Here is a 70,862-nt window from a genome sequence, read left to right as displayed (position 1 = left end):
TTCTTTTTTGAAGCACAGCAAGAAAAAAATGGTGAAAAAAAAAGGGGGGGGGGGCAAGCTTGGCCTCTATCAACGCAGTGTGACAAAAAAAGGAGTAGAAACAGAAGAGTTCGCACGAAGGGAGCCAAATGTGCGCGGAGTTGTGTGTGCTCTGCACCACGTCTTATTTGTTTGTTTGTTTCATTTCGCCTCGCCCAAGCGGAGGCCCTCGTGCGAACTAATCTAGTACACAGTGTGAACCGTGGCGAGAGGCTGTCAGTGGCAGAGACGGATAGGGAGGGCGTCCGGAATGGAGGGAGACCGTGCCTGCGGAGAGGTTAAAAAAAAAGAAAGAAAAAGAAAAGTAGCTTGGGGCGTTACTGCCGCATGGTGCTCACTCTCTCCTTTCGCCCTTCGTGATCCGATCCGAGTTGTACCGGCTGGGGTTTTGAAGGGGTGCGTGCCGGCGTGGATCTTTGGCTGCCCTTGAAACCACGACGGCGCCGCCTGGCGAGAACAGTCACCATCTGTGCCAGCGTTGAGTTGCGTCGACGGAGGGTTATTAGTAGCCTCATTTTCTGTTCATAGTTGAACAGTACCAACTGCAGATGCGCAGCCTGCGTTAAAAGTGGTTGCATCTGGCCCATGCTTCGTGGCTCATTATGCAGCGCCCGCTTTCCATTTCCCTTGACGATGGGAGGAACCCTCATCCTGACCACCTCGCTGAAAGTTGGGACGACTCCCAAGAGCCACACATACCACACGGCTCAGAAGCGAACGTTTAGGGCTGGCATTACTTTCGACAAAGGCTGTACTTGTATGAATACAGGCAAGTGCAATAATAAATCAGTCGTGGGTGGCCCCTGTCCGGTAGGCTCGTGTGTCTTTCCGTGTCGTGTCCCACGTTGAGCCTCGGAAGGGAGGAGGTTGCAAGTAGGAGAGAGAGGGGGGGGGGGGGGGAAGGAGGAGCACGGTTGCATCCGCTCCGTGCGGCCCGTGTTACTCCTTTGCCCTATTCTGTTCGGTTCTTTTTCCTATTCTTTGCTTTCAACGCGGCCGCATATATCGGACTTCCTCGCAGCCCGGGTTCGTTGTCTCGTGCACGAGGGCCGGGAGGTTGACCCCGCAAGGGAGAGCGGGCGTTTAGCTCGAACGTTGTGTTCCGATAGCACGCGCGAGCGTCGCAACGAACAACGGGGCCGCGTTGTGTTCGCGGCCCTTCCTGTGTTGGGAAGGAGCAGTTCGAAAGGGGGGGGGGGGGGGGGGGGGGGTGGGGGGGGGGGAGTAGAAGGAGACGCGCTTATAAAGATCACCCCTTTCACCACGACTGCCGATTTTTTTCTTTATTATTTCTTCCAGATCTTGCGTTAGGTTCGGGCCGAGGTTTAAGCCACAACAGTCCTCTCTTTCTACCCGCTTGATATTAGCATCTCCGACCTGTTTCTTCATTGGCAGCGTTTGGCAGAGCTTGCATCGTGAATGGGAGGGGGCGAGCCAGTGTGCCGGCGAAGCGAACTCCGGTCGGTTGGTTCTGCCGGCGTCGTGCTGTCGTCCTAGTAGCGCTGCGTGCTGAATGTGGGGACCGTATAAGAGCGGACGGCTTGAACGGATCAAGGTTGAAGGAAAGGGGGTATAAAAAAATATATGCCCCCGTAACTTTATATGCCCGTTTGTTCTTTTACGTTATCCCCTTTCTTTTAGCCCCATAAAGAGACAGCAGAATAATAATAATAAAAAAGAGGAACCCTCGCCGAAGCCAGATGGCGCCGGATGCGGTGCGCTTGAAGTGCACTCCACGCGCTAGTGCAGGCGAAGTAGTGAGCGCACCAGCAACAAAGAAAAAAAGAGAGAAAGATGGCAGCAGGGCACGCGGCGTTGGCGCTGGAGTTCTCTGTGGCGCTACGCAGAATGAGAAGGGCGAGTTGTGGACGCGACGCGGCGGCCCTCCGTCATGGCTGGAGGCGAGTTATGATGACAGCCTTCCTCGGTTGCGCGGCCTCCCTCCCTTTTGAGACCTTCCCGACGCCGACACCACCACCGCCGCCTTGGACGCTCTCCTTCTTGCCTTTTGCTTTGTATCTCGCGCGCTTGTTTGTAGCGAGCTCGAAGCGGCCGGGCCCAGATTTACGGCATTGCTGTTTGGGCCGAGGCTGCGCCGTGCCCCCCCCCCCCCCCCCCCCCCCACGCACACACACCCAAGGCTGCCCGGGCGTGCTTATTTCCTCGCCAGTTTGGGGATGCGGTCTCAAGAATGCGTGCCGCTGCGCACATTGTGTGCGCTGTGGCGGTTGTGGTATCCGTATCCGTGGCGTCGCAGCCGCCGCGTGCGTAGTACAGCTGGGTCCGCCGTGCGCGGGGTAGAGGAGCGCGGTTGCGTTTTGTATTCTTCGTCGGGCCCAGCGAACGTAACCTGCTTTCTCCATTATTTTCATCTGCTCCTCTCCGTTGACCACGAAGCCGGACAGCCATGGACGAAATGGCCGAGGCGTTTCGTTTTCGGGAGGTTCAGCGCTGCTCATGCTGCTGTACCACATACAGCACCACCACGGTTGGTCCTACCGGGTCTAATTTGTCCGTGCGCCGTCTCATCGCGAGTGCCTGCGAACGCTTGCATGAACTGGTAGTGTTTGCTCCCTCCACTACGGCACCTCTTTCTTCTCTCAGTCCCTCCTTTATCCCTTCCCTTACTGCCCGGTTCAGGTGTCCGCCGAGATATGAGACAGATACTGCGCCATTTCATTTCCCCCAAAACCAAGTATTATTATTATTATTATTATTATTCATTTTTCTGTGTACCCGCCGCGTTGGCTCAATGGTTAGAGCGCTCGGCTACTGGTCCGGAGTTCCCGGGTTCGAAGCCGACCGCGTTTCGATCGACGCGAAACGCTAAGACACCCGTGTGCTGTGCGATGTCAGTGCACGTTAAAGATCTCCAGGTGGTCGAAATTATTCCGGAGCCCTCCACTATGGCACCTCTTCTTTCACTCCCTTTCCCCTTCCCTTACGGCGTGGTTGAGGTGTCCGACGATATGGACAGATAGTGCGCCGTGAACAGGCAGTGAACAAGCCGCACTGCGTACGGCCGCTCGAGTCTGTGCAGAACGCGTATCATAATTCGCTTTGTCAACTTTTAATGATAAGTTAATACGTTTGAATGGATTGAAGTTAAGAAGGATCGTCCCCTTTGAAACGCTCGGCTTTTTTTTTTTCTTCACATTTCTTTAACGGTGTAGTAAATCAGGCTATGAATTCGCCATTTTCTTTAAATATATTTCCTACACTTCTAAACCTTATGTCACCTCTCTGCCTTTGAGCCACAATCGCTTTTTTTTTTCAACTTCCGCTACTTCCACCGCGGATTCATCCCCGCTTACGAGCCGACCGTGGCGACATCTCTTGAGATCACCAACAACTGAGCTTGTGAAGGGCTGTTTCGCGACGTCTCCTGCTTGCCGCCTTGCATTGAATGCGCGACCCGTATGATCTCTGTTTGGGTATGTAGTCGTACCTGAGATTTGGGCCTCTTTTCTAATTACACTCGCCGTTAGCATCACGAACGTGCAGTGCGGACAGTTGCAGCGCGCAACGGTTGAAAATGTTCGTTTAGATCGCGGTGTTCGAGTCCCCGTGCTCGACTCGGCTAACCACCGCAGAAACCAGTGCGTTCGCAACGGCGGTTGAAGCGTCGTGGTCGCTTTTTCAAAGCGGCTTTGTCGTCAGCAAGCATCGGGGTGTCTTCTTCCACGCTACGTGCCGCCGCATCTCGCGGCCGTGAGGGCGCGCTCCATTGGCTCGCCTCGTCGGGCGATTCCGTTCCGGCAGCCCGTGTCCTTGCAACGGGAGACAGCCCCCCCCCCCCCCCCCCCCCCCCCCCCCCCCCGCACCTCGAATGTGTGCATTACGTTCAATGTCACGGCGTCCGTTTACGGCGCGTCGGTCGTCGCATCACGCCACCCTCGTTTCCTGCACATGTTGTGTGAGAACGACAGGTGCCATCCTGTCCCGCGGGAAAGATGCCCACCGCTCGAGTTTCGGTGGTCCGCGCACACCTGCACGCGCTCTCCGCTGTCGATGAGTCGGCTCGCCGGGAGCATCCGACACTGCCCGGAGGAGGGCTGGTTCGAAAGCAGGCGAGCCGGAGCTGGCTGGAGGGAGTCCCTCTCTGCTTTGCACGCTCCATGCATTCGCAGTGCTGCGTCCATAAATCACGACGCCGTGGGCCCGGGAGGCGGTGGCTCTGTTCGTGGGGAAAGGGTTTCGGGGTGCGAGGGGAAGTTTCGCTTGCGTAGTGCGCGTCCGACCGTGGAGTGTGGTGGGTTGATTTCCCCGTCGTTCCTTTGGGGCGAGACGGAGGAGAGCGGCTGTGACGTACCGCGCGGCACCTGTGCCCTGTGGTTGTGCGGGGGGGGGGGGGGGGGGGGTGGGGGGGTGTCTTTGTCCCCCAGTGCTTGGAAATAGCGCTAGGGGAGAGTGGAGTGGAAGGGCTCTTCTTGGGTCTTGTCACCCCCCCCCCCCCTCCAAACAAAAAAAAAGTACCTGGGTTGACCTTTTTTATCATTCATGTCATTATTATTATTATTATTATTATTATTATTAGTAATAGTAGTAGGGGTAGTAGCTGCAGTAATAGTAGTGGCAGCAGTATCGTTATTGTTATTGGCAGCAGTTAATTGTCTGTATGTGCCCACAACGTAGTTATAGCATCATCGTTAAGCGCCACGGGCCACACATCATGGTTTGCGAAAACCGCAGCTTGAAAATAAGAAGCTGCACTGAAGAAACTTGTCTTTGTTCGTAACATGGTGGTGGCTGCATAACCAAACCGCCTTACCTTGCCGCAGGCCACGCAGTTAACCACCCAGGTGAGAGAACAGAGAAAACCTTACTTGTGGCGTTAGTAGAGCTGGAGCAACTGCAGCATGATCAGCATGTGTGCACCTACAGACCATTCTGCTGCTGGCAGGAACAATGCATAAGAAGATAAACTAGCTGTCTTTTTGGCATTTCCCAGAGGCATTTGAAATGTTTTAATTTATAGTGCCTCCGCTGACCTGAAAGAGACGTGTGCGATCCTGGCCGCGACGTTCGAATTTCAATGGAGGCGAAATTCTAGAGGCCCATGTACTGTGCAATGGCAGTGCAAAAATACCAGGTGGTAGAAATTTCTGGAGCCCTTCTCTACGGTGTCCCTCATGGCCTCAGTTGCTTTGGGACGTTGAACCCCTATAAACCAGAGTGCCTTTGGGAGGGGCATGGGCATTCTACTGAGTGTTATCGCAATATTTTCATTGCAGTAATCAAAAGCTCCTCGCCGAAATAAACATGGCAGGACAATTTAAAACACAAATCTTTCAATATGGAAATGTTGCTTTTCCGAAACTACAGACGAAAAAAATTCCCATGCATGTGGTTTTCACAGCTTGCTAAACATGCGCAGTTATGTTACTGAAATATGTTTATTGCGCCTGCCGCACCGCAGCACTCCAGATGACCCATTGCTCACCGCAGTGCTCTTTCTGTCACTAACGCAGAGCCCCCTGCATGTGGACGTACTGAGCAAGAAAAAGGCGGCACGTGCTGCTCTGGCCGTCGATGCAGAGGCGAGCGGCTTCATGACTGTGGGCCCGGACCCAGCCTTCCTGTACCAGCATGGCCAGTTTGCTAGGACCTCAGCCTTCAAGCCATGGAGCCCCGTGCCGTTCAAGGAGCGGTTGGCAGGCAAATTGATCCCGCCGCACCTCATAGAGCAGCTACCCACAAGCCTTTCTTCTACCGCTCTGCCAGTCTACCTCAAGAATAAGTGAGTATTCTTCCCCCTTTTTTCCAACAAATTGAGCTTGCCAGATTCCACAGTCTGTGCAGAACTCGAGCATTGATGAGTAAGGCGAAGGAGGAAAGCAAATGTGCCAACATTGTTCTTCATCCTTTTCAACAGCCTGGGCTACCCTGTGGAGACGTACCTTCCAGTAGACATTGCGGAAATGCAAAAGCTAGGGACAGCGATGCTCAAAACAGACCCTGACAGGTTAGTGCTGCATTTTTGTGCTGTTTTTTCAGACTGCAGAAATGCGGAACCTGTTGCCGACTAAAGAAGGGGGAGGGGGAGTTTGAAGAGAAGGAGGAAGACAAGCAAGTAGATAAAATTTGTTGCAGTCATGATGGCAACTGTGATTCAGTCACAAACATGACATAAAATAAGCCTATGTCTTTATTTATGATCTAGTTCTGGGCTTCCATGTTGCTTCGATTACGTAAAGTGCAACACACCTCATTAGCTAATAACCTCTTGCATGCAATATTTTTCAAGGTCAGCACACATTTGAAGGCAGTTTATTGCTCTTTGAGCTTAGCCACATGCAGTCAGTCTTTTTCACCAGATGTGCCTCCCTCTGGGGAGTGCGCGAAAATTCGTCTGCTATAGAGAAAACTGGATGAAACCAAATGCACATCATATTGGTGCAACAGGCATGATCCACATCTGTGAGGCGGTAACTAGGCATGTCGAGAGGCAATTGTTCCACCTGTGGGCATACACTAACTGCAGATGTGGAGTACAAGCTGGCAGTTTGTTTTCAACCACTGCAGCTTGGGAGGGGACAAAGAAGGAGAGGTGTCCATGTGTGGCATGGCCATGTGGCAAAGGCAGACAAAAGCCAGTTTTTGTACAGTTAAAGGACTGTGGACAGTGAACGGAACTTTTAGCAATAGGGCAGTATACTGGGTGATTGTTATTAAAGTTTACAGACGTTTATTTGAAAAATAAAGGCGCTTTAAAAATAATTTAGGTTGGTGCAGTCTGGGCTGGATATGGAATTAAGGGGGGAAGATTATATTGCAAAATTAATGGCCGTCAACATTGAAGGTGAAGAAACGTTTTTAATTTTTTTTATCGGCAATGTGGTTTGAACTACTGAACACCAAAAATACACACTTGAAATCCAGTTGGGTTGGCTTTCCCACATTGCACATTTGTAAAATTCTGTCGCTCGCATTTCTGCTGCAGCAAATGCAGACGTCATTTGTGTATTTGATGACATAGAAGTACTTAACGTGGTTTCAGGGACGGTACTGTGTGCAGTAACACCATTTAAAAGTGTGCAGCACGGGAAAGGCAGGTATGAACTTTGAAGTGCACAACTTTGACGTTCCATACTTCGAACCACATTGCTGATGAAAAAAAATTAAAAAAACAGGGCTCACCTTTTATGTTGCCGGTCTTCAGTTCTGCAGTATAATCTGGCCCCTTAAAGGAAAAATAATGTTTGATTAGTTAATTTCAGTTATTTAGTAGTCTAATTATGAAGCTCTGTCACATACATAATGTATACCTTGCTGTACAATCCACCTGCAGAAAATGCAATGCTATATCTTTCACAGTTTTTAAAATAAAATTTGTAAACATTAAAAAAATTCTGCATCTGTGAGTGTACGTAGATAATTTATTACAGCACTGAGTTTCAGTTTCTGCAGGCTTTCGATTTCAAAGATCAGAACACAAGTCACATGCGTTTGCAAAACAGTGATGCTTTCTCCAATGTGTGATCTTGAGTGCACATCACTCATGGTTCTGTTGTTCGCAGCAGACAGTGGAGCAGTAAATGTGTCACTGTTTTGTGAGCACAGTTGACTTGTGTACTGACCTTTGATGCCATAGCCTACAGAAAACTAAAACTTGGTGCTGCAATAAATTACCTGCGGGGCAGTGGGGCACATCTTCTTGACTTCTCTCGTCCCAGAGACCATGCATGCTGTTATAAGTAAAAATCGGGACCTGAAAACATTCCCCCTGTGCTCCTTTAAGGAGAATGGTTAATGTCATCAGATTGAATGTGTCAAGGAGCAGTGTAATTACCTAATGAAAGACAAAAAAGTTCCTTTGCTTTATTTAACCTCAATGAGCACTTGTAATAAAAATTGGCAGTGGTTTAGCTCTGGTTAAACCTGGAGTGACGCGATAGCTACAGCTGGCTGAGTGAAACTTGCTCAGTTGAATTGCCAAGTCAGTCTTTCACCGCTCCGTTTTGCTGGGCCTCTCTTCTTCATCTTCGTCCCACTTGACACGGCACGTGCGCATAGCGGTGGCAGGTCAATTTCGCCGGAGGCGGCAGCAGCAGCTGCTCCGCACCACGTGGCTGGTCACGTGACCAACCACGTGACGAAACATGTGATCAGCCACAGCGCCGTGCCGCCGGCAGCTGCTCCGCACCACGTGACCAACCCTGTGACAGCGTGGCGCCGCCGCCACGCTGTAGGCTCGGAATGCTACCGTAATGTAGCTTTCGCTGCAGCAACAACAACAATAATAATAACAATAATAATGTTTATTTCAACTAGTTTATACAAATGCGGGCCTGCCAAAACCACAGAAGGCTTGAGTGGCAGCGCCCAGCAGCAGGCAACACACCTGGTACACGATGTCGCAAAGACCGACACAGCAGAACATAGGAAACATTCTCAGGTCAGAAAGAAAGAAAGAAAAAGAGCCACAACATGGCACTGAGGAGTTTGTAGTAATTAATAACGCAATTTAACCAGGAACGATTTCAGTGTGTTACGAGTGTTAAGCAAAAAGATTTCTTAGTTATTTAGTTAAGGAGTTGCGGCACATAATACTTCAGAAGGCGTTTGCCATATCTGGTCCGGCTTTCGGTAAACCTATTGCTTTTGTAGCAAAAAATTCCTTGCTTCATGCTAGTGCTGTTTGTTGTGTAGAGTGTACCTTGTTTTGGTTGTTCATGCTAGCCATATATGTAGACACAGGCGTGCTGCCTGTGTTTTAACCGCGCCAAATGTTTTAACCAAATGTTGCATTTAGAACAGAAAGACTAATCTTAGTGCATGCTGGAAGATTGTTGCACTAAATCCACATGACGAGCAATGCTGTAAGAAGGCGGAGTGCCTGGAAATTTTTAAACACTGTATTCTAACACATATATTCCTCCACACCATATGTGAACATGAATTCATAAAAGTTGTATCTTTTTGAGTGCTAAAAGTGGACCTTGCCAGTGACAGTGACGTGATTACTGTGCCAGTTGTGCCAAACTGCACCAAAAGGCAAAGCCTGCTACATGCTGCTACATTATGACAAAATATCAGTAATCTGCACTAGGGCAGTGCAAAAACTCCGTATTTTCTTAAGAACGAACTTCTCGGGCACCATGCGTCATCTTTCGTGAACGTGTATGCATGCTGCGTGTCATGCGGCCGGGCCTATTGTCAACCCACGTATTCAAAACCAGAAGAAGCGAAATAGGCCTGAAGCAAGCAGGGATTTACTGCGGCCATCCCATGGTGTGGAGGGCACGCTGGAAATGCACATGGCAAAAGCATTCACAATGGATGCTGGTGTTCCAAGTCCTTGCTCGGCCGAAGTGGGGAAATGGCACGCTACCGTGAAGTTTTCAGTAGGTGCCGATTTTGGGGTTTGCGTTGTTGCCCTATCAAAAAGAGGCAGATGGTCCCAGATAATTTTTTTCACTCGCATCAGACTATCTCCCTGCTGCGCGGTTCCTGTTCTCCAGCGCATAATCAACGGCACACATCTTCAGTTTTGCATCGCAGCTTCTTCGCTGCGCAGGCAGCGTCATGCTAATAACGCATGACATATGCGAAGCCATACGGATGCAACGCTGAAATCGTAACTTTCGAGAATATGCCTCTTATGCATTTAGTCTGGTTGTTTTGAGGTTATGTGATTCTATCCGTAGGATAACATTTTAAAAATAGTTTCAGCATAGCACGATCTGTGTTCCACTATATGTGCATGCACAGATAGCCTTGAGGGGCGCACACCGGCCGCTGCGCAGGCGTAGTTGGGACCCCGACTTCCCATTGAACCGGAGCACAGTAGCGGTTTGCGCTGTGCTAAAACTGTATAAAAACTCAGTTCTTCTCTTTTACACATCGATTTTCCTCACAAACATAGTTGCTAGGAATGGCAGAAGATGGTGTGAAGTGGCATGCAATTTTTTGCTGTATACGAGTCGCACCAATATAAAGTCTAAAAAAAAAAAAGAAAGAGTTATACATAGCAAAATGCGGTGTATATCTGCACCAAATGCTCACTTCTTTGCACCAGAAGGCACTTTTGGCTGCTCCAAAAGCTGCTCTAAAGTGACCTCGGCCAATCACATCACTGCAATGATTTAAACTCGGCTGCCAAGTTTTGTCTCTTCACTAAATGTTGAATCGTAATTTGGCATAAAATATGGCACAAAATTTTGGTTATCAATTTTGTCTGTTCTATTACATGCAGGCTTGATGCACCCATGACGCTACAGCATCTCAAGAAAACTGCTGTGGAAGTGGTCCCCAAAAAGGAGCATGTGCCAACAGCCTGCAGCAGGGCATCGGAAGAGGTGCCAGTGGGTGCAGCACCGGTGGGAAAACTTGCCAACGGGAGGCTCTCTGCTGACACAGAGGAGACCATGTCCAATAGCAGCCTGAGCACACTATCTGGTAAGCCACCATAATGCAATTCTTTTAATCCCTCCGAATTTAGTGTTCATCGCAGTTAAAATGAGTTCACCCGACGCCCCAGCTGCGGGAGGTATGGATACCTGTGTGTAAGTGTGTCAGTTAAAAAGCTTTTTTTTCGTAGTGACATCTTTGAAGTGATTCCTCACACTCTGTACTCGCCCATTTTCGCGATTAGGAATTTTTGGCTGTTTCTAATGCTAAAAATTTTTCTTTGTGGTCAACCGTTTTCAGGCCGTTCTGCTTTTGGATCAGTGATTTTCCAGCTGGCTATGATAATAATAACAACAATAATAATTGGTTTTTGGGGAAACAAAATGACACAGTATCTGTCTGATGTAGTGTTGGGCACCTGAACCGCGCCGTAAGGGAAGGGATAAAGGAGGGAGTGAAAGAAGAAAGGAAGAAAGAGGTGCCGAAGTGGAGGGCTCCGGAATAACTTCGACCACCTGGGCTGCACATGCCTAGAAAGAGGTGTTTAGAGCAGCCGTGCAGTCATGGTGTCACCACTGCAAGAAAATTTGTTGCTGTGCAGGGTGATTCCGTTAAAGGGTGGCAAGTTTCATAGAAGTATAATTGGAACCCTCATATCTTAGAGCACGTCCTTGTGTCCCCACCAGCAGTAGCACGTTGTACCATCAGACTTTGGCTATTTTCCGAGATTAGAGGCAGAAATGGCTTCTCTTCTGGTGGGGACTAACTCAAAAAGTGGCGTGCTCATGGGAAAAAGGACACTCTGAACTTCCATTTGAATGTCAGCGTCATTGCCACTATCATCATCGGCCCAGCCACACACATGCATAGCAGGACAAAGGTCTCACCGGTTGATACTAATTCCAAAACTTACTGAACACCCTTCTTATGTGAATGTCACGAAAAGACATTAGTGGATGATTAAACAGGGTCTTGATTGGCATGGAAGGTAAAGGGTACACAGCAGATTTCATTCTTATGCCATTTAATCTCTGCCTTAGAGAGAGATGCTGAATAAGACGATGTTAAAGAGCAGTGTCTGCTTCTTCCTTATTTCTAATATACATCTGCATGCAAGTGTGTGCATCCATGTGCGTACCTTGAGACAAGCTGTTCGATTAGCGTGATAAAATTGTCACCTACTGGACAAAACAGGGTCCACGAAGACTAGAGCATGCAGTCACTCCATGTGAAGCAACATGCGTGCTATCAATGGCAACACTCACAGGGCTGGGAGGCAGTAACATGAATCAGGCTTAATGTGGGGTACAGTGACGAGTACAGTGGAAAAAAAAAACATGAAATTAAAAATCGTAAATGAAACGGGGAGTTGTGTACTGATGGTGTGTGCTCTGTGGGCATCTTGCAGGCGTGGAAGACGTGGGTCAGGCTGAAGATGGCAAGGAAGGCAGTCCCCAGATGGTCTCTGAGTTGCGGGGCCTCTGGGTGGCATTTGAGCGGCACTCTCTGGGTGATCGGGCCCGGCAGGACATCATGCGCGAGGTCAACCTGCTCCTGGCTGCCTACCAGCAGCGCCACTTCCTCGCAGGCTACAAGCTGCTGCTGCAGCAGCGACAGGTCAGTGCCCCGACTGCAGGGCTTTACCATCATCACCACCATCAGCCGAGCTGCGTCCACTGCAGGACAGAGGCTTCTCCCATTTGCTTCTTATCAGCCCTATGCAGCACCACTACGGCCACCCTATGCCAGCAAACTTGCTACAGTAAAAGCTCGTTAATTCAAGCTTCAAGGTTCAAGAAAAATTTTCGTATTATTGAATGGCCTCGAGTAAACTGTCAAGAACTGGTTCCACCACGTTAAATTTATTTGGTGAAAGTCTGGGCAATGAATACCTGCTTTTGAGATAAAAATAGCATGGCAATGACTGTTTTTCATGTTTCCACCAATGCTTTGTGGCGTGCATGCTGTCGGAAGCACAACTGCTCCAAAATTGGCAGGGCCTATCCGGCATCCTTCACGGTGCAATGCAGTGGCACCATAGCATGTAAGGAGGCTTCATCATATGAAGAGTGACGTCGTGGTGTGCACAGTTTCGGCACACTGGAAGAACGGAACGATGTCGACAGAAGTGAAGGAAATGCTCTGCGGTGCCAAGGCAGGGAGAGACGGGGGAGGGGGGTACCAGCCAGTCAGCACCCGAAACGTCGGTTGGCTAGCTGACGCTGGCTGGTGGAGCTGCCGTCGCTGTGAGCTGACGTGAAGCTCGGAAAAGCGAAACCGAAACTAAGTGGTCAGACCATTGTCGGAGACTGGGCTGTCCATTTGTTATTGCGCCTGCAGCTGTTAGAGGCACGTGTACAACTCTGTAGCATGGAATTCAGGTTTTGAGTAGCAAAATTCGTCGATCGCTTGCTGCATCAGTCATATCTGGACGCAGGATCCCTTCGGTAGCTTGTTCAAATTAACTGGCACAAGTCTTATAATGCCTGAATTAGCGAGCGTACGACGCCACAGACTTGCACGGGTGTTGGCCGGGACCAAGCCGGGACCAAGCCGGCAATTATAATTACTCAGATTTCCGAATTAACAGGGGTCGAATTAATGAGCTTTTACTGTAATCTCGCCCACCCGCCTGCTGCTGCATTTACCTTTCCTCTATTACTCCACTCCATCCACTTTGTTACCCCAAAGGGCCATTGATAGTCTCTTCTTTGCAATGCATGCCCTGCTCATGTCCATTTCCTCTTAACTTCAACTAAGTATCTTAATGTTAACTCTTCCATTTCCTCTCCTTTATTTCAGCTAGGTATCTTACTGTACCTGTGCTCTCAGGGTGCTGCTGCTGTTGCTGCAATCGAGAGTAGACTGTTTCAGTCTAGAGCCCTTCCTAGCTTTGTATGAAAAGATGCAGAGAATTGCAGTGATCATAAGCAAGCACATTGTTGAAATCACTGAGAACACATCCACATCACCCATTTCCTGCAGTGCCTGTGGATGGCATTGTGCTGGGAGCTGACTGACCCTAGTTTTCAAGATGGGTGGAAGCTTTAGCAAGCCTACAACAGTGCTGGCTGGTCGGTGCATAACAGTACATGTGCAGTGTCAGAGCAAAATGTCAACTTGAAGCGTAAATAAAAACTAACAGCATGCTGTGGAAATTTTTGTCCGCTGCCTATGTTTCCCCTTTGTTTTTCTGCCATTAGCGCAACTGGTGTCTGCATTTCAGTGGCAGGGTGTTTTAGTTAAGTGGCAGCCTTTCAGTGCAGCACTTGCATTGATCAAGCATGCTGTTCAGAGTGCTGCACACAATGAGACGATTCACTATACAGCACTGGAAATATGAATGGCTTCACAGAGGTGCTTGTCATCTGAAGGAAGAAGCAGCGAGCATGAAAGAATAATGCATGAAATTCTCTTTTTTTTTTTAGCCTGCCGGCACCCGGTATGTGCTAATGCTAACAGTCCATTGACATCAGTGACTGCTGCTAGCCGATTGTATTAGAAGCAGAATGTAAGTTTGTTCTGTGCTCTGTGCTATGCAGGAGGCAGAGCCCATGTCTTGCAAGCTCGGCTCCATGCCCAAGGGTGGCGACATGCCATCCCCTCGCTTGCCGCTGAGTGGTGTGCCCACGTCCCCAGCCGGCACCACGCAGCCGCCTGCACCACCACCGCAAACCACCTCTCCACACGCAGTAGACAGCGCTCCAGTGAATTTGTGCGAAGGCAAGGAGGCGGCAGCACACAGTCCCCCACAGGTCTCCCCAGTGGAACAACACAAAATGCTCCTCGCCGCCTGAAGTGCTGGAGGCGTCACGTGTTGCAGCAGCAAGTTTCTCGCAGTGCCCCCACCTGAGACCCTCCACTTGTTTCTTTCTGTGCCATTGCTGCCATTGACTTGGGAAGCTGTGCCTGCTGTAGTAGTCTGAGGGAAGTGTAGCAAGCGTGGGTGTACCCCAGGAGGCTGTGGTGCGCCACACATAGCTGCCCTTACCATATTCCTACAGAATGGCCTCCTTGGAGCTGGCCTCCTTGTATACAGTGCTCTGCATCACTGTACCCAAATTGTGGCCCTGTAGCCTGGACAACAACTGAGAGAGTTACAGTTGCACAACTTATAAATGTCAAGTGTTTCCGACACCCGACACCAGAAAAGGAAACGACTGGGCTGGTTTGATCTAGAGGCATGGAAGAGTGGAAAGGAGGCTATGTTTGGCCTGTGTGGCTCTCTTTCTTTGATCACACTTGGGCTGCCTGCAAAGCACCCACCAAAACTGCTCACATGCCCAGGTAAGACTCAGAGCATCCCAGATGTGGTTAAGCAGAGGCCCCAAACTTTTCATTGTTTCGTTGACAGAGCTGAGAGCTGAAATGAATCCAGGTGGAACATGCCTCCTTCACTGGCAGAATTTTCAGGACAGTTCTGTAGATGCTTTAGAATGGGCACAAGAACGAAAGGCTTAGCATTTCTGCTATCAGTGGCAGGGTGGGCCCATGTCCTTGCCAGAGCTGAGGAGCACAATGCACATGCATTCGAGCCAGCATTTGCCTGGCACCATCTGTGGTGGCATGTGCTTTGGGCTCCGTGCTGTTGACAGAGACGACGACATGGGTGATCCTTCTAGCCCTGGTCAAAAAGCACACAACAGCATATCACGGTCTCAAGTAGCACTTTTCCCACATGGAGTGGTGGCCTGGCCGGCCAGCCTACTGGGGTCACCCCGTTTGTGTAGCAGTGGCAGCCTGTCCAGGAAGAAACGTCAAATGCAATACTTTTTCTGGGACTGCAATGCACACGCTGACTGTGGTGACTGGTGCTAGCCACGACGTGCTGCCAGTCAGCACACACACTGTAGGATCTCGCCTTCTGTTCCGCTGAGATCCTCTCGTCTTTCCTCTTTCAAGGTGTCCCCATTATTGCTGTTACGTTTTTTTCCTCCTCTCTCTTCGTGAAAGCGAGGACAGCTGTGTTGTCAGAGCATGCATTCTTTTCGTTGTTGTTTTGTGTCGCTCACCGTGTAGTGTTCATAACTTCTTTTTAAGTGCTGGCCTGCTGGTTTTTCCTTTCTGCCTTGAGGGGCGGGTGGGCTGAGTTTAATTGTAGACAGCAGAAGTTTTAATGTTTGTTGTTTTCGTTTGTTGTTGTTGTTGCGCCAGTGCATAACAGAGCCACTGCGCAGTGAGGAGTATTCTTGATGATGTGGCGTGCCTGAGACAAGCACGCTTGTGCGGTGCAAGCCGGAACTGTGGGCTGACAAACTCAAGGCACCATGATCTAAGAGCAAGTTCTCCCATAGAGCTTTGAGAGAGCATTGCTGCTGTGATTTGCTGACCCTACATGCGTGTTTTGCGTGGGTGGTCAAAGGTGAGAGCGAGTGCCTAATGTTGCTCAGCAGTTCCGGCTTGCGTAGTGCTGATATGCATGTGTGCACTTTTCTTACTGTGTTTGTGAGCTGTTGGCATTTCTGTTGCCTGTATGGTATGCTTGTGCATGTGTTTGCGTGTATGCTAGAGCATTCTGGCCCAACGCTGCTGTTGTGAGTTGTCGCAGTTAGGCATGGACGACTTCCATACGTCTTTTTTTTAACTCTCGCTTGTCATTCCCATAGCCCATCATGTAGAGTGTACTTGTAGAACTGTGGACGCCTGAAGCACATGGCAAGAAATTTGCTCGGACACTGGTTTCCTGGAGGCAGTTGGTCGCACTTTGCGGTTTGCATGGATCACTGATTGGCAGGCAAAGGATTGAAGTGTGCTTCGTGGCATGGAAGTTGGCAGTGGAACAAAATCTTGCACCGTAGCCCTCATTTGGTCTTGGCAATCTGCCTCAAAGATTTGTGGACTCTAAAACTAGCTTTCGTGCATTTTGTTACTGTTGGGCGTCCAAACCATCCAGCTCCATTTAGCATGCATTCAGGGACTCGGAGAGAGTTTTCTTTCATGACTATTCGTTTTTAGACGGGTTCATATTTGTTTTTATGCCGTTTCACTGACCCCAGTGAAAGAGCAGTTCCCGCCCATTGCTCACTCAATATTTGCAGCTTATTATGTACTTCACACCACATCTACCATAGGGGTGTCCTTGCTACCTAGGAAACACTTCATTTTGAACTACAGGCGGTAGGCAAGGGTTGTAGGTCGTACCTGTTCATGTGAAAATGTGATTACTCTCTTCTGCTCTGCGGGTAGCATATGTTGCTTTCGCAGACGCACACACATGGCTTGCATGTTCTGTGCTTGCCAGTGCAGTGTTCTTTGCACAAGGATATTTCTGACCCCAGCACACATACACACAGCATGTTTGCACAAAAATGATGTGGAGCGGGCAGACACGCATATGTTTGTTGCTGCAAAGTGATGCAGGTGTTTTATTTGTCGCAGTAGCACTGCTTTGATTCCTGTGTGTGTCTGGCAGTTACGATACCTCATCTGAGTGTTTTCGGCGCCTGGTCGAGCCATTGTTACGGTTTTAAGGTTTTCTTTTTCATATGTGTGTGCGTGCGTGCAAATGTGTATGTATGCATGTTCGAAGTACTACTCGATGCGGGTTTTCAAACGTGTGTGTCCTAGTCATGATGTCCCCACCTTTACATAGCCCTGCACAAGAATGTGTCGCTCCGACACTCATCGTACAAAAAGAAAAGGGGAAAAGAAAGGAAGGCAAAAAAGAAAGTGGAAACGGAGGCGGCATTCTCCAGGACTGATGCCTCTTCCACTACTCTTTCCACACGCGGAGGAGCTCTTTGTCAACGGCACAAAAGTGACATGGGAAACACTTACACGAGATGGCGTGCGGCTCTCCCAGGCTGGAAAAACATCGACCTCATTGTGAAGCCGCCTCTCGCAGTACAAAAAATCCGTGCCAAGAGAGAGACACTTGTCATTCTTTCCACTGCACCCAAGCAGTCAGCTCCCTTGTAAAATTCAACTCAGCTGTCTGTCCCTACATTGCTTCCCTTTTGGCAGCCGTCATTCTTATTTGTCCCATCTCATGGAGGCGTTGCGTCCTTGTTTTGTGTTCACTGGAAATGGACCTGCGTTTTTTAACCTGCCACACCCCTTTTTGTCACCTTCTTCCTTTTGAGTAGTATACGAGCAACGCTAGTGCCAAGATACCAGTCAGCCTGTCCCCATTGTTTGTGGCATCATCTCACTGTATTTATTTTTTTGTTCAGATCATGTCACTTCCTGCAACTCATATTGCGCACTTCAAGTAAAACGGAGACAACTGCAATGCGGGCTGACACACAGTCGCACCATCATGACAGGTTTGTTCGAAGTAACAGTGGCACCTGTACATACAGTTATACCGGTCCCCACCCTTTGTGGTTCATACTTTTCTTTGCACCTTTCGTTTGTTCGTCCAGTCTGACATCTCGTATCCTTTCGTCGCCTTCCATGCACCGCTGCCGTGCAGGCATGATCCATTCACATCGTTCCGCATTTTACCATCATCGTATGCACAGCAAGCTTCCCTGAACATTTTTTTTTTTGTCTGGCAAAACCAGCTCTTCAGAGGGCCTAAGTTCTTCACCCATTCAAGCCATCTTGAGCAACTAAATGCTAGACCCAAGTGTTGAGAAAATGGGCGCAGTACACAGCAAGTAAATGTGTGCTGTAGGCTTAGTGTTATTCATGGAATCGAGCCTTTGAAGGTCCATGTTACATGTTGAATGAGGAGCTGCGACTGTGGGCGATAAGTTTCGGCTGCAGTGTAGAAGCATGAAAGAAACTGCATGGCAGCATTTGGTTGATGTTTTTGAGCTGAAAGCACTGGCAGCATCCCAATGTTTAGCTTGTACTATTGGACACGCTGTTTTGTATATTCCTCAGATTGGCATGTCGGTAACCATGATGACGTGTCAGCCCATCCCCACTGTTGTAGTCCTATTGAGCTGTGCTAGTGCTGTGTGACCGGCCTGAGTAGCATTCTTTACATTTCAGGCACTGTTAGTGGCTGTGTAAAAAGGTTGAAGCCTGCTGTCCATTGTGGCTGTGCTTGTCGCAGCCAACAATATCACAAGGATTGTATCAGTGCTGGGAAGCTTCACATGTTCGAACTCAAAGAGGAGGCTTGTTTGTAGTATTGTGAAAAACTTTGTCCAAAAAGAATGTTGACAGCACTGGTGTAGAGTGGCAGCTCCTAATTCATCGGCATGCGGCCATATTGTAAATTTCTCTTACTCAGGTATGATTTCAATGTTCAAATCATTTTTTTCTTCTCCTTTTTTCATTTTTCCAAGGCTCACAAGGAAGCAGTAGCATCAATTTTTTGTGCACCTTTCACTTTGGAAAAGCTGCATGAATTGCAGAGAGAGTGAGTGTTGCCTGTGTGAGGTCATGTGCAATGCCTGGTTTTGTTGCTGGATCTGTAACCACTTTTGCGGCTGGACAAAGGATGCAGCGTGAAAGGAATGCTTTTGGCAGCGCTGCCAATTGCATTGTGGCTCCATGCACTTTGTTGTGGTATCAAAGCCACGTGCAGCGATTTCATTCTCAATGTGTGTTTCTTGCCCCCGAAATGCGTTTCATTGTTGTGGTCAGCAGCTGTGCACTCATGCAAACCATGATGGAATGTGCGGTTGCTGATGAGGAGGGCGTTTAGCGTAGCTCGTTAGGTGCACAGAGTCGCTTTGGTGTTTTTGGCCAGGCTTGGTCTAGTGTTGGCAAAATGTTGCAGTTTATATGCAAGGCATCGGCGTGTAAGGAAGGAGCCATTTGCAATATCCTGGCATCCCAGGCGTGCAAAGGGCTTATGTGTACCAGTGGGGCAAGAAGCATTATGCAGTGAATACTTTGTTTACGTGCTAGGAGCCGATTGTACGCTTACATTTCATTGTGTGTTTGTTGGCACTTGCAGTTTTGCGTTGCCAAAATGTGTGTCGCATGAATGCACTCAGCCAGTTGACTGTCCTCAGTGGGAATGCAAAATAGGGAATGGCAAGCCACTCTCATTCGTCAACTCAAACATTTTTCGTAGTGGAAGCTAGCATAGATGAGATTAAGCAGGCTGTCACATGATGACAGAAGGCAGTGCACAGGGATGAAACGATGAATGAAACAAATGCTGTGTGTTTCTTTTTTTTTTTCTGAACTTTCCTTTCAACTGTTGTTGTCCTGTGTCCAGGTTACACTGTCGTTTCTTGCAGTGTTGAGCAAGCAGTGTATCGTTGAATTGAAAAAAAAAAATGGCAAGTTTGGTCGCACGTTGCATGGTGTTTTGCATTGTGGTGCCATTTATGGCAGTGGATGGAAGTCAGATGGCCAGCAGGGCAAGTGTGTAGAAGGTTCAGTGTGTGTCGCACAGGGTTTTTCCATTTGTCTACCCCGAGCAGCAGATTGTGGTCCAGTTCTGTGCTTGATGCTGCATGTGTAGGGAAGAGCGAGTTTGCCGTGTGTTTTTTGAAGGTTTGTGCAGCAGCCTGTATTCAGGCGGGCAAGGAGATGGTGGTGGTTGGTGACCGGAGCAAGCTTGGCTCCTGCACACAAGACTGTGATCAGTGCAGGCAGGATTGTGATACTTTGCGTGAAGGAGAGAGTGGCATCAGTGAAAGCGAGAGAGCAAGTTGCGTTAGCCTGGTTGCAAAACCAGCGAGATGGCCATGTGCATGCAGGCTGCAGCCATAAACAAGCTGCTTCCATCCAAGCCTTCTGTTTCAAAAGAGACAAATGTTTGAACATTAACATTTGTGCCCCCCCCCCCCTTCCGCTTCAGTTGAGTCCACACTATATTTTCCGCCCTGACTGTGAGCAAGTGCGGAGAAGGCACTTCTGTTTTCAATTCACTGTAGCTTGTTTCTCGGCTGAAAAGCTGTCCTGTGTGCCATCTCATTGCAGGTGGCGATAAGGTTGCGGTACCTGTGGTTGGTGTCAGTCCGACGTCCCTTGCTCTCGAGGCAATGCAAAGAGAATGGGGGAGGAGTTGGCATGTACTGCCAGCTCCTGCCTGTGTTAGGTCCTGCACAGTCCGACGTCGTGTGGCCTTTTTCTTTCAAATCCAAGAAGTTGAGCAGGGTCGCGGGTGTACATACACAAGGCCAGAGCGGTGCTATAGAGCGACAGCCATTCCCTTGGGGACGGCATGCTTTGCTAGCTTGTGTTGCTTGTTGCTAGAGTGAGAAGAAGGGCCTCTGGGGGGGAAGAAGGCAAAGGGCACCGAGGTGTGTGAGAGATGCGTGTCGGCTTCGCTTGTGAGAGAAGGCACAGAACCTAAGTCACTAGCACCCCGTACGTGCACGAGGGTGGTGATATACTCAACGAATTACAACTATCAGTCCTTCTCATGCGCCCTTATTTCATTGTCTGTTTTTACGGTTGGCGTGTTGTTGGTTTCGATGCTTGGGCTGGAGGGGTGACTGGTGCCTTGCGTGTCGCTATTCACGCAGGGCATCCAACAGAGCATTCATTCATGACTGTTTTCGTCATTGTTTTCCCTGGATGCCCTTGTGCACTGTCTTTCTCCTCTCCCAAGAAAAGGGGGAGAGAAGATGACTTGAAGAGGGTGCAATGTCGCGAATACTTTGTGACATAAAAGGCTTTGTACATTTGCTCACGGCTGTAGAATATTGTAAATATATGTACAAGTCATTTGGAGGGTTTCAAAGAGATAGTAAAGGGTTTGTATCTCAAAGCTGGGCTTCGTGTGACTTTGCTCCTTGGCTGCACATTGTGCAGCCAGCTGCGGTGGTCTTTGGATATGGACTTCAGACAACATGCAAAACAATTTATTTCCTTGTGCTATCTCTACAGGAATGAAACAAATTGTGTAAATATGGTGCTAGGTATGAAGCGCACCCATAAAAATTCTGCCAGTGCAGCTTATCGCTATATCTTATCAAAAAATATGTAACCACTCTTAGCCAACAGGTCAGATAAAGAAATTGTATTCCAGGTATGGAATGCCTAGTTATAACAAAATTTGTTGGGTGGCACTTGTATTGCCTGAAGTCGCTAGTCATGCTATTTGTTCCATAAACATGCAAATAACCACTAAATGCCATACTCTCTCTCTACTAAGCTTGGGCACTCTAGCATCACTGATGAACATTCCGAAGAAAACTGAGTAGATTGAAATCCCACAGACTTTAGCGTTGAACAGAAAACTTTCAGTAAGCCTCGCCACTAACCTGTTGAACCACTGCACTGGTGTACAAGAATCATAAGTTAGGTGCAGTGTTTAAATCAAATGATGTAACACCTCTTCAGAAGTGCACTACTACCATGCCAGAAATTAGCGAGGCTTCAGCCTCACTTGGCTTTGCACAACATAAGCAGCCTGCTGTCAATGGTAAGGGGCCATTTACCATGGGTCACTTAAGGCCTCCTTGCAAGGGGATTAGTCAAAAGTCCACCAGTAGGCAACCTGCTACCTCTTTCTCCTAGTTATCCACACAGTGAGCAGAACGGTGGTTGTGAACAATTAGCGAGAGCAAACATCTAACAAAGCAACACTCCCAAGTTTTTAGGCACATACTCGGTACTTGCTACGAACATTTCTGGCCTGGCTGTCTACAGTTTTCAGTAAGAACCCCTACCAAGAAGCTGCCAAGTGACTAGGACACCCGAACACGACACAAATGCAGCTGCAGCCATGTCTTGGCGCGAGTTGTCACCCCCAATGGCATCGCTGTCAGTAAGATTGATCCTTGTAACAGTCGGTGAGTCGCAACAGGTGCAGTGAAGCACAGCCTCAATATCTGCCAACAACGAACGTCTCCACCGTATCCTTGCCTCGTCGACGATGGCATCCAGCGTTTCATGCTTTCTGAGTAGTTCGGCACACTCGGACATCACTTCCCTCCAATTCAGGCCCAACGTGGCGAGCTGAACCTGTCAGCAAAAATGTCAACATTAGCAGTGTTGTAATCCTTCCATAAGCAGTTTCTCACAGATTGCTCTTGAAGAGGAAAGCACTTGCAGTAAGTTAACCTGGCGCAGACACAGTGAATTCAGTCTAAGAAGGAATAACAACGGACAACAGGTACATGCCAAGTTCCCAGCAAACAACTAAAAGTTGTATCAGGGACTTGATACAACTGGTGCTCTTGGTTACACATGAAAAAGAGAGTGCTTAATTTCTAGTAGTTGGCTTTAACCAAAACCAATGTAGAGCCATCGCGATGGCTCAGTGGTTATGGTGCTCAGCTGCTGAATCGAAAGATGCGGGTTCAATCTCACCGTGGCGGTCGAATTTTGATGGAGGTGATTTTTCAGAGGCCTGCATACTGTGTGATATCAGTGCACGTTAAAAGAAACCCAAGTGGTCGAAATTTCCAGAGCCCTTCACTACAGCGTTCCTCACAGCCTGAGTCGCTTTGGGCCGCTAAATCCGCATACACCATAAAACCAATGAAGAAACAATGAAATTAGAAAACTGATCTGTTCAGTGAAGAGTTTGTTAAGAGTCTTGCGACTAGGCCTTGGACTTCTCAGTATTTATTCCGAGGAAAATGGCGAATGTTTTTTGGCATTTAGTTATTTCTGAAAAACTTGTTTTTTAGCCAGTTGCACGGTGTAAACCCTAAAAGCTGCGATCATCAGTGAAAAAAATTCTCAAAAGATCACTAAAGATGTGACAGTCGAAGAGCAGCAATAATAAATATTACCTACCCGGTACACGCTCTGTGCACACAATGCTGATCTTGTTGATTCCAACCTGTTAACATGCTTGCATTGACAGCACCCAATTTCGAAAATGTTCGTACAACTCTAGTACTTGATATTATGAAAGGGACAATATGGGCTAGTCTCACGCATTTGATTTCCAAAACAACGGAGCAACGACATCGGAGACACAGTATGGCAACAGGTTTCGACCACCAACTGAAGCTTTTTCAGCCTAAATCGTGCCGCACTACTAGTCTGTAGGTCTGTTCGTAGTGCGCAAATTACTCTGGCAAATTCATTTTCCATAAGCAGTAACGCCACCGTTGCACCAAATTTGCCAAACCAGACAAGCTGCGCCATCCCGATAAAAATCGGGAAAATTGTGCAGAACTGCTCCCGCTCACTGCTTTCGAATTCAGTGACGCCATGCACCAGTTATCTAGGCAAACATAACTAGCTGCCACCGCAATTTCAAAATTTTAGGTTCGTTGAAGCCCACCTATAGCGAACATGACTGTCTCGTGGCATCCGTTCCTTGTGTCCCACAGTTTGCAGCCCAAGCCCATTTCTTCCCCTTGATTTAGACTAAGATGTCATTAACCCATGTTTGTTCCCTGACCCATTTTTCTCTCTTCCTGTCTCTTAACGTTATGACTATCACTTTCCCTTCAATAGCTCGCTGTGTTGTCCTTAAGAGAAGGAGCCACAGTCACCGTCGTGCCACTCTGGTTCTGAGCTGCCCAGTCCTTCGCCTGTTTTCCGTTCTTTGCTTGCCCTATTCCATTTAACTCTTTCAGTGCCTTCTTTTTCTTAACAACCTGCATTGCCTTCTTTCTACATTCAGCCACTTCTTTTGCTCTTGCACATTTCACACTTTGCCCCAATGTCGATAAAAAGCTGACTTATCCTAGAGGCTCTTAAACCTGGAGATAAAGAACGCTTTAAATAGCTTGAAGTTTTTGGGGAAAAAAAAGAATTTGCACTACATTTATACCTTGCTTCCAAATATGCAAAGTGCATTATCTGATGTCTCCCAAGGGATTCCATGGATTCCTCGTTTTTTATTAGCGGAATTCAAAATTTTCCACTGCAGAAAGTCTGGGGATTTACTGATGACACTCTCTTATGTGATGAGGTCATGTGCGGAGCATACTTTCTAACCTTCATTGTTTTATGAACAGGTTTTAAGAGCGACACACAATGCATATTCCTAGATGCATGTCCTCTGTGACAGCACAGAGCGGCTCAAAAAATAGTGCTTTACTGCAAATGAGGGAAGAAAATGGTTGCAATCTCACCTGCCAGGCAGCCATGTCAGGCCAGCCTTCTTCAGCCATGCTGATGATCGCATGGCCCACGGGACACACTGGCCACAGATCGTACGCTCCCCGCAAGTAGGGGAAAAATGCCTTTTCCAAGCTTTCACAAGCTAGCCTGATGGTAGAGGCCATCCATGCAAGTGTCGCTCGTCCATCGAGGCAGGCACGTGCAAGGTGCTGCTCAAGCACATGTGACACGCATGTCAGAAGCCCATCAACACCCGACCACTCGAAAGAGTAGCCACGCTGGAAAGGGCAAACCAGAATTGGGCAAATGCTGCCTGCCGGTCCAGAGGGGAACAGGTCCTCAGTCCAACTGCTCACCGAGGTGCCAGCGCAGCTGACGTAGAAGCGAGGGTGGACATTGGGCTGCTTCCGACCACGAAGGTCACTCTGACGTGCTCGGCCCAGTGCTGCTAGCTCAGACACGTTGTCCGGGCCCAAGACTGGTTTCTCACCGCTGAACTGCATTCCAGGGTTTTGGCGGTTGTACAAGGCCACATCATAGACCCAGCGACGAAGCAGGACGAATGGAGATACCCTTTCATCGATGCCTTTGTAGGCACAGCTCAGCATGGCAACCTTGGGGGAGAAAGCGCAGGTTGAAAGGAAACACCAATCAACAACGCCTCGAAATTATGTTCATTTTTCTGCAGAATCAGTTCGTGGCATTGGCAAAATATGGCGAAATGACACGTTGCGCCCAAGAGGAAGCGTCTCGGCTACAGGCAAGACAAACAGTGACCATAATTTTACAATAGTTACGATAGTAGGATACAACTTAAAGAAACAGCAGTTGTTAACACTGGGCCACAGTCAGCGGTGTACTGTATTACTCCGCCACCCAGTCACGAAAGTAAACAAAATCAGCTTTTAAATGTTTGACTTTACTAAAAAAGCCAGGTATCAAAATTTTAGAGCTTATAAATTTTTTTCTAGTGATTAGCTTACTGTTTACGCGACAAGAGAAGTTTTATTGACGGACTATTTTTTTGTCGTGGAGGAATTCTGTGCACCGGTCCTGAATCTGAGCGGAGCTTCACTGTAGTTGTATCCGACTTTAATGGAAACAGTAAGCCGGAAAACATTTCGTCATTTTTAAAATAATTTTTGCGATACAAAAACACTCATTAAAACTTAGTAGCACTGCAGCTCTCGCACTCATATGTACAGCAGGTCAGCTCAAAGACCCAAACTACAACTATATCTCACTTATATCTCAAGTAAAATAAAACTCAAAGCACGAGGCCAATTGGAGAGGTCAAAGAAAAAATCACGAGACTTGCATCAGTAAGTAAGATGAATGCAAAGCTCACTGCAAGCAATGCAATAGCAGTAAACAGAACGAATGGCTTCATATAACTCCATGCATCCAGCAATCAAGCCAGTACTGTAAGAGCTGAGGTATCATTTCCTTATAATTATTTAATTTCCAGCATGCTGACACTTATGATACGCATTACTTTGACAGCCATGCAGTAAAGAACAGGTGTGACAACAAAACGTTAACGACAGCCAACTGCTGGATTGTTGGCTCAAGCACACAAACACCTTCAAGAACACAATATTAATGCCTCACTTCTTTGAAGGTTGGTTAATAGAAAAACAGGCAAAATAAAAAAATAACAGTGCCAGGTAATCACACTAGGTAGCAGCAAGCCTACTAAGCAAAGAAAGCAGATATCACATTGTCTGCAGCCCATTTATCTAATTTGTGTCCCCATTCTTGTACCTATTGCACCACGACTCAGGTGCCAACAGAAAAATGATGTGAAGAAGATGACACATATCATAAGTCTTCTAACTGACCACGACGGTCCTTAGACGGTAGGTCGCGCTATTTGACTCTATACTTGGGAACAACTTTTTTTGCAATGCTACAGCGGCTAGGCAAGAAAATGAAGGATTTTGTCCCCGGGTTGTTCATTGTTCCGCTCTGTAGCTTCCACCCTTTTACCCCTCTACACCCCTAGACCGAACAATAAACCACCCACCCAGCAAGGGAACGAAAACCCATCTCCTTCCTTTTCCTGCCTAGCCTCTGTAGCACTGCCAAGAAAAGTTGTCCCCGCGTATAGTTACAGTACAGTTGAGAAATACATACCTTGCAGTCAAAGCGGGTTCTCCGTATCCTTTCCCATGTCTCGCCGTTCTCAAACTTGCAATGCTTGAGGGTTGGTCGCCGCTCCTTGGTACATAGGTGCAGGACTTGCAGCAGCCACTGCTTGGGATCCTCAGGATCAGAGTCCGAGGGCAAAGAGAGGCGATGCCACATGCCCCGGCACCACGCCAGAGCAAGGCGGGTCCACAAGGACTTGCTCGCGGTAAGTTGGTGCAGCTGGTGGCAGGTGCAGCCCAGGCTAAGCACATCGAATGGGTCCGAGAGCTGCAGGCACACCTTGTGCAACACCAGGTCTGGAAGGCATAGCAGTGATGGCCCCTCGTCAGTGGAACGCCCATCTTCCGCTCGATGTAGCGTGGCCTCTTCTGGATCCTCCATCTTGCTTGTTTCAGAGAACAGAAAAGGACGAAAAGCGAGACATGATGGTGAGGGATTTACCAGCTAGGCTTGAGGAGAAGGGAATGTTGCATACATGGGCCATTATTTTCTTTGCAAACGAAAGACTGCCCACTTATTTTTTTTTTCTACACAAAGTTGTCTCCTGGAAAGGTCACAATGATACAACAGTTTCTTTGTGAATCTGCAACTATGACAGCTATAGTTGGTTGCCATTTAAAAATGTTGCGGGTCAACATTGCAGTACTTATAGCAGCATACATGGTGCTGCACATGATCATGAAGCTGACCAGTCTTGACCAGCACCACCTCCAGATCCCTGCAGTTGACCTTTGGCATCTCGAAACTAGCAGATCACAACGATAGTTAAATGGTAAATAAGAAGGAAACGCATACCAGGTGCAGGCAGTGTCAGAAAGCCCCGTGTGCAGTTCCCTGCTCTGAACACTGGCACACTCAAGAGAAAGTAAGAGTAGCAGGATTTGAACGTTCACAGCACGTACAGATATTGTAGGCCATTTCTCTTCGCAATAACCGGGTTAATGTACACTTTACCCACGTTTTCAAAGAACAGGAACGCACCAAATAAAGTTAGTTGTATCAAAGAAAAATTTTGTATGGCATTTTTGTGCTATAGATAAAGCATATAACCATTTCCTAAAATAAAATTAAATATCATTTTGGTGCAAATTTTGAAGAAAAAAAAATGTGTCCATTAGGGACAGGTTACAAGCAAGTAGCAGCTTGTACTGCTGAGATGAGTTTGCCAGTTTCTTTCCTGCACCGACTGCTACTTTGATGAGGCAAAGTGCAGAAGCACTAATGTGCAGAGATTTTACAGCACATTAACCTTTAATTCCTTCTGTTGCTCAGAAGCAACAGCTCCGTTGTTTTTTTCTTGCATACTATGAAAACTGAAAATTGGTTTTGAGGAAAGGAAATGGCGCAGTAATTGTCTAGCATATCACAGAGGACACCGGAACCACTATAGGGAAGGTGGGAGTGAAAGAAGAAAGGAAGAAGAGGTGCCGTAGTGGAAGTCTCCGGAATAATTACGACCACCTGGGGATTTTTAACGTGCACTGACATCGCACAGCACACGGGAGCCTTTTGCGTTTCGCCTCCGTCGAAACGCTGCCGCCGCGGCCGGGTTCGAACCAATCTACTTTAAGACACTTCTGAAGAGAACAAAGAGGCTGAATATTGTGCCTACATTGCCCACCAATGGTTTGTGCATGCAAAATTAAGGCGATTAAAAGTAAACTCCCGACTCTACAGATGCAAAAAAAGTTTTTTTTTTACAGTATATTTATGTTTCTTTATGCAACTTAAATTACTGTTTTCAGCTGCTTAAAATTCTGCGCACGAAAGGATTAAGGAATTTTAGGAGGCCAAAAATGATCTGGACCATTATTGCAGTGCGCCTCAAAGTCTAGTCCTAGCCTTTGCATGTAGACAGACGTTTCAGTGAAACCGTGTCCTGCAAATAACTGGCCAGGCGCCATGCAGAATGCAGTTCTTGCAAGTAGACCTTCTGAGACACTCCAAGAAAAACTACTACGCATCACCAAAAATGGCGTTTCGTGAGCGGATCATTTAATTTCCTATCCTATTGCGTAATACGTGCGAGTGCGTCAAAATGTTCAGCGTCTTCATTTTTCTGACGTGCGCTTCCAAGAATATTCGAACGCACACACTCGTGTTATTCCTCATGTGTGCAGCGCGACATCGCAGGACCACATGCATGCAAGGAGTACTCAGTTGCGGGCGGCTATAAACTACGCGGTAGAAGATAGAAAACAACGATTCGACAAGCCACGAAGAAACCAAGCCACACAACTCGTGTGAAGCGGTAACTTTTGGTCCGTTTTATTACGAGCCAAAGTAAATACGCACAAAAAAAAGAGAGCCGTAAGCGAAGCGACATTTCGCAATGAGCACAGCTCACAAACGAAACACGCAGATGCTGCATCGTGAATCATCAAACTCGAGACGCATTTGCGAATTCGGAGGAAAACGTGCGGTACATAGGCGCACGAATACCCAGCACAACTATCTCTACTCACCGACTTACAGCATGGGCTTCAAGGCGTGCGTCACCTTATCAACACCTTGGTTTCACCGCGAGCTCCCGCTTCCAGATTCAAACCTTTGGTGTTATCTCGCGCATAAACAGTCGCCATGCGAAGAGCGCAAGCAACACAAGAGGAACAGGGCACGTGACAAAACAAAGATATATGTAACAATGTCGGTCCTTTTTGCCCGAACTTGAAGTGTAGGCAGCACCCTCTGCACAATCTCGTCACAACTAAATCACGTTTTTATATTTTTTGTTCGCGACAACTTAAAGATACTTTTTAAGTTAAATGCCGTTTTTATTATTGTGAGTTATTGTTAGCTTTCTAAAGACGCTGGTCATGAGTGGTAACATTTTAATTTACAGCATACAATGTGCATACCTTTAGGAGCTAACACAGTAAGTAAATATATAAAAATATTTGTTATATAAAAATTACCCGCAAGAAATATCTTTTTATTTTGCTATCTTCAGAACATTTATTGATTTTGTAAATTAAGGTTTACGTACTGCATAGTGCTGCCATCTATGCCGCGGATGAGATGTTTGTTAAGTAAAATGGCGCCGTTTACAACTGCTTCGGTTTCTGGTTAATGCTAAACCAAATGTATTCGGTCTTCTTCTGATAGTGTCTCACGGTGATGAAAAAGTGAGCTATGCCATCCCTGAACGTAGACGGTGGACTGTGGATGTCGGCGCAGCCCAGCAGCCCTCCAAAAGATGCAATCACTGGCCACAAGCTAGCTTTGCTTGTGCTCGTATCGGAATACTGCCGCGTGAAGACGCGTCGGCACGCTGAGCCGAACGAGGAACCATGGACGCACTCGAGCCAGCAGTGTCGAGACTTTGCCATCCTGTCGCTGAAACTTCTCCAGAGCCCCGACATAGCGTTCAGCGAGCTGCTCTCCACGCTGCGTTCCGTGCTGCACCCGAGAACGTTGGACCTCTTCAGCAGGGAGCTATCCACCATCCGCGAATCCGGCGTCGCAGGCATCATGGACTACGTCCCCAACCTGGACGACCTGCTCACCGACCCAGTCGCCGATGGGCATGCTGTGCTTCATAAGAGCAGCGTTTTAGGCCTATTCGTGCGTCGTATGCTGCTCGCCTTGGACAAGCTCAATTTCAGCGGGCTCGTCAAAGTGCACAAGGACTTCAGCGCGTACTTCGACGAAGGCATGCGGGGCTTTGAGACGGCGCCTGCAGGTACGGCGCGACCGGCGGCGACGCAGCGCCAGGCCGACCTGTTCGTGGCGCAGCAAGTAATGCTGATGCAGCTCAATGAGAAGGCCGCGCTGGCACCGCCGCAGCTGCAGCTGCGCATCAACGAGCTGCTGACCGGCAACAAGGACCTCGCCGAGGCGCACTACCTCAGCTTCCTCAACTGCCTCACCGTGCGCGAGTACAGCGGCGCCGACGACAGCCTGCGGCGCCACTTCGACCGCACTCTGCCTGCGGCGTCGGAGACGAGCACCAAGGGTGCCGAAGACTCGACGCGGAACCTGCGCTACGCCTCTTTCAACCTTGCCCGGCTGCACTCGAGGATGGGACACCGCGGCGAAGCCCTGCTCGCTCTGCGCGAAGCGGTCACTCTGGCCCAAGACTGCACCGACACGTCGTTCCTGCAACACGCCTTGGCGTTCCTCTGCCGGCTCCAGGGCAACCGCTGCGACCCGTCGCAGCTGCGCTGTCTCGTCACGCGCGCCTCCGAGCTGTGCTTGTTCAGCGTCGCCTCGTTCGGCATACAGGCTCTTGCACGTGTCGAGGCCGACTTGGGTTGCACGCCTAGCCTGATTTTCGAGTTGCTGGGCAAGAGCGACCTGCTCAACTGCCAAAATTCCCTCTCCGAATTGGCCGGCACGGCTCTTGCGCAGCGGTCAGCGCAGTGGGCTTGCTATGGCTTCCACTCCTTGTCGCAGCTGCAGTCGCAGTGGCTGCTGCATGCCTCCAGGGGCGACCCAATGCGGGCGTCGGGCGTGCAGCCTGTGGGAGAGGTGGCTGCTCTGGCGCTGCGCAACCTGGCTGTTGGTCTCACTCAGCAGGGTCACCACACGAGCGCAAACACTGTGCTCAGGTTCGCCAAATCACTGTTCCCTCTATACTCAGACTCATTTCAGATACTCAAGTTGTGCCAGCTCGTCATTGGCTTCAATGCAGCCCTTTACCAAGCAGACTGGCCACTGGTGGAAAAGCTGGCTTCAGCTATTCGCATTCTCGACCGCAACGAGGGAGACTTGTGCCGGGCACGGTCCCTCTTGTGGCAGGGCCACTTTACTGCGGCTTTGGAGTTAGTTGACGCATTGTTCAAAGAATGCAGCAATGGTGAGAAAGGCTTTGAAAGCTGCTTGACCCATTTTGAAGGCCGGCTGTATCACTTGAAGGCAGAGATCTTTATTGAAGCTGCACAGCCGATGCTAGCTATTCCAGTTCTATGCAAGGGCATCATGCATGCCGAGACGCATCAGCTGGTCTACAATCGAAGCATGCTGTTTATGCTTATGGCCGAAGTTCAGTTCCAGATTGGCCTTCCAGGGCATGCAAGCACACTTCTTGACGAAGTGGTCACACTCGTTTTGTCTCATGGCAGCTTTGCCGACGTTGGACAGCTGTACTTGCTGCTTGCAAAGTGTGCATTTTCGAGCAGAGGGGAGCAGGCAGCCAGTGAAGCAATCAAGCTTGCAGCGTTGGCTCTGGACAAGTTTACAAAGATGCACCTGAAGAAAGGCATTAGAGAGGCAGCCTACTGGCTAGCTTTAATTTGTGATGCAGTTGGCTTGGAAGAGCAACGAAATGCAGCAGCACGACAGTTCCGTCAGGTGGATGAAGAAATGGCAGAAAAGTTGTTATATGTTGTATAAAGACAACTGTGTTTGTCCCAGCTTGTTGTTTTCTTGTGTGTGTGAAACTTGTCATCAGCCTGTTTTATTGTTCTGAGGAGCCACTGTTGCTGAATTCATTCAAAATTATTAATTAGCAAAATGCTTGATTAAGCTTTGCAGTTATATGTGCAAGTATTCTTAGTTAAGCGCATGCAGGGATCTTTCTAGGGTTCCCATGCTATGCAAATAACTTCGCCCAGTGGGGCATGCCAATTTATTTCCAGGGTTTTATTCTTGCTTTACGATAGCTGCTTCATTCCTAAAAATTAGTGCAACAAGGAGTCTCATCAAAAATGCTTGCAAACTTTACAAACACTAAAAAAAAACTGGTATACTCTTGTGTATTGCCTTGTGAATGTCCTCATGATATGTTTGCAAACATTCTTGGCTGAAGTAATTGGTAAATAGAAGTGGACAGTATTATGTTTTATTTAAATCCTATAATGTATGATGTCATCTTGCTGCATTCCTACATGGTCCGTAGAAAGGGCTATATCTGGAAATGCACACTGCCAAGGCCTACAGGAAGATATAGGTCACTGATTCAGCCCATGTATCAATTCAGTGTCTTCAAATGGCAAGAAGCATTTTCACTTAGCCGCAATGAAGGCAAACTGCAATGCTTTACTTTGTGCAATGCGCACTCTAGCAGTGGAAGAGCATGAAGCCAGTGTGGGTCCAGCGGACCCATTGTGCAGTCTTGATGCTCCCCTTATCGCAAGCAGCGCTGCAGCCATAGGGCTTCAGTAAGTGTTTGTAAGGGGGTGTTTTTAATGCCTATTGCAAGGATTTATTGGTGGAGCACTTTGTGCTGAAATGGTTGGTGTCTGGTGGCCCCCTGCACTTTCTGCTTCACCAAGAATGTGCCACGTTCAGAGTGTGGGCTCACATAGTCTCTGGTTTGCGCTTCGCTTCACTCTGAGCAGCATCTTTCTTTGAATGGGAAATTTAATAACCTCCGTTAATGTGCGTGCATTTGTGTGTGTGTGTACATACAGTCGAGCCCACTTATACCGGCAGCAGATTTAATGAACACTCGCTTATTGCGAACCAGGTCGGCGCTACCGTGAAAATTTGTATTATGGAGATGGCAATCCATCTCAGATACAGTCAAGAATTTTGACTGCACCACTCAGTTATAGCGAACGAAGAGGCGCCAAAAACTCTCACGATCAAAAAAAAAAAAGACTGGCGGTTTAGCATTGCTAAGCCCGAAATATTGTGTGAAAGCACAGCTTTTTGCAGGTGGACACAACGGCCGCATACCTGGAAGAGTGATTGAGGTGTCCACTGACCCTGGGAACCAGTTATGCACATCAACTTTTTCATCATCAGTGCCATTTTATCCAGTGTACGCTGGTGGCCAATGCTCCAGTGCAGCGCTCCGGCAGTAGTGTTGTCGACACAGTGTTTTGCTCTAGTGTCGTGTTCCTACCACGTATTCCATGCCAACGCATGCAGCACACATTTCTCTGTCACTACCGCCACGTAGCTTAAAACCCAAATATTAGTTTGATAGTAGTATTAGTTGATGAAGAAGACTCAATGGATGGTGCGAGAGAGCGTTGCAGTTTAACACGAAGATTGATAAGCTGCAGTGATAGCATAGTACACTCGTGCTGTGGCCAGCAAAGCCGATCTGTTTGTGCCACCGCGGGTTCGAACCCTAGTTGCAACAATATTTATTTATGGTTTGTCCAAGGTGTCACCCTCAAGGTCAAGCTTCAATCAAACCGGTGGGCTGGTTTGACCTCGTGAAATAGTGCTTTTGCACTAAAATGTGAGCTTCCAGTAAGTGCAGTGGCTGAAGAGTGTCTCGCACACCACTCCAGAAAGGGCATGACGAACCGAAAAGGCAATGAAGATGAACAACGCTGCACTGAAACCATAGGTAACCGCCAGCCAACCCATCGCAGTGGCTCAGTGGTTAGGGTGCAACGACTTCTGAGCCGGAGCTCCTGTGTTCGATCCTAGCCGTGGCGGCTGAATTTAGATGGAAGCGAAATTCTAGAGGCCCATGTACTGTGCGATGTCAGTGCACATTAAAGAACCCCAGGTGGTTGAAATTTCCGGAGTCCTTCACTATGGCGTCCCTCATAGCCTGAATCTCTTTGGGACGTGGAACCCCATAAACTATAAACCTAACTGTAACCGCCGGCCAAGCGCTTGACGATGGCCTACAACATCGTTCAATTCGTCCATATGTGCCGACTGGGCAAAGCGTCGACTAAACGACGAGAAAGGGGTAGCGTTGAAAGTGAAGCGACAGCGCTCTGTTGAGGAGCAACCAATGGTAACGATTTGAGTTTGAATTCTTACTGGCCCTTCTGGTCAAGTGGTATGTGCCGCCTGCCTAGTTGGGGCTCTCCAAATTTTGTGCTTCTACTGCTTGCAGATGATGTGCTGATCGCAGACAGGGTCTCTGATAAGTTTTGTGTGCATGTGCGTTGGGCTGCTTTTGTTGCTGCATGGGCCCACAAACGGCTGACAATGCTGTCGAAAGCAGATTTGTTCAGGGGCACGTGGATTTGCAGCGACGTGTAATTGATGCACGGCTGGTCAGATGTCTTCTGGGCACAGGCGTCGGCATTGCTGAGAAATGCTCTAATGAAGCCAGTGTACGTGAAGTACAAGGACTGTCAGACTGCTAGGAATCTAATTAAGAAGGCCCACTTTCCACCTGTTGCCGTTAATGCTTCATCTGTGATTAGTTGTATAGCATACCTGAATCAGACTGTTGGCAGCAAAGGTCTTGTCGCAAGAACATGCTCGCACTTGTGACCTTGGAAAGTGCTGCAGCAGGGTTTTCTTTGAAGAAATAGATGCACATAACTCACTTTTTAAAGAAATAAACCCTACTTTACTCGGACTTAGTATTTTTTTCAATAATATAGGAAGTCCATTTACTGCGCATTTCGGATACAATGAACGCTGTCTATGTAACCGTCGGGTTCATTGTACCAGGTGCGCGACATATTTGAGAACACTATTCCCTATCGCCGTAGACGCCAGCAGACTCGCCCCTTTCCCCCCATGTAGGGTAGCAAACTGATTATTCTTCTGGTTAACCTCCCTGCCTTTCCTCTTCTTCCTCCTCCTCCAGGCATGCAGCTTCTTGTATATTGACACCGTATCATTCATACTGCGCAGTTTGTTCCTAGATGAAAGAGAACAGTTTGACGCAGGGAATGAAATGCCATGCAGTTCTTGTCATCCTGGCCACACTCCACAGCAACTTGGAAATTTCTGTCTTTCTGAACGTCGTACAGTCTTTTGTGTACGAGGTGTGGAGAGTGGTCCTCTCAAATGAGTGTTCTCAAATACCTCATGCACTAAGTGGGCTTGACTATATTTATATGCATGTGGGCATGTGCCATATGATGCGGTCATTCAAGAATCACCGCAAAGCACATGCTCTGAAAGTGGTCGCGTTCTTGGTGCAGCAGAAAGTGGTGCGGGCCACCACAGACTGACTCTTATTATGATGCACCACGCGTCCCAGCAGTAAATCCTCCTGGATGGATGGATGGATACGGCTGAACCCTTTAAATCGGGTGGTGGCTCAAGCCACCTAACCATGACTTATGCAATTTTACTCTTGTCTTGATTTTAGTCACCAATCGGATAACCTTCGCTTGGTTACATCTACCCGCTTAAAATCTACTTTCCCTTCACTGTCCTTAAACCCCAATGCCTTGGATAAGTCAGCCCCGCTGCTTTCCACTGTAGGGTGAAGCCCTTTACAGAAAAGTATCAAGTGTTCAGCCGTTTCCTCCTCTCCGCACGCAACGCACAACGTGTCTATCTCGTGGTACCTGACTCTATACGTCTTAGTCCGCAAAACTCCCATCCTGGCCTCAAACAGCAAAGAGCTTCCCCTACAATTATCATAGATATTTTTTTTGGCAATTTCCTGCTTAAAAGGTCCGGTATGCTCCCAGTGCCGATTTCGTCAGCATCCCTGTTTTCCACAGAGCTCTCTCTGTCAAGCACTAAAAGCGCCCCCGATGAACACTGATGGAAGTGGCATTGCTTCGCCTGTGCCAGTGATAAGACGAGCAACAAAACTGCAGTGTGGGCAAGACCCTCTCTGTCTTCATGCACTTTCACTGCTGGAGCGTGCTCGGAAGCTATTTGTCCACCACTCGCGTGCTCCGCTTTACTTTTGGGGCACCTGTACCTCTAACTGCACCTTATTTTTTTAGTTTTGATATTCTTCACATTTTTTTTGTGTAGCAGCGACTGCATCATCATCATTAGCAGCCCAGTAATGTGCACAGTGGGACAGAGGCCTCTTCCAATAATCACCAGTTATTTCTTAATTCAACAGAGCACGGCAAAGATAAAGCTATATTCAGAAATATAGTATTTAGGTATTGTGGCATTGCTTGAGTATCGTAGCAAAGCTGTCGACTTATAGGAAAAGAATGTTTGAAATGGATTGATTTTATCTTATAAAACAAGAAAATCGGCACAGTCTCATAGTAGTCATAAAATGATGGAGTTTACATAGGTAGTGTTGCACTCACTATAGCCATTTGCCCCCAAAATAAACTATATAGGTATTCTCTTCGACAAGTCAGTCACATTTATTTACCTCTCGGAGTACCATGAATTGACAACTTGAAACAATTGCTACTGTTTTATATATACCAAGACTTGTGATTCAATGCAAAACTAATGTACTATGTAGTGAGTGAATCTGTGTTAAGTGTGGAGCTTTCCGGTTGGCACCATTCAAGTGGAATATGAGTAATACATTTAATAACTAAGAGAACACAGGGCTAAAAAGAACATAAATAACATCGCTAAGTTAATGACTTCCCATTTTAGATACATTACAAGCTTGGCTTTCATTCGTCCTGTCCAAAAATTACCGTCAGAGTAACAAATTGTTAAGCCACATCAACTGAGTGTCACGAAAATATTTGTACACCTTGTACTTCAATTTATGGCAAAACAAGATTATTTTGCATATTGTGATGCCACATAAATTAGTACTTTTTACAGTAGAATGAACCTATTCATGTGCCAATAGGTTTTGACCAATGGCTCTTTCAGTAGGCATATACAACTGTGTTGTAGATATTTTTTTGTCATATTTATATTGGCATATCTGCGTTGTCTGAGCTAATAGAAGAGTCCTGTTTTTTGTTATGACTTGCATGTGTTGCACGCATTGTGCTGTGCAGCCCTACATGGAAGTGGGGTTTCTTTCACAGGCTGAGGTTTAATTGTGAATGGCAACATGTAAAAGAGCACCACTATTTTCGATACTAGACAGTTCTGAAAAGGTTTAATTTAGGGGCCACAAGTCATTTCTGGGCAAAAAAGATGGGTTACCTGGTCCTGCACAGAAGCCACTCTTCATTGGACAGGCAGCATAATACATTGTAATATCTAAAATCTATGTACATGACAGTTCAGTGCAGAATAACTCGCTTGAGACGCGACATCAATGCCTGTAGCTGCCATTCCATGCAGTCTCCCTAGACTTACATGCGTGACAAGCAGATCAGATTTGCAAAGATGTCTTAGTGCATTTTTCTTTAAATGGCAGCGTGATCTCATCATTCCTGGGCATCTGTTCAGTTCACAGATGCTTGTCAATGTCTGTCACTTTTGCAGGCAAACAGGGGCCAAATCTACGAGACAGTTTGCTTTGGATCCGGCTTGCATCTCTGTGGGCCACCGCTTGCAGTGAGCTGAGACTAGTGAGTGAGTGAGTTGAAACTTCACTTAGAAGTAAAGCAGGAAGAGTTACAGACAGGTGTGGGCACAGAGAACTTCATAGTGGGTGGTAGCCGTTGTCCGGGGCAGACCATTGCTGTCGACGCTGACCCGGCTGTCCTCCAGATGGTTCATACAGAGGCCTACCGCTTGGGCGAAGGAAGAGATAGCACTGCGCCACTCCATCGGCTTGACTTGCTGAATTTCTGTTGGTGAGAACACCATAGGTCAGAGTCCATCTCTTACCAAGACCTTCCACCCTGCCCACCAGGGTGAACTGTCCAGGCATTTGCCTTTTATTAGTAGAGCACCATACTGAAAGGAAGTCTACCTATTAAAGTAAACGGGCTGGGTGACCGGCGATCTAGAAAGCTGAGAAGGAGCATTGCAAGACAACCTTCGTGATGGCAGTAATTTGTAATACTATAAGGAAGTACCTTTCAGGTATAGTAATTTAATGTAGTGAATTACTTAAGGGCACTAATTTTGAGATTGCCATTGTGGTACGGTATGTAAGGATGAGCGAAGGTTTCCTGGTATTGATTTCTGAGCGCAGAAAGAGAGCACAGGAGAAAACGAACTTGACAGAACAGAGCGCTCTGTTCTGTCTTTCTGCGCTCAAAAATCAATACGAGTAATGTGCCAACTAGCCTGCAAAAACATGCTCGCAGGTTTCCATGGTAGAGTGAGGTGAGTCGAGAGTTTGTATTTGTTGACGTTTCATGTGCTTGCATGGGTGACTATGTGGCGGTCTCTTTTATGCAGTGTTAATTGAGACCTGATTATGATGGTGATTCAACACAGTACATCTTCAAGAAATCTTGATAAATCCTTTGACTAGGTGTATCAGGCATCCTTGAAACTTATGCGAAACATTTTTTAACATGTCATGCTATCCAAAATTGGCAGAGCATTACACCGGCTTGGGGCTGCTTCTATACACCTTGCCATGTCTGAAGGTGATTGATAAAATATGCAGTGGGCAGTTTGCAAAACTGCTTGTAGAGACATGGGAGAGGTCTTTGCTCTGCAGTGGGCGTAGTCAGGCTAATGATGATGATGATGTTGATGCTGTGTTTTATAGCTGGCCTTAAAGGGTCAGTAAGGAAAACTTCATCCAAATATTGTTTTCGGTGAAACTTTTTTCCTTGGCTGTGTTTTTTGTCCAGCACCAAGAGACGCATTTATCGCTGAGAAAATCGAATTTATAAATCTCGCCAGACTATTCAAACTTATAACGTCCTTACCGAAAAGGAAAGGTTGCCACTGTCTTGAAGTAAATGGCAGTGTAGCGTAGTCCCTGTGATTCGTGCCCAAATATTGGTGTCGATGTACTCGTTTTACTAGAGAAATTAGCTGGTGGTGGCGAACTCTGTATGTCGTTCTTTGGACTTTTTCTAGCTTATTAAAGCTCCGTCTTGTGAGACTCGTCTCTTTGTGATTAGAATATGCTACCCTGTCGATAAATACCAACTTCTTTTTATCCCCAGTGTAGCTGACCTCTCATACATGGTTTATGGTGATTTAACGTCCCAAAGCGACTCAGGTTATGAGGGATACTGAAGTGAATGGTTCTGGAAATTTCGACCACCTGGGGCTCTTTAACGTGCACTGACATCCCACAGTACACAGACCTCTAGAATTCCACCTCCATCGAAATGCGACTTCCATGGCCGGGATCGAATCCGAGTCTTTTGGGTCAGCAGCAAAGCACCATAACCACTGAGCCACCGCGATGGCTGTCCCATCATACAGATGTCTTGCACGTCTCGTCAAGATATAGTCTAGATGTGTAATAGACGCAGCTTTGTTCAGTGGGTGTATTGTAGTCCCAGTCAAAAGAAAACCAATGGGTGCAATTGGGCATACCATTTGGTTCCAATTGGAACCAGTTGGACGCAACTGGTCAGCCAGTTGGGCTAATGAATCCAATTCGGTAGTCAATTTCGTTTCCCTAGTTCCATTTGGACATTCCATTTGGTTCTGTATTTCCAATTAGATTACCAAACTGGTTTGTGAGGTCCCAATTGGTTTCGGCACTCCTAGTTGGATTGCCCAATTGGAACCTTTTGAAACTAATTGGAGCTCCCAATTGGAACCATTTGTGGGATACACTTGTATCCCCTCATCGTCCCCCGCGCCAGCGGCGACCGTGACTTACACGGGCGCGCTGGCCACCAGGAATGTGGAGAGAAGGCACCCCCACGACTGCTCATTTCCGCCCCAGCACTGACGTGACGTCACGTCAGCGCGCTGCCATCTGCGGAGAGGGTAGCACGCCTAAGCTTGACGGCAACGATTTGCTGCTAGGGAGGCAATGACCGAGGGGATAAAAGGGGGGAACGCGCGGCGGGAAGGGACTCTCGTTGCCGGACCTTACCTAACTGCCCCACGGACCCCTTCCGCTGCCCGCCGGCCCCCGAACACCAACGCCAGACGACGTCAACGACCTGGTGAGCTGCTGAACATCTATTTTACGGATAGAACATTCTTCCGCAGTGTGCTTTACCTCGCGTTAGGATAATAAACTATTTCCTAGCGTGCCCTGCCGTTGCCTATTTCGTCCGGACCTGCCGTGGCTGCGACTCTGCGCCACGGGTTGGGGAAACGTGTTGCGTATTTGAATAACGCCTGCGTGTAGCTTGCACGGAAGCTCGCTTTCCCGGCCGGCTGGACGCAGAGTGACCCCATACATTTGAAACCAATTTGGAGCTGATCTCCCAATTGGAAGCTTCAGTTGGTTCTGATTGGAAAATCTAAGTGGAAATCAATGATGTCCTTCACTGAGATCTGTATATATAGCTGTCTATAAAACAGAACACTAGAATAATTAGCTTCTTGTGAAAGAGGTATTAGCAACTTAATCTTTTGAATTGTTTTTATCATTTCCACCATCACCGCGGGCATTCTTAGCTAACTTCGCTAATGGTCAACCGCCACTGGCTCCAGCTGGAAGGTCTCATGAGTGGTGTATTGAAGTGACTGCAAAATTGTGCCCTATGAATGTATGTTGAGAACTTCTGCTGCTATAGTGTCTATGTTCCTGTGTGTAATGCATGTTTATTGGTCTTGCTTTATTTTCATAAAAGCGTATAATTATAATTTTATTTTCCTTGTATAAATGTTGGCAGAAGTCTGGCAGCAGTCTAGAAGAAAGAATTGGTTCCAAATTGAATTCTAATTTTTTTTCTGGCCAGTTCAAACCGTTTGAGTTGAATAAGTGTGTCATTTGAGTTCAATTGGTGGGGCAGTTGTCCAGGTTGGGTGACCAATTATTTATGATTGGAAGCACCAGTTGGGCTCAATTGGTCGAGCCCAATTGTCGAGTCCAAAAACAATGGTTTTTGACCAATAGGTTTCAGTTGGAGATTTTCCAATCTGACCCATCATATTTTTTTTCTGGGATGTGTCGTATTGATTATAATGATTCACTAAAATATCAGAAAAATCATTACCCTGGAAGTTGCAAGCTAACTTCATTTGGCAAGGCTATGCAAGCCAAATTTTTACTGCTTAAATTTGATCATAATTCGCTTTTTTCACAAGATCGGGTGCTCTTTGGAGAGTGCGCGAAGATTCGGCTGCTACAAATAAACCTGGTTGAAAATAAATGCACCTGGCCACTGCAGGCGCTACTCGCCACCACGAGGTGCGAACTGTGCATTCGAAGTAGCAAGTGTGGGCTTGCGCGGTACAAAATGGCGTTTTGTTTGAAGCTAGTGGAGAGGGCAGAGGAGGAAAGGCGCGCATGCGCAAAGCGGCCGTGTGAAAATGCCCGTTGTCGGCGCGCTGCGTGACATGGGCGCCATAACGGAGGAAGAACACGGAGCCGAACGTAATCGAACTTTGGCGACACTGTCCGCCCGGCCCCTGGTGCTGGTTTGCTGCGCTGCCGCCTGAGCAGCGCATGCGTCAACGAAAGTCTTTTAGAACGATAGCTGCAGATGCCGCTCAGAGGAACTCCCTCCAGCCAGTGGCGTCGACCGATATTCGTGACGCCGCGGTGAATCCGATTTCATGATTAAATTTAAGAAGAAAGTCGGGCCAGCGCTTAAGAAAATGGGCAGTGAAAAGATGCGGACAAGTTGATCTCTATAGCGCGTGTGTCCCGTCGGTACCTTTTCATTGTCCCTTGTGTGTGTGCGCGCGCGTGTGCGTGCGTGTGTTTTGCGATAGCTACCATGTCGCAGACAGTTAATTATTCCCCTTTAATCTCCCACCTTCAGCGATGCCACGCTATAGTCCGGGTACAAGTTAAGAAAAATGCGGCTTTTCCCAGTCAAAGGACCCCCTTTCATCGAAATGGAATCGGCCGATTTTCATGATCCTGCTAGCGTGAGTAGCGCGACAATACAAGGAGTGGCGTGACAATGCAGGGAGGGGAATATCCCCTTTCATCTGCCAAGCTCCCTGCATTGTCATGGTAGCAGGTTCATGAGCCATTGGTTGGAAGGGGGTCGCTTGACGTGGAAAAGCCGCTTTTTTCTAGACTTGTACCGGACTATAGCAGGTCCAATAGGACTAACCACGACGCCATGAAAATCGGTCGACGCCATTGGCTGGAGAGCTGCCTTTGAGGGGCACATGACGCGTCGTTCTTGACTTTCGGTGGGCGCAGCCTGAGCGGCACGCACGCAGTCCTCGTGACGTGTGAGCGACGCGAGAGTGGAGCCACGGCGCCATCCTTCGGCGCGGCGCGGAACCAAGTGCAAACGATCACGGCCGGTCTCGAGGGGAGCGCGCTTCGCTCGAGGACAACCGCGAAACGGTGAGGGCGGCAAGACTTCATACTTGCGTCTCTTCTCGACCGCGAAAGACAGTGCGAATTCTTTTTGCTTTGTAGTATACTTCTGATTGGTACTTTGAAAAAAAAAAAACGGGTTCTTGTGCCGAAGACAGGAGGCTCCTAGGAATATGATGCGGTAATTAACTTAAAATGTCGGAAAAAGAGCTCTGGAGATGCCCTCTCAGGGGAGAGAGAAGCAAAAGGCGACAATCTCACGAGCCATCGACGAAAACATGAATGAGGCGAAGGGCAAGAGCGATACGGCAAGTAATGCTGACGGCAAGGTTCCGACAGAATACAGCTTCGCGACTTGCCAGTCGATATATACTGTTCGAAAGCAAGTGGAATAAGAGAATTTTTTTCACCGAAATAAAAAAAACAACGCGAAAGTTTTTGTGCGTACAAACAGTAGCGCTATTCATGTTATTTTGTGATATATGGCTTACATGGGATGGACCAAACCACAGGCGGCGATTGACAGGTGCTCAAAAAAAGTTTTTCAAATAATGACGGGACTAATGATCCCTTCGTGATCGGCGTTTCCAGGGTCTAAATATTCCGCTAGATCTCTTCATATTCTTCGTGGTCGATGATGAGAATATACAGCGTAAAGAATCAACCAAATTGGGAGTTCAAATGGTTGGCATCACTTTAAGCTTTATATGTGGAAACATTTGCTCCATCGATATGGAGTAAAAATGTGTTAAATGACCTATTTTACTCCCTGCACTCAATAAGGGGGCATAAGGAAGGATTCTCCTCATAACTCCTATTTTTAAATAGAGTTTCTTGGTATAAGTGCGCCCCAATTCTCCAATGGAGTAAAAAAAATCATTTTGCGCCAGCCGCCTCGCCACATAGCGTCTCTTCTGGTCAATCGTCTGATATTGGCGGTGAGTGACGACCCCCTTGGTTACCGTTGTCGCTGGATCTCTCCTCACTTCAGTTCCTTCACGGGCGCCTGCCGCGGTGCAAGTTATCGGCTTGTCGCCGTTTTCCGCTACAGTATGCTGCATAATTGAACTGCTCTTGTGAAACCTCCAGTGGTCTAAACATACCTGACCTTCTCACAGCTTTTTTCAGTGGGATTCTCGCGGCGTGTTACAGCAAATTATAGTGCGTTGCATGAACATGAAACTATCAACATGGGACGCCGAGCTCTTAACTGAACTTTGAGGTTTAATTTTTCCTTAGTCATACTGAAAAGTCAAGCCTTAAAGGGACACTGAGGAGAAATTGAAGTTGGCTTGTATCGATAGAATAGCAACTCCTGATCACAAAAACGCCACTCTTACTGAAAATAAAGCTCTTGTAATGTAGAAAATAGCAAGAACCAAAATACAGGTGTCGCCGCCACAGGCCAATCTCGCAAGTACAAGCGTGATGACTTCCTAGGACAAGAGGCGCCACCTTGGAGGAATTTTCCTTACTTCATGGAAGCCAAGAATCTCTAAGGCTGGCAAAGGAAGGTTGCGCACCGCACCGCTAGCCGTCAGAAATCACGGAGTCTGCGTTTACGTCACGTATCACGTCACTCCGTTCTGAGACATCATAAGAGTTGCCGTGGCGTCATAAGAGTTCCCTGAGTTTGAATCAGAGCGGCGGGAAAAACTTTTTCATCTTCGAATCCAAATTTCTTTGAAATAAATGCATCTTTCGCGCCCGGACAAGCGGCAACAAAGCCATGAAATGCCGAAGTATCAGATTTCGCTAACAAAAAAAAATGATAGAGTTCTCCTCAGTGTCCCTTTAAAGAAGTGACTATGGAAGCAAACACCGCCATACCAAAATGCCTTGAGGGGTATTTTCATTTTCAACTTATTTTGCTCTGGTTTTTCGTCAAATATAGCGTGGTGCATGACCGCGAAAACTTCTCCGCGACTCCTTTTCGGTTTTGAACGATTGATTCTATTGTTACATCGCTTTATCTACGATCGTAGCCAACCAAACGAGCTCGTAAAGCAAAAGCAGACGACTCCTGCCGCCTACGTACGCCGCCGCTGCATGTGCTTGCAGACGGCGAAAAGAACGCGTGACGCGGGGTCATATTAGGGCAGTGCAGTTTCTTGAGTTGCCGGCGGCCCCCCAGCTACTGCCCGTTCCAGCCGCTGGCACTGCTATAAGAATGAGCTTGAATGAGGATAAATAAACGTGACGCCATTTTTGGGTTCTATTTCTGTGAGTAGTAAAAATTTTACTCTTTTGTACTCCTAAATATCCCCCTGTGTAAAGGAGTAAATAAAATGCTCCATTTATATGGAGTAAATAAAACCTCAGTTTAGGTGTGCGCTAGAGGACAAGCCATTTACTCCCATTTGGGCGTCTTTTTTTATGTTAACAGTGTGGAACCGCGTACCATTACAGCATATAATCTGACTTATTTTCGGTTTCTCGATTTTGCTCATTTGGAAAAAAAAAAACTGATATAATAGCCGGCTGTCGATGACTCCAATCCAGAGGGGTTCGAATATTTGTTCGTAATAAAGGCAGCACTTTTTTAGATATACATGTTTTGTTGACGGGTTTAAAGCTTCAGCTCGAGTAAACCGGAAGTTCGAATTAAGCGACTTCGAAATAACGAGAGTGTTTTGTAACTGCTAATTCGAGCCGCACTTTCACCCTGTCTGCCATTCACTCTCGTACTGGCGCGTCCCTCTCCTATTCCTGGCTCGCGAGAAAGCCGGAAGAAACCTGGAAATGTTCCTACACTGCTCCGCAGCCCTCAGCGCCCGTCATCGCGACGTTTCGTGATTGCGACTCCCTCGCGTGTGGTGGTGGATGTTGCTATGAAGGGGGGAGGGGGATACTGGTCCCGACGTGTGCACGAGCACCGGGAGCGTTGCGGGAAGGGCAGTCGAGCTGTGGCTGTTGTTGACCTCAACCATCACTATGCGAGCGTCCGTGAATCGGCACCGCGGCCTTGCCTGCATCGCCTCCTCCTCCTCTGAGCAGTCGCGCCGCCTCCGTGACTCAGCACTTCCTGCCCTTCCCGCCAGCACCCGTCAGCTGCTGCTTGCACAGCTGGCTCGGCCACACTCTTTGTAAGGGCCTGCGGCTCTGACGCCGCAACAACCGGTCGCGTGAACGCGCGCGCGCACACTCGCGATGACGTTGCCCGGTCGAGTCAAGCGGCCAATCCGGTGCGCAGGTCGCCGCGTATGCGTTGCTTGGAGGGCGGCACTCTGTGCTTCGTCGTTCCTTGCTCGAGCAGTGTGCACCCCCCTTTCCGTTTTTAGCAGGCCCGGCCTCCCCCGCGCCCTTCTGCACTCGGCGTGACGGTCTTTATTTAGTGCAGGCCGGAGCAATCGGCGGCGGGCGTCTCCTTCGGATCCGGATGAGTCAGGCCGAGCACTTCTTCCCGGTGCAGTCATTCAACCTTGGCTTTTGCCGGGGAACAGCCACCGCCTCAAACCGGTGCCGCCCCGTTGCGGTCGCGACGAACAGGCGGTGTCTCGATCGCCGTCTTGAGGTGCAGGCTACGCGTCGAAACTTTAAGGGAACAGCGTGACACCCAATCTTCGATACCTTGAGTATACTTCGGTGGTGTGGGGTGAGGCAAAGAACCCAGAAAAGGTCACGTTACCTTTATGTTGTGGCGAACGAGAGAAAGTTCGCTCGGAGGAAGTGACGCGGCGACCGACGCAAACTCGGAAGCGCGCGGTGGTGATCAGGCAGTAGTAGCATCCAAGCCACAATTGCAGAGAGAAGCGGCAAATGCCCATCAAAAGAGGTCCTCTAACCACTGTCGTCTACCTACTGTCATGACATAGCAGTGACTTGCACCTGCTAGGCTCCTCCGATGCCACGCTAGCAGGTGCAAGGCTGTTGACCCCGAAACCATGACAACAGATTCAGGCGCATGTGCAGATTTTTTTCCGTGTATAAAGGAATTGGACGGAACTCTTCGGAATGAGATGTGAAATGCACTCTAAAAAGTAACGGAGTACTGGAATACATTTCGATGGACTAAATAAAGGCTTGTCCCATATTTTACTATTTTGGGGGAATTGCGCCACTCCTTGTACCCAGAGTGCAGTGCACGCCATCTGTAGAAGTGGATATAGTCCTGTTGCGGCATACTGCTGATTATCGAACTGTGGAACTTTCAGTACAAAGGCGGGTCAGTAGAAAGGCGGGCCCGCTACGTCTTTGCTGCCGCTGTTTTGTCTTTATTTCCAAATGGGAAAACAAGAAATAATGTCGGACAGAAGAACACTTGGACACAAAGCGTTACTCTCGACCTATATGGTAGAGAAATTCAAATTCGGGCAATAAGGCTTCCATTTCTGAGAGCCACTCTGATGCTTGAGGTTGCTGTATCTTTTGCATCTGAAAGATGTTGCTTATAGACTCTTCAAAGCATGATTTCAAAGACCTAGCATCCTCAACAACATGTATAGCTGATCAGCATGTATACCTGCCGTTATATCGCCAAATTCCGTGAAAGCTCCGCAAGCATTATCATATCTAGCGGCATGCCATCATCACTTTCCATTCGTAGAAGTCTGATTCCATAACTGCTGTTGGGAAGTTCTTTTCAATTTTCGTTGGTTTTTGATTGCTTGAACAACTTTAATTTCCAACAGAAAAGACGTCCCCCCCCCCCCCCCCCCCCCCCCCCCGCACGCAGGCCTGGGAGACGGGGTCCGCTGTTAGAGGCTGGCCGGCAGTCCTTGACTGGTAGCGGCCTCTTCCGCCAGATGGATGGTGGTGCGCTGGAGCTCAGGGTTCGGGCTTCATAGCAGGGTCTCCCAGGCTTCTCTACTATGTTCCGAGGTGTTTCGTTGGTGTTCCGAGGCATGCATTGCGAACAGTTCGGGATAACAGTTGAAGGGGCCATGACAGGGTCCTTCTTCATTTTGCAGTTTTTTGCTTCAGTAACTAATACAATAGCATATGATTCAATTTCCGAAATTTGGCTGCCCTGGACGCGCTGTACATTCCATAAAATGCGATCGAAATTGAGAACGGGAAACTCCTCCCACCGGCAGCGACCGCCATATTGAATGCTTTCCTGACGTCACCAGGGCATACACGAAGCAACGTCCTCTGCTCTCGTTGCTGCAATGTGCGCAGCGAGGTCTCTTGTCCCCTGTACTTCCGCGGGCGATCGAAGTAGCAGCCGTCCCCCATATACGAGTGACTGGTGCCGCAAAAGCCTCAATAATAGTAACGCAGTTATTCTTCGGTATAGGTATAGGGTCAGGTTATACTAGGCCGATGGGACGGCGGTTGGTTGGCTGGTCGGTATGCAAATGCCATCGCTGACGCAAGCTAGTGTGTCAAGCTAGACCGACGACGACGCCAGCACGACCAACGACCCCGTATCGCAGTAGCGGAAAGAGTGAACTTAAATGGGTACTGGCAGAGTGTGGTGGGGGACTAGTTGGTATGACATTCTATAAACTTCAGAATTTTAGAACTTATTGTGCTTGATGCTAGCCACGGCGACATACGCGATGTGCATGCACCAGCGAAGATGCGCTTTCATTCGGTGCCTCCGCATAGAACCTATCGGCGAGGCAATTGAGCGACACGGGCAGAAAACGCCGCTCGACGGTGCCGCTCCTCGCCTGGGCTTGTGCGGCCGAGCGAAAGCTTCACGCCCGGTGAATAGACGGCCCGAAAAACTGCGCTTGTGTACCTAATCGGTATCGAAAAAAACGAAACGAGCGGCTGCATTTCATATCTTCACGCTTCCTTACTAATCAACGGGGAGCTCTTGCCAGATGCTTGAATTTCGGCCGACGGTGGACCGCCGGCCCATAGCCTCCTCTATTAGAAGAGGATATGGCCGGCCCCTTTCGTGACGAGGCCTAGCGAGTACGCAGGATTCGTGTGCGCGATTTCGGCAATTGCGGAGAGCGAATTCGCAAGTTTTAGCGCCTGAAATAGCTGTCGAGCGTAGTTTTGGCTACAGTGCCCTCAAAGCGACGACTGCCTATATATATATACATCGCAGGACGCGAGTACAATAAGGGGGAAGTGCCGACATGTGACCCGGTCTGCATAGCATGTGCAGAAGGCAGCGGCAGCAGCCGTCGGCGTCGACTGTGGACAACAAATCTGGTTGTTTTCAAGTAATGTCCGAACGTATTTTTGGCTAAAACGCTTTAAAATCAAATACTGATGACATAAGAGGAAGCAGATACAATTAGCGCTTTCTCAAGCGTTTCTCAAGCAGCCGATAGCATCAGCGGCGCTCATTGCAGTGTTATCATAGTGTGTAAATGAGTAAAACTACAATTTGTGAGCAATACTACGCAATATTTAAGATAAGGAGAACCCACCTTGCGTTTTATGCCAAGCAAACGAGCAGTACTGTTTGCGCACAGCTATGTATACAACCCCAGCGCGGGAATGCAGTTGTCGTGATCGTCGCAATCCTAGGCCACAATGCGCACGCAGAGTAAACGCTAAATGATGTACTATTATTTTCAAGCACTCATTTAGACGGCGGCGACTATTCATCGGTGCGGGCAGTGAAAACATTCTCGAGTCGCGTAAGGTTTTGCAAGCGGCTTGGTTCCTGCAAAAGGGTTCTACGAGCCGAAGGGAATGTATGTTCGACTTAAAAACGCACACATGCAGCGGGGAAGTCGTCTCATTCAGAACTTTTCTCTTCTCCTTTCGTGCCTCAAGGTTACTGTAGTGCCACCTTGTGATAATTTGAGTTTAGTTATCGAGCCGATGAATAGCGGACAAGAAACTGGTAGCAGCTACAAAACGCCGCGGCTTTCACGGCGCACATCGGCGAAGGCATGCACGGCACGTGCCGCTTTTCACATACGGGAGCACTTGACTGCTCAAAAGAAACCACACTCATAACATAAAAATAACATGCTTATGAGCGTAAATAATAAAGCAGGGGTTCATCCATTTCTGTTTCCTCAACAATCAGAAAAGGGGTACCACGAGCAAGTCCGCTTTCTTAAGGATCACTCAGGTCGCGTACTAAGCTGACGGCTTCCGAAAAGAAAACACTGAAAATGCATTTTATTGCGTTAAGCTAAAAAAAAGAAGAAAACTTCGAGCGACCGCTGTCTACGGTGTGCATGCATGCACATCAACAACTCACGGCAGACGACGCGTGGCGTGTATGCCCTCGTGTCGTCGGCGATCAGAGGTTGCCAGACCAGCAAGCAGTTCGCAAAAGAAACGAAAAAAAAATTGTTTTAAAAATATTTACCGCACAGAAGCAACTGAAACTTGGGGGAATTTTAACAAGTTGAGAATTAAATGCGATAAGCAGGGTATCCGTGAAAATAGGCTGTCATGGCCCCTTTAATGGAGAATACCTAAGTAATCAGCGATTTACTGATGACATTGCCTTGCTAAGTCACTCAGGAGATGAACTGCAAAACATTATCAATGAGTAGACAGGCAAAGCAGAACGGTGGGTCTAAAAACTAACATGCAGAAAACCAAAGTAATGTTCAACAGCCTAGCAAGGGAAACGCAGTTCACAATTGGTAGCGAGCTACTGGAAGTTTTAAGGGAATAGATCTGCTTAGGGCAGGTATAGTGACAGCTATACTCCGTTTCAAACACCATGTGCAACGCTGTCAGAGCTAGCGCTCTTGTTTACGCTGCCTACATCCGCGACCAAAAAGTAGTTATTTGTGGTGAGCTAAACATAGTAAATACTTCGCCTGTAGGCTTACCACGTGACACATTTATTATGATCTTGATTAAATGCACTGTTATTGCTGATAATACGCTGTCGCTTTCTCGTGTCTTAGACCACTCTGGCACAGAACAAGCGCGGAGTAACACGCCTTTCTTTTGAAGCGAAAAGCTTCACTACGCTAGTCAACACCGCGCTTCGCGCGAGCCGGCGTATGTCGGAGCACGAGTGACGTCACGCACGGCGCAGGTGGCCTTCGCCTTCTCTCTCTCTCTCGCTCCCTAGTCACGCCGAGCCACAGGTGTTCCGCCATTGCGCAGCGCCGCGCCTTTCCTCAAAATTCAACTTTCAGTTTTCTCTTTCTTCTTTCCCTCCCTCCTATATCCCTTCCTTAACGGCACGGTTTAGGTGTCCACCGAGATATGTGAGACGGTTACTGTGCCATTTCCTTTCCTCAAAAACCAAACGAAACAACTGAGCCGACGGCGTTCATAGAAATCATTTGCGTTGACAACTTTGCAAAGGCTGTCCATTTTCCCGAAAGGGAAGGCGCACAATCGGCTCCTTAGGTCAGCGGAGACCTCAATCTCGCTTTCATGTACGTGGCGTTGGTGTCAAATGCCTGCTTTGACTGCGTTCCGCACACTAGGCAGCGCGCCCTCCCTACCATCCTGGGAGGTCGCATGCAGTTAATGGTTGAACGCGAGAGATTGATCACCAATTGAACGCTGCGGCCTAACTATTGCTGCAGTGCCGCATGTCAGCCACAACGCTGTCAGCGCTAATTCATTCATTCCACATCTCTCTCTCTCTCACTACGAACCAAAGCACGAATGAGGCGTCCGCATATCCAGGGAGCCAGTTATGCGCCCTTCCTTTGCTCAAAGCCATCGCCGTCTAGAACATTGTCAACGCCAATGAACACAGTGAACGCCGAAATCTTTCGCTTTGTATATATTGGATTATATCAGCTAATCCACATTAATTTTTATTTTCCCGTCCGGACTACTTCCGTACCCTTCACAGCGTTGCACCTGATGTATGAAACGGAGTATAATCCGGATCATGATTACTAGAAGGATAAGAATAGGGTGGAGTGCACATGGCAGGTTCTCTCAGATCACGAATGGCAGTTTACCAATATTCCTAAAGAGGAGAGTGTGAAAATTGAAAATTGGTTTTTGGGAAAGGAAATGGCGCAGTATCTGTCTCACAACGGCGGACACCTGAACCGCGCCGTAACGGAAGGGATAAAGGCAGGAGTGAAAGAAGAGGCGCCGTAGTAGAGGGCTCCGGATGAATTCGACCACCTGGGGGAACCTAGAACTTTCCTGCCCATCTGCTTGGTCTGCTGTCGCGCTCGGCACATCATTCACGTGACCTTTCCGTCCGCGCTGCCGTGTAGTAGACCGCGGTTACCGTTCCAAACAAGATGTTCAGACAAGACACTTCACCGAGGTACGGCCTCTTGGTGGGTACACCAATAATGGCAAGGGTCCACCGCTAGATTTTAGGTGATTTTCAGTGACAAATTAAAATTATAGATTTTTTTTTCCTCCGATGTCGCTCCATTCCTACAATATGGTATTTTCGAATATAATCTCATGGCACGTGTTTCGGTCAGTTAAAAATGTCGAGGAAGGGTATACAAGTCACGGCTTTCCTTCTCAAAAGCTGCGGTTTCGCTGAAAAAGGGTACTGGAGTCTACGTCTCATTTCCGTACCTCCTGCAAAGCGCGACCAAGTCCCCGCACAGCAGCAAACCCGAAAGGGTTCGCACAAGTGCCAGGGAGGAGTACACAGAACGCAAAGAAATACCTTGAACAAGTTTTATTTTGAACACAACGACGCTTGGCAGCTTGCTCGTGGAAACCAAGGTCTGTCTGCCTGCACGGGCCCCTTGATACGCGTCGCCGGTGGAGCGTCTTCAGAGCCGCTCTTGTTGGAGTCGCTAGGCGAGCGCCGCCGAGGCCGGCGGCTTCTCTTCCGTTTACTGAGCGGCGGAGATTCGGCACGCGGCGTATCCACGGGTTCAGCGTCCGCAGCACCGCCCACACTGGTCACGGGCCCACCATTCTTGTTCTCGTTGGTATCCTCCGCGAGACCCTTGACCTTCAGAGCCTCGGCAGTCTTGAGGAGCGCCGTGAGATGGTCCTGCGACACGTTCACCTCACCGCGGTACATGAACTCGACTATCGCCTTCAAGTCCATGTAGCGCATGTCCTTCAGTATCACAATAGGGTGCTTGCAGGGATTCTCGACAAAAAGCGCTTGAAAAAAGGGGCTGCAGGCGGAGAGTACCACCTTGTGCGCCTTCAGCGATAGACCTTCGCACGCCAGCGTAACGTCCACCAGCGCTTCGTTAGACAGCAGTTGCTCGAACGCGGCCACCATGCTCGACTGGTGGTTCTTCCATTTCAGGCACAACTGTTGCGACCCCATCCTTAGTCCGAAGTGGTTGCCGTGACTGAAAAGAAAAAAAAAATTGCTACACGCACCCGTAGAAAAGCCACGCCGCACTCAAATCTGCGACGCGGAGCAAGCTGTGCCCCGCCGCGGTGGCTCAGTGGTTAGGGCGCTCGACTACTGATCCGGAGTTCCCGGGTTCGAACCCGACCGCGGCGGCTGCGTTTTTATGGAGGAAAAACGCTAAGGCGCCCGTGTGCTGTGCGATGTCAGTGCACGTTAAAGATCCCCAGGTGGTCGAAATTATTCCGGAGCCCTCCACTACGGACCTATTTGTTCCTCTCTTCTTTCACTCCCTCCTTTATCCCTTCCCTTACGGCGCGGTTCAGGTGTCCAACGATATATGAGACAGATACTGCGCCATTTCCTTTCCACCAAAAAACCAATTTAAAAAAAAAAGCTGTAAAACTGCATGGCTGAAAGAAAAAAATCCTCAAATTCACGTCAAAATTGCAAAGGAAGCCGACCCAAACGTCAGTGTCGGCGTCAAAAATTATAAACCCAATCGTGAAAAAAAGTGGGCCTAATACTTTTGTCGCATGTCCGTGCGGTCTGGGGATAATTCATAACGGCGAACGCCAGGTTGACAAGACGCCACGCCTGTCTTCCGCCATTAAGCTGGCCTCCTCGCCTCCCTCATGCAAATGTGCACTCGAACGACCATATTGGCTTCCGCAGAAAATATTTACACCCGGCAAGTTAACGTACAAAATTTTACATAGCCGCAAAAAAAAAACGCGTCAAAAGAACTGAAACAATGAACCCCACCATTCCAGATATTGCCAAAAATCTTGTAACTGGCCTATCAAACGCGAACTCCGCAAGCCAGACGCGGCAAAGCGCACGGAACTGATACAAATTATGGAATGTTGCAAATTAACGAAGCGAACGCGAGTAGGCCAAATTTCTTTGAATATTCCAAAACGGCCGCTCAGGAAAGCTGAAAACTCAGCATTTACCCCACAGAACAGTTGCGGCGAGGAGCGTCAGTCAACGGCCGGCACGAACGCACTTGTAGGGAAAGTGTCGTAGAGCTAAAAAATACCTCACTGACACGAGAACGGTATTCCACTACACGGAATTTGTTGAAAATACTTCGGAACGGCAGTCTAGCTTCAAAAATCCAAGGCGTAAAACAATCCACGGTCTTCCCGAGGAACCAAGCGTCCACTTAAACAAAAACCGCAAAATTGCAAGAAAACCCTTATAAAATGGACAAATGGTTGACTAAAGCAGGAATGATAATTATACTAAGGCAAAATTTGTGAAAACTGGCTATAAAGGCGTCCCAAAGGGATCGAATATTTAAGCCTAATATACGTATAAAACGGTCCTCCCGAGGAACAAAGCCCTGGACTGAAAAAAAAATCCCGCAAAAATGCCACAAAAATCTACCTAAAATGTACAAATTGTCGACTAAAACAAGAATGATAATTGTACTAAGAAATTCGTTGAAATGGGCTATGGACGCGTCCCAAGAGGAATCGAACATTTAAGCATAACATACCTATAGAAGACTAGGCGTTGCAGCGGCTCACGCAGATGCGGCCTCACGGCACGGCGCCTTCGGGTCTACTGATGACGTAATTGCTGCCCTTCGGCGGAAAGCAAGCAAACGCCATTGTCGCCAGTAGGCGCCTCGGCCAATCAGCGTCCTCGACGTCCTGCCCTCTAATGGCAAGAACCTCAATCATCGCTAAAGATTTGGAGGACGCTTAATAATAATAATAATAATAATAATAATAATAATAATAATAATAATAATAATAATAATAATAATAATAATAATAATAATAATAATAATAATAATAATAATAATAACTGATTTTTGGGGAAAGGAAAAATGCTGTGCAATGTCATTGCATGTTAAAGATCCTCAGGTGGTCCAAATTATTCCCGAGCCCTCCACTACAGCACTCTCTCTTCCTATCTTTCACCCCCTGCTTTATCGCTTCCCTTACAAATACTGTACCATTTCCTTCCCCCAAAACCAAATATGTATGTAAAACGAAATGGCGCAGTATTTGTCTCATATTGTTGGACACCTGAACCGCGCCGTAAGGGAAGAGATAAAGGAGGGAGTTAAAGAAGAAAGGAAGAAAGAGGAGCCGTATTGGAGGGCTGCGGAATAATTTCGACCACCTGCGGATCTTTAACGTGCATTTTCATCGCACAGCACACGGGCGCCTTAGCGTTATGCCTCCATCGGGGAATCCGCGGTCGGGTTCGAACCCGGCAACTCCGGATCAGTAGCCGAGCGCCCTAACCACTTAAGCTTCGCTTTAAGAGAGACGCGGCAGCGTGTCGCCGCGTTGCCGAGGAGTACACGGAACGCCATCGCCCGTTCGGCGCGACGCGTGACCCGTTGGACGCCTGCCTCATATATCTCGACGGACACCAGAACCGGGCCGTAAGGGAAGGAAAATGAAATGAACAATAGATTTTAAGGAAAGGAAATGACGCTTGGCTCACATTTCTCGCTGGACATAATAATAATAATAATTATTATTATGTCCAGCGAGAAATGTGAGCCAAGACATAATAATAATTATTATTATTATTATCGCGCCGTAAGGGAAAGAAAAATCGATCAATAAATCGATCGACCGATCAATCAATGATCGATCAATTGATCAATCAGTCGATCGATCAATCAATCAATCAATCCATCGATCAATAAATCCTTTACGCTGTCGCGTTAACATCCCTTCCCTTAGGCGCGGTTCAGGGGTCCACCGAGATCCGCCATTTTTCGCTCCCTGCCAAAGACGCCGACGGCACCGGCTTTTCTGCGACACGAGCTCCTTAACGCTATCGCGTTTATACGCCAGTCTCTTTAACGGGTACAGACATCGATGATCCATCAAAGCTGCACTTATCTCCCCTCATCCAGCGTCCTAGTACCAATGCGTCACCAATGCTGATACTTCTTCCTTGCGCATAGCAAGGCGGACTCTGCTCTCCAAATCGACATGGGCAGACCAAATGGAGCATCCCCGGCGAAAGCCAATCTGGGCAGAGCTCAATGCGTTCACTATTGAAACATGGGCGGATAGGCGGCTGTGCACAATTATTTCTATGAGCTTTACCAAATTGGATGTTAGAGCTATCGGCCGAATGTTATCAATATGGAAGCCTTTCTTTGAATCTTTTAAGAGCAATATTATTTTCTCCACCTTCCAGGAGTGCGGCAACCATGCAGAGCTCGAGGATACACTACATACCGAGCCCCCTAAGATATCGGTCTCGAGGACGCCCACCGCACAAGTCTCTCACCAGAGAAGACTCCGTAGCTTGGAGGCTGCTACAAACGGGCGCATACCCGAACTTGAACACACTCAGTAAGATACAACCCACACAATACACAGACAAATGCCCATGGTGCCAAGAAACACCCAAGCTATAGCACATATAACGTGAGCGTGCCAGGAGATAGATGTGGTACCAATAATACCAAACCCGAGTGCGGAGCAGTGGGAAAGAATGCTCTCCAGCGACCGTCAGGACGTCCAGCTTGGGCTAATCCCACGGGCTCAGCTGGCAGCAGCATCCAGCGGAGCCCTGGACTAGGGGCAGACGGCCACTGCTAAGAAGATGGAAGACACCATCTGGATCCGCAAATCTCACCAATCTTAGAGCTCAATAAAGGTTTTTCCTCCTCCTCCTCCTTGCGCTAATATTTTCAACATACCGACCGTAACACCATCCCAACTTGGAGCTGAGGATTGGATTAAAGAAACCGCAGTTGTTAACTCTGATTTGTCAACCACAACATAGTCTGAGCAGGGGTAGGGGGCGAACAGAGGGACTCTACGCTGCTTCTGAAAACGTGAAGCAAGCCCTTGTGCAATTCGCTCTAACTCATCTTTCGCCTCATGTGGAGAGAGCACCATCGGGCTGGTTAACTGCATGGCTGAGGAGCAGAGGTGGGCAACCTCATGAGGTCGAAACCTCATGAGGTCGACCTCAACCTCAAAATGACCTCAACCTCACGTAGTGAGGTGAGGTCGGAGACGGCTTGAAATATTGTGACTGAGGTCAGCAAATCAGACCTCAACCTCACGCGTGAGTTTGAGGTTGAGTGAGGTCGAAATTTTGAGGCCGAGACTTTTTGCAGTTGCCACGTCTTACTCCGACGAGTGCCGCTTCCGAAGCAAAGTTGCAGCGCACCACCGCAGTGTTCATGCAAGGACGCTTGGAGTTCGGTTTCCGCTGTTTGGACAACCGGATGCCACAGTTCCCTCTTAGCTTCCGCTGCTGCACCGTAGTGTCCGTTCAGTCCGAGCCTACATGAAGACGCACCCCTCTGGTCTTCCCGGAAGGAGTGTTACTCTCACGCCACGCCACACTCCCAGCCGATTGCCCCACTGGCGTAGCACCTGGCTCCATGGCGGTCGGCCCAACCTCCCGGGAGCGCGCAAAGCACCTAACTCACGTTGACCCGCGGTAGCTTTGTTTGATGCCGCGAACAAATAAGTTCAGTTCAACAAGCATGCAATAAATTCGTCTCAGCGCGGATGGCCCAAAGCAAGACTGCTTCGTGTTCATGCTCGTTGCCGGCGCTGACGTCATGGTTCTTGCCTTGCAGTCGAATAAAGGGGATCCTGCTGTACATTACAGCTGACTTAACAGAAACTAGAGTAGCCGGCACCGGCGAGAGAATATGATTCAGGTAGTTCCTAACAAGGACACATGCTGATTCGATGAAAAGAGAACGAAGCCAGAAAAACCTGTATATCACCGTCGAAGCTTTTGATCGGTGACTTCCCCTTCCGAATCTCACACTAATTCTGTATATTCCCGTTCCATAATGCAAGCAGATGCAAATATAATTTCGCTTTTTTATCCTTTCGAATAACCTCTCTTTGGTCTCCGGTTCCTTGTTCCTTCTCGGAAATTCGCTTATTATGCCGAAACACCGTAACAGGAGGCGAACGCACCAGCATAGCGGTGTTGCAGCGGCGAAAACGTGCAAAACTATAATGGATGCATGGTGATGTGGTAGCTGACTCCTTTTCCTTTTTTTTAATGAAAATGTGTGAATGGAACTGATTACATGCTCGCGATGCGTCTGAGTCGTCATTTCAAAGCTTCTAATATGACGCTTATAATGGGGCACACTGTTCGCTTCGTTTTTAGTGTGCGATATTTGTTTGTACGTATGTTTCTAATTCTCTTTTTTTTTCCCGTATGGGATCAGTTAGGTTGGCGGCCTGCCTTGCAGACGACCAGGCACTACACGTTATCTTTCCTTTAACTGTTTTGCCGAAATCCATCGTTCACCTTAAACGGCTTCGCAGAATGCTCGCGCGGTGCTCGTGGGTAAAAAACGTCGAGGATGCTGGCGTACCCCTGATTAGTTGAGTTTTGAAGGAAAACAAGTGATTGACTTAAAGCAGCTTGTCTCAGGCTGGTTGAGGAAATGGTACCCAGAATTCTGTTGAGGCGTCTGAGTACTTAAGCGGATTTTTTTTTTTTCCCAGGGTCGGTTGGGGAGAGGGGGCGGGGAGGCTCGGAAAGAGATTCCGCTGCGAGGAAATTTGAGCGGAGAGCCATAGTGCTCTTGACAGAGAGCGGTTCACGCTGCCCATTCTATGGCAGTTATTTTGACCCATGTGGTTTTAATAGTTGGCACAGTGTTCGTAGTCGTAATCTAGCCCTTTCAAAATGCCTCGGGCTCACCGAGTCATCGGATAATTCCCAGGATTTCGAAACTACTACCATCGCCACCTGGAGTTAAGTGGCGAAAATGGGGGAGGGTCCTGACCTTCCAGGAACATCAACATCATCATCCTTAATTATTAGCTGAAGGTATTCCTATTTTCCCGCACAATAATTGTCTTCCGTTGCTGGGTAATGTACAATATTTAATATTCTGGCAACTTTTAATTTGGTAGCGGTATATCAGACTTTTCCGGGCTCATAAGGATACACTGTTAGCATCACCATCATCGCCATCATCTCGAGAGTCAAAGGTATGTGTCGTTGCATGATCTTTGCAGTATGATATACATGAGAACTGGCGCGTTTACCTGCTGGACAATCCGAATGTAATTAATGTGGACCGAGTTGTGGGCACTCCTTGAAATGCGTCATGCACGCATGCGTAGAAATGTGGGATCCATATGGATCTTGAAATGGGGTGGAAGGGGGTGGATGGGGCCTGGTATGACGAGAAATTACATCGTTGTCACGTGAGTAGGTGTGATGTCATATTACAGCGTCGTCACGTGACTATGTTTGATGGCACATTACATCGCTGTCACGTGACCTGGTATGACGTCACACTCACATGATGTTATCACTAATAATACTAATTAGTCTTAGTGTTACCGAATTATGTTAATTAGCATTTATTGTGTGACATCATCTTCTTCGTCGCGTGACTCATCGGCTCGTGACGTCGCATAGCGCCGTTCCTTGCGGACACTTTTTTGCGGATATGACCTTGAAAGTGAGCCATCTAATGCTTTCGCATTAACAAAAGAAACCGCTCGCTTCTACACAGACATAAATACAACGTGCCTGTGTTGGTGTACTACAGTCGCAGCTTGTTAAGTGTTTTCGAAGGCAACATACAGAGGACTGAAAAGGGCATTCTCGCTATGCCAGATGGAACTAGAAAATCAAAATATACTGATATGCGTCTGCATAACCGTCGCATTGGAAAGTACATCGACGACCAGTTCGTTTATACTCGGTAACTATTCTCAAGACTGAAAAGAGTATCGTGAATACCTCCCTCCCAATTTCTGGTAGATGGTGTAGAAGGGCTGTGTTTGTCAATTGCCGGTTTGTGCGTGAATGAAAGAGAGGCTTGCAATACGAACAAATATACACGAAGCAGGTTGCCAAATATTGGCACATATAAAGTACTCACCGACGTATTGGTGGAAACCGCGTATGGGACACCCCTGCCCGCAGCCCATATACTTTATGAGGGTTCAACCCAGATTATAAGCTTCTCCTATTGCGTGCACATCAATAGTGTCTGTACGCACCTTATTAAGTAATACCATCACCATTTGGCTTTACTGTCTCACAGGATTCAAAAGATTGTTTTAACTAAAAAACTTCTTAATCGCTTTTTGTTTTGTTTTTCGTTTGTTTTCTGAGGTCGAGCAGCCGACCTCAACCTCACAATTTGAGGTTGAGGTGAGGTTGAGTGAGGTCAGCAGTGGCCTCAGGAAAAGTGAGGTGAGGGCGTCTAAGGAGACCTCAACCTCAACTGATGAGATTGGGGTTGAGTGAGGTCGGCAAATTCTTTTTGAGGTTGAGGTGAGGCCCAGATTTTTGAGGTCAAATATGCCCACCTCTGCTGAGGAGTTGACATTCCGTTCCATAAAACGATACAAAGCCTTCCCAGTTTTTGGGTTTGACAAATATGTGTTCAAATTTTGATTGTAGACGTCATTTGCCTTTTCTATGGTTCTTTTAAACGAGGCCGAGAAAAATTTGTAGTTGATCCAGTTTGCCGGGCTCTGATGATGCGAAAGGGTCCTCCACGCTGCTTTCCTAAGACGGAAAGCTGTCTCACACGCGTCATTCCACCATGGGGATGGTGATTTATTGCAAATCGCAGAACGCACAGTGAACTGGGAGCTCCCCGTAGCCTTCAAAACTGAGGAAAGCACTCGCTGAGCCCTGTTGGTCCTACATGAACAAGGATCAGATGTAACGGAGGCGTGTAAAGACGATTTGTAGGCTGCAAGATTAATTTTCGAGCAGAACCATGATCTCGCAGGGGGCTCACCAATATGGTGAAAGTAATTGGCAGGTGGTAACTAGATGTGCCACATTCAATTGTGGACCATGCCTCTATACCTACTCCTCTTGCTGCCAAGGACAAATCGAGAACTGAGCGCGAGTGTCTGCGGATGAAGGTTATGGCCCGAGAAGTGCAGCACCGCACATCATTTGCTGACATCCATGTCCATAACAGATGTCCATGTGAATCAGAATAGGAACCCCAGACGACGTGGTGTGAGTTGAAGTCCCCAGCAATGATTACCCTGCTAGAGTTTGCAAGTAAGCTGTCTAGGTGGTCTGTTCTGCATACTCCATTTGGAAAATAGACATCTGCGACTGTGACAGTAGAGCAGTGCGGCAAAGTGAGATCTATGGCTAGAAGCTCGCAATCAGAATCCATTACTTTTTTAGTTAGTAAATCCCGGTGACACAGTTTTGACGAAATCAGGGTCACCAAACCGCCGCCCCTACCATTTATGCGGTCCGCACGGAAAACACGAAACCTGTTTAAAGAAAATGAGTTAACAAGGGAGAGCCAAGTTTCTTGCAAGAGCACAATATCTGGGTTCTCATAGAAGAATTTTTAAATCAGGAAGAGAAGATGCGATACAGCGGCAATTCCATTGGAGAACTTTTACGCCCGTCATGATGCCTATTCCAGAACTGAGGCTGAAACAGCCTCTTGTAGAATATCTGGCTTGGAAGATACACTAGAAAGGCCTTTTTGGTCTTGAGCTGGGGAACGGAGGACTTAGGAGGAAAGGTTGAAGGACGACGCTTCTGCGTAGGACAAGCCATTTCAACATCATTAGTGGAAACAGCGTTGCGAGAAAGACTTACAGGGACGCTGTCGAGAGGCGACACGTGAGACGGCACCCTGAGTGATGACGTGGCAACGAAACTTTGAGCACAGGCTTGCTGTGATGTTGATGCTGGTGGAACTACGAGTTATGTTGAGAAATAGCCTGATTTGCAGCAATTTCAGACAACGCCTGCGTGAAGCTGCTGAGCATGCGCTCGACCACAACTGAGAGTGATTTTTCGACGGTTGCCACTATTGAGGCAGACAATGTGGCCTCTAGGTCAGGAGTAGAGGAACGCACAAGGATGGCATATGAATGTTTTATGCGGTTAAGGAGTGCATAACCGTCTGCCCGTGAGCAGCGATTCTGCTCAATTAATTCCAATAAAGCGATTGGTTCACCGCTGTCATGATCGAGAGGTGAGAGCAGTTAACAGCGAATAGAAAAAAAAACTGAGCACAAAATCACTGAATGCTCTCGCCAACCAGCTTGCGCCAGAAACGTTGCCGAGCCCACACACCAGAATGTGCAAGGCGATCGCATGCATGAGTCGCCGTATATTTTTGCTTTTCTGATGCAAACTTCGCCGTTGCGACTGCGCCATGCAATCGTTCCTTCGGAGCAGGGTGCTGAAGGCTGCCGAGCAGTCAGCTATTCTTGGCTATGTTCTGATAGCCTTTGTGGTGGTTCTATTCCAGATCGAGTGTCTGTACAACCGATATCACAAGCAATCACAACTCAGAAGGATGTTCGTGGGAAGCAGTTATAAGTACACATAAAAAAGTGTTCTCACGAATTGTACACAGCAGCAGCAGTCAGCTATCCGCTCGTGGCTGTTGTGGTTTTTAACACTCTTCTTCGAGCACACCTTCTTCACCGCTGAGAAGGACGTCTGCTCAATGTTTGCTAAAGGCTGCTCACAGGCCTCAAGACCCCCAAATAAAAATATCTGCTGATCTGTTTGAAAGAGCTGTTCGCGACTAATTAATTACACGACGCATGCATGCAAGACCACCTGTTACCAAAATGGAAGACCGTATGCAAGCTGCCTCACATGCCCTTGAGGGGTGATGACGTTGTCGAGTGACGTCGATGTCGACTCAGTGGACCACGAGCGGACGTCAGACTCAGTTGTTGGGTGCAAAGTTCATCAGTATAGGGCGCCCCGGTGACTCAGTTCCGTAGTTATTTCTTTTTTTCGGCTTTCAGGAAAGGCGGAACAAAAAAAAAAAGGGAAGCAGCAACAGTACATATTCAGCAGTTTGCTTTATCGGGCGTTCGTTTTTGGCAACCTCTCCCGTCTCGACTGAACAAGTAAGTGGTTTGGCCGGTTGGTTTGAACCTCACGTTTTGTGGTAACGCAGAGAGGGCGCAGTGCTTTTTGGCGAGACTTTTTTTTTTTTACACAAATCCGAGCTGTTGCTGACAACACACATCTGTTAAGCTATCTTTTTTTTTTCGATTACTCAAGGTAGGGTCAAAGACCCATTTTCCAAGCGTATCAGCCCTTACTAGTCGAGCACCAGGCCAGGGAAAAGCTCGTACCTTGTTCCATGGCGCTCCTCGACCAAGACGCCCTTGCGCCGTAAAAATCCATCATCACCTCTGTTAAGCAATAATATTGCACAGCCAAAGCAAGAAAAGCGCTCTCAATGTCTTCTTTCTATTCCCTTCTTCACCCAACTGTTCGCAAATTTCTAGACGAAACTGAATTCAATTAGTCAGTTTCGACGGATCGGCCATCATTCATACATAAAAAGCATCACAACTGGCTTCGTCCAACGATGCTGCAGCTCATGTTCTTCACTGCACGACGCATTTCGGAAGAAATTCACAGTCGGCTATAAGTTGTATACGGTCCATGCTCAGCACCAACTGGTTGCAGCTCAAATTAGGCATGAAGCTGGCAGGTCAAACTCTATTCAACAGATGCCCGCTCAACGCGTCATATCGACCACTGTTCCCTCCGGTAAATTAATATGCTGAAGTATATCGGCTTGAATACAAATGAGCTGTTCCCACTGAGTGTTGGAAAAAAGAAAGTTCGTGTCGAAAAGAAAAGGTTGTTGTTAAAAGGTTGAGACGGAGGCCTTGTTGACCTTTTCATGAAACGCTGGCTATACGACCGACGTAACATGGTGAAATATAAAGTTTGGCGACATTTCGTCTGGTCGGGTAGTAAACCCATGTCAAAAGGAAAAAATGACGCCGACCAAAGATTGTTTTAAAAAAAGGTTAAAAAAGGTTTCGGCTTCCGTACTGAAGTCACGTTCGCCTGTTCACTTGTACGCCTTATTCATCGGTGTTTTAACAACAACTTTGGATTACCCGACCAGACGAGATGTCGTCAGATCCTATATAGATTTCACTGTACGCCCTCATGTACGCAAGATCGGCTATATATGTTCGTGATTGGTCGCGCCAACAGAGCTATACATATCGTCTCTTTGGCTCACAAAGTTTGACTTTCATAGTGGGCGAGTTACAACACCCGCTCAAGGTGTAGTCTCGTTGACTGTCATGATTAGCAGTTTTTTTGCAGCGGCGAACCGTCCAATCGCGAACCGATACAAGTATACGTGTAACAGGAACAACAAAACAGTTTCCTATGAATGTGGCCTTTGTTTTCGTGACCACCTTCGATTTATTCATTTGATCACCTTCAACTGAAAATCCTGTACTGAAGTCTGGGAAAGGCAAGGAGAACGGCGGTTTCCTAACGCCTTCCATGAAACGCATTTCAGTCCGGGGCAAAACCACATAATTCTGGCGTCCAGTTTCGTGAAGCCTTGCAACTCGCTTCAGCGTGTTAGGGTGCCTAGAAAGCCTGCGAACCGAAATAGCTAGCTATGACAGCTGAGCTAAATATAGCACAGGAAACCACCGCTATACGTTCTGGCGCATCGGTAGCTCAGGTCTAGAACCGGGATTTGGTCCCTTACAGAAATGGTCTATAGACAGTCTGTAAACTTCTTATAGATTCTATTGTCTTCCTATACATATATCTATTTGTCTATTCATAGTCTATAGACAAGCGTCTACTAAAAGTGTATGGCCATAAATCTATAGATTGTCTCTAGACTGTCTATAGCGCTTGTATTGCCAACAGACTTCTCTATATGGTTTGTCTATAGACTTTATAGACAGAAGTCAATGGACAGTCTCTAGACTGTCTAAAAAACTTTTGTAAGGGTTTTACCACGATATGGTCCCGTCGAGACCACCTGCGGTTGTTATAACGGGCTCGTGAATTTCAGCGTTAACAATATCGGAGCTTTCACAAGGAGAGCATAAAAATTGAATCGGGAGTAATAATAATCTTCGAACCCGACCGCGGCGGCTGCGTTTTTATGGAGGAAAAACGCTAAGGTGCCTGTGTGCTGTGCGATGTCAGGGCACGTTAAAGATCCCCAGGTGGTCGAAATTATTCCGGAGCCCTCCACTACGGCACCTCATTCTTCCTTCCTTTCACTCCCTCCTTTATCCCTTCCCTTACGGCGCGGTTCAGGTGTCCAACGATATATGAGACAGATACTGCGCGATTTCCTTTCCCCAAAAACCAATTATTATTATTAACTAATTATTATTATTATTATTAATAATTGGTTTTTGGGGAAAGGAAATGGCGCAGTATCTGTCTCATATATCGTTGGACACCTGAACCGCGCCGTAAGGGAAGGGATAAAGGAGGGAGTGAAAGAAGAAAGGAAGAAAGAGGTGCCGTAGTGGAGGGCTCTGGAATAATTTCGACCACCCGGAGATATTTAACGCGCACTGACATAGCACAGCATACGGGCGCCTTAGCGTAATCGGGACTGGCGATTCTGTTTTCCCTTCATCATTAGCGGTGTTAGTGGTGTTATGAGTGGTGTTATGAGCGCTGTATTATACGGTGCATACCTGACTAAACGATTTCGTTGTAACGCCTTATTGCCTCAGTTTTCCCAATCTGCGTTACATTTTCGCGATGAGAAAAGCCGCCGAGGAATCCGAAGGCTTGAGAAAAAAAAAAAGAAAACAGAGAACTCGTGATGCGAACGGTTTCATTCGTGTGCCAACGACCGCTGTGGACGCCTCCGCGAATTGCGCCCCACGCCGAGAATAGCTAGACGCCCCCTGGAGAAAAAGCAACCGACATTTGCTACGGAGGACCATTAAGTCGGCAGTTCAGTTTTCCGTGGCGGAGTCCAGACTTGAAAACAGGTGTTCCTGGGTTCTGCCGAGAAATGAGTCCGCTTCTCGAAGTTGTTTCCACTGTCACGTGAAAAAAGAAAACATAGAGCAACGCTCACTCTAAATGGGTGAGCTGACAATCCTAACACTTGCATTATGGTATATCACCTTCTCTTCAACAGTCAGCATGAACTGACGCTATAGCATAGGGTAGTACGGTGCGGTATATGTACGAGACATCACCAAAACTCAAATTATTGTCAGTAGACGGTGTAGTAAGTTTTGTTCTATCACTTTGGATGTAAACATTTAGTCCAATCCTGCAAGTCCAGCTTTCTCGGGCAAAAATTGTGAAATTTGGAACATTGAAGGTAATGGTCCAAATGGTCTATACTTCTGATATGTAGCAAAATCTTTCTTTTATAGTGTTTCCAGCGATCGCATCGAACAACTAAGACTGCCATAGAAAACAAATGGAGAACGCTTTTGAAAATAGAAAAAACGTGAATAGAAAAAAAAACTGCAAGACTGTAGTCGGGTGACCTGCGGATAAATTGATCGTTATAGCGAAATCTTACGTCATATGCAAAAAATTGCGTTCATGAATGGTTTCCCGCTCAAAAATGCTTTTGTCCAGAATTGCTGGGTATGTGTACGCTTTTAGCGAGAGGGGATTTTCGCCATCAAAAACACGACCCCATAACGTGAGAGAACAGGTCGTGGCCAGCGTGACGGGTTCACGCGGACGGGCCTCACGCCAGCGCCTTCGGCAAATTCACGCGGCCGGGCCTTGCACCAGTGACAACAATACATACCCTACGACGAGTCCGGCTGTCGTCATTATTATCCGGCGGATATTTTTCCCAGTTCGCTGAAACAGAGACGGGGAAGAGCTAGAACAGAGAAATGAAATAGCCAAATGTTTTTCCATTTTTTTCCTTTTTTTATTTCTTGTTTGGCAAATGGGTTACCAGCTTGGTAAACATGTAAGCTTCGTATTGGACATACAGGTGATGGCATTCTTAAAGGGAACACGCTGGGGGCATGCAGCCATTGTTTAATTCATAAGTATGAGGGTTATAAGAACGCTAGCCATTTTGCTTTCTTCTAAATAGGTTTATAGGGTTTAACGTTCCAAAGCTACTCAGGCTATGAGGGACGCCGTAGTGAAGGGCTCCGGATAATTTCGACCACCATGGGGTTCTTTAACGTGCGCTGAGATCGTACAGTACACGGGGCTCTGGAATTTCGCCTCCATAGAAATTCGACCGCCGCGACCGGGATCGAACCCGCGTCTTTCGGCTCAGCAGCCGAGCGCCGTAACCACTGAGCCACCGCGGCGGCCTCTCTTCTAAATAGCTGTGCATTTTCAATTTCAGCGCAGAAAAAAAAAATCGTTGCGCTGTGCGAGCTGAGTGCTTCCTTCCATACTGCTTCTGCCCGTACAACGACGCCTGTAAGACACTCCGAGGCAATCGCCAGACAGTGGCGGGTATACATTGTGCAAGGTTGCACGGCGGGCATTGTTTTGACGCTGAACCCGTCTTTACATTGTCGCAGTGTTTGGCCCGACCGTTCCTCTTCGGCGGAGAATAACACTGCGGGAAAACGGTGTCGTCGATGGTGCACTTGAATCATGGCCCGCCGATATTGCGATCCTGTCTTCCACACCGGCGGCGTTTGTTCCAATACGGGGACAGCAAGCACTCTTCCGCCACCGTCGAGTCTATTTGTCGGTATATAAACGAGAAGCCCGTTGTGTTTGTACTCTTGTCACGTCAACTTTTCACACCCGCACCCTGACCTTGTCATATATCGTTCGACGCTGTTATGGCGATTTAGGTATACTTTGATTGCCATCAAAAATGACCATCCTCACGATTCTTGGTGTCAAGTGGAGTTTGGGGGCAGGGGAGCAGTTCATGAAAAATGCATTCTAGTATTTTTCATAGCTGAAGCATGAACCAGACTCAAGGAACAATGAGAACTGAGAGCACATGGTCACCGACGGTATCCATCTTCATCTTGCGATTGTCAGTGTCCAGTGCTGAAATGGCGCATAACGACGCATTGCATTTGGCTTTATTCTTACTCTCATTCACCGCCATCAACATAAGGGATGGGCACACAACAAGACAAAAGCCTTTATAAGCGCCCAGCCGCGATAGCACTTCATCTGAGTCCCGACTCGACAGCCCCCCCCCCCCCCCCCCCCGTCTTCCACACAGACAAATTATTTTGAATTATAATGACATAATGGGGTTATTTATCGAATGATTGTAGCAGAGATCTGGACAATCTGAAGGAGCACGAAATAGCTCCTGCCTTAGTAATTTCCCGCTCTTCTCTGTTGTTTATTCAATGATGTTATTTGGTTTACTCGTTCAGTGGGCTCAAGCATGTCGGAGCTGTAGTAGGCTATTTAAGGCACACCACATAGTGGAGTGGCCCGCGTTGTTGACCATCTAGGGTTATTCAAAAGTGAATTAGTGCATGCGCGTTCTCCATCACTAATTGCAGATTATGCGAGAGACATCGTTAAAGTGACACCGAACGGGGATCATTTGAAGTTGGCCCGTATCCATAGGTTACCGCGTCCTTAACGACAAAGAGGCAGTTTTCGCAGGAAACGGAGCTTTTATATAAGCTAGAAAAAATAAGTGCAGGTGTCGCCGCCAGCGGCAGTTTGCACAAGCACGCTGCTGTGAAGTCAGTGATTTTGTCTTTGCAGTTGCGAATCTCTGAGGCTTGGTCACACCGCTCAGAGAAGTACATGCTACATATCCGAGGCTAATAAGTAAAATTAACAGCTAAAAAGAAAGCATCCAGCATTACTTAACGCTGTCAGTCACTGTGTTGGTGAATCCTACTCTGTTAATGCATACGGAAAAAATGAAAATTTAAAAGTGTCAGTTGCTGCAAAGTACGGGTGAGGCGCGTATGCAATGTTTGTCGATGCAAATACACATCGCAAGTGTTCCGCCGGCGGCAGCAGACGCCATTCCGTGTAACTATATCACTTTGCACTGCCTATAGTCGAATACAACTTAACCTTGCAGTGAAGCTCCGCCCACATTCAGGACCACCGCACAGAATTTCTCCACGACAAAGAAAAAAACTAGTGCGTAGTTAAAACTTTTCTTGCTACCTAAACAAGAAGCTGATCACCAAAAAAAAATATTATAAGCTCTAGAAATTTGATACCTGGCTTGTTTAATATAGTCGAATACTAATATTCTGATTTCGTTTACTGTTCTGGTTCGCCGCGGACCGTGGCCCATTGTTAACAACTGCTGTTGTTTTTTTTTTTCCCCCCAAGTAGTATCGTATTATATCTGAACCGCTGGGCGTCCTTGGTCTTGAACCGGGCACAGATACGTCACCTGTGCCGCCTTCGTGCGTACGTGCGCCCACGGAGTCGTGGGTGGGACATCCCGCGCCGCTTTTCCTGGCGTGCCGCGGACATCTTTACCTGACAGTATTAGAAGCCAGTTTTCAATCTAATGCTGTCTGGTAAGATGTTGACGGAGCCTTAATTGGTGCTCATCCTTGGCTGCGCCCATGCCGGCTTCTCTCTTGCGGCAAGTGGCCGCTCGACCTGTAATGAACAAACAACAAGACGCGCATCGAGTAAGTATAGGCACAACCAGAATGACACTACCGCACGCTGAAACGTACTATGGAACAGCGCCACCTGGTTCCTTCCTAGGAAGACCGAACAGTGTCCCGAAGTGGTTCATCGCGATTATTCTTTCTCGCGCACGGCATTATACTTCACCTCCCGTTTCGATGCATCACCACATGTATTGCGTATAAAGACGTCTATACAGCTGTCGTTCAACACGTGCAGAGTATGCGGGCTTCGAAATGCATGAACTTTCAAACACCACCCATTGACCAATGTGACCTAACCTAAAATAACCAGAAATTATGCTCGGAATATATTTGTAACGATGCCGTTAACAGAGATATCCTGTCCTCGGCACATGATTCGGCACTGTCGTATTGTGGGTGGTGAGTGACGGCAAAGGCATCTTCTCCACCGAAAAAGTCGTTTAGCAATTCTAGCCCTCGACAGTTAACATCAGCATTCAGCCGATATCGGCGCTAAGCGGAGGAAATCGTAATGAATCACTCCGTTACGTATCGAACCTAAGCGGAAGAGGTTTCCTAACATAACACTTGTTTTAATGGCCAGTTCTTTTTCTCCCTGGTCCTGTCAGCGCCAAACTCGATAACATTAAGAGGGCCTGCAGGTGTACAGCGTTAGCGTTATAAGGAACTTTATGCCGTCGATAGAAAGTGCAGTAAGGGTCTAAAACTTCGCTTAGATTACGATTACATCGAGCTCATTACTATATTTTAGATCAAGGCAGACGCCGTGGATCTATCCTGTCAACGCGGAATCGCCCGAGGAAATAAAAAAAGAAAAACAAATCACACGGGCATTTTATTCCGTCATGCACATGCAGTGCGACAACATTAGCAGCTGATGATGCCTTTACCGGAAGTGGCGTCACTTTTGGGTCCGATGACGTCACTTCTTTCCAGCCAGTGGGCGAATTTGATGACCGGTCGAAGCATTTGGCCTGGCCAGAACGGGCTTCTAACGGTATCGCATTAAAGAGGCATCCGCTGATAACCGCGCTCGTGACGACTCGCGATCACCTCGCGAGAGGCACAACAAAGCCTTTTAGAAAACCCTTTCGGTGCACATTCTTGAGAAGAACAAAGCAAAGACACAAGCTGTACATCGACTTGTGCGCACCGCGGTCGAAGCCGGCCCGTACCGGTACATTCAGCGCTCCACATCGCCTCGAGTGGTCTCTATACACGCTCGCCCACTCAGATAAGGTCCAGACGTATACCGCTCGCAAAACACGCACACACAGACGCACGTGCGGCCAGATACTGCCTTCTACGCGATTGTCTTTACATCAATTTCTCTTCCCGGACAGGTCGCATGCCCAAAGAAAGTACTACATGTTAGCTGCTGCATGCATGCTGGCACGCATATGTATAGGGTCGATTCGATCCGAAGAACGGCGTATATATAAAAAAAATAATAAAACGCAGCGAAACGGGAGAAATACGCGAGAGGGCGCATCGTTGCTACGAGCTGAAGTACGTGTGCATTGTCGGCGCTGGCATCGCGCGAGCACCCAATACGGTGGCACATAACGAACCCGCGATTTCTTCTCCTTCTCTTTTTTTTTTCTTCCCGCGGTATATAGCGCAGGAGGACGCAGTGCGTACACAGAGCCGGTCTATATTTGTCCCGCAAAACCGCGTGGTCCGCGGCAATTACGGCGGGCCCCAAGCCCGGCTTCCCTTCTTCAAAAACTGACGACCGCGGTCACGAAAAGGCCGAGAAACACCGACGGTCGCCCAGAAGAGGCAGGGAAAGGGTGGAGAGAATAGGAGGGGAGGGGAACTCGGTGTTGCAGTGCGGGGCTTGGGTTTCCGTGGCGTTTCGCCTGGCTGACCCGTGCACGCCTTATCGAACCGGCGCCCGCGAAGACAGCGCCTTGTTTGCGTGGTCTTCTTCTCTCCTCTGCTCGTTCTTCGGGACGCGGTGAGCGGGGTAAAAGTTTCTTTAAACTCGAGTCAGGCTGAGCTGAGGATGCATGCATCTCGATACCCACGCAAGCTGGTATGAATGGTGGCACATAGCGCAATACAAATGCTTCCTTCTCGTTTGGGAAACACGAATGCCAAGCGGATTGGGCGCGACGGTATG

At 47.9% G+C, this 70,862-nt stretch overlaps 4 protein-coding genes across 7 annotated transcripts in view; 2 read left to right on the top strand and 2 right to left on the bottom strand.

Annotated features, from left to right (window-relative positions):
• The window catches only part of Snoo (Sno oncogene), a 107,489-nt gene extending 88,659 nt beyond the window's left edge, over positions 1-18,830 (top strand). Inside the window, exons 3-7 of the mRNA XM_077653575.1 lie at positions 5,511-5,779; positions 5,915-6,004; positions 10,238-10,440; positions 11,801-12,009; positions 13,935-18,830. Of these exons, the coding sequence (XP_077509701.1) occupies positions 5,511-5,779; positions 5,915-6,004; positions 10,238-10,440; positions 11,801-12,009; positions 13,935-14,189 (1,026 nt within the window). The 3' untranslated portion in view covers positions 14,190-18,830. The remainder of the gene's footprint in view (positions 1-5,510; positions 5,780-5,914; positions 6,005-10,237; positions 10,441-11,800; positions 12,010-13,934) is intronic.
• A 2,267-nt stretch (positions 18,831-21,097) lies between these two features.
• Positions 21,098-29,061, bottom strand: LOC144120825 (uncharacterized). 4 transcript variants are annotated; one of them, XM_077653577.1, is made up of 4 exons: positions 28,899-29,061; positions 26,419-26,814; positions 24,294-24,896; positions 21,098-22,218 (listed from the first exon to the last, which is right to left on the bottom strand). In XM_077653577.1, exons 2-4 carry the CDS (start codon positions 26,812-26,814, stop codon positions 21,907-21,909), a joined length of 1,311 nt encoding a protein of 436 aa, XP_077509703.1. In that variant the 5' UTR covers positions 28,899-29,061; the 3' UTR covers positions 21,098-21,906. The 4 variants fall into 4 exon arrangements, with proteins under 4 accessions (XP_077509703.1, XP_077509705.1, XP_077509704.1 ...); XM_077653579.1 differs by having other exon boundaries at positions 28,907-29,040; XM_077653578.1 differs by having other exon boundaries at positions 26,419-26,818; positions 28,899-29,026.
• A 387-nt stretch (positions 29,062-29,448) lies between these two features.
• Positions 29,449-31,787, top strand: ida (anaphase promoting complex subunit 5 ida). The gene has a single exon (XM_077653574.1). It carries the CDS (start codon positions 29,566-29,568, stop codon positions 31,765-31,767), a length of 2,202 nt encoding a protein of 733 aa, XP_077509700.1. The 5' UTR covers positions 29,449-29,565; the 3' UTR covers positions 31,768-31,787.
• Positions 31,788-51,761: 19,974 nt separating this feature from the next.
• LOC144119589 (longitudinals lacking protein-like) lies at positions 51,762-52,389 on the bottom strand. Its single transcript, XM_077652165.1, has one exon. The coding sequence runs from the start codon at positions 52,371-52,373 to the stop codon at positions 51,762-51,764; it is 612 nt and encodes a 203-aa protein (XP_077508291.1). The 5' UTR covers positions 52,374-52,389.
• Positions 52,390-70,862: the final 18,473 nt, after the last annotated feature.

The sequence above is a fragment of the Amblyomma americanum genome, chromosome 2, assembly GCF_052857255.1.
Source record: "Amblyomma americanum isolate KBUSLIRL-KWMA chromosome 2, ASM5285725v1, whole genome shotgun sequence".
Taxonomy (NCBI): domain Eukaryota; kingdom Metazoa; phylum Arthropoda; class Arachnida; order Ixodida; family Ixodidae; genus Amblyomma; species Amblyomma americanum.
The sequence above is the reverse complement of the archived record's forward strand: the minus strand, read 5'-3'. Positions and strand labels throughout refer to the sequence as shown.

What these genes read in the sequence shown, in the direction of transcription:
- LOC144120825 (XM_077653576.1), bottom strand. An exon ending in GAACCCGCTTTGACTGCAAG is followed by an intron (nt 24,897 to 26,418) that starts GTATGTATTTCT and finishes TTCTCCCCCAAG; the next exon opens with GTTGCCATGCTGAGCTGTGC. An exon ending in CTGACATGGCTGCCTGGCAG is followed by an intron (nt 22,219 to 24,293) that starts GTGAGATTGCAA and finishes TTTTGCTGACAG; the next exon opens with GTTCAGCTCGCCACGTTGGG.
- ida (XM_077653574.1), top strand. Translation starts at nt 29,566, where the DNA reads ATGCCATCCCTGAACGTAGACGGTGGACTGTGGATGTCGGCGCAGCCC.
- LOC144119589 (XM_077652165.1), bottom strand. Translation starts at nt 52,373, where the DNA reads ATGGGGTCGCAACAGTTGTGCCTGAAATGGAAGAACCACCAGTCGAGC.